The sequence below is a fragment of the Adiantum capillus-veneris genome, chromosome 7 (genome assembly GCF_014529385.1).
Source record: "Adiantum capillus-veneris isolate H3 chromosome 7, ASM1452938v2, whole genome shotgun sequence".
Taxonomy (NCBI): Eukaryota; Viridiplantae; Streptophyta; class Polypodiopsida; order Polypodiales; family Pteridaceae; genus Adiantum; species Adiantum capillus-veneris.
The window spans coordinates 101642150-101714238 of record NC_140937.1 but is presented as its reverse complement, the minus strand read 5'-3'; the positions used below and the strand labels follow the sequence as shown (position 1 = coordinate 101714238).

Below are 72089 nucleotides of genomic sequence, written 5' to 3'. Positions count from 1 at the left end.
CCTCTCGGTGATTGTTTTTTCATATACGAGTGCATGTATGGATGTTTCGAGTACGTATGAAGCTGCCCATGATTATTTCATCATGTTTAACACATTGATTTATGCACACGATGCGTTTATGATCACGTGCGTGCATAAAAAGAGCTTTTTGTTTCACGTCATAGAAGTGGTAGGAGCACTATTTTGGTCATAACTCACAAACCATTGGAGAGGGGAAAAGGGGAACACACCCAACACACCACACAATGCCTCACTATAGCCCAGGGCATACACAACGTTCCAATCCATTAGAGTTCACCTTCAAAACTCGACACTACCCCCAAGCAAACCAACGCCTCCACATGACCATACACACACACACGCCGTGCAATGCACCAAACACACCCGATCACTCCACTCTGCTCAGTTCATAGCCTTACACACGCACACAGCCTCTCTCTATCTCCCTTTGCACGACAAACCTCTGGGGGGCACACACATCAAAACACGCCCAAAAAGACACGCACACAAGCAGAGAAGAGAAGGGGGAATGGGGAATGACGCCAAGAGACAACAATGAATGGCCTTCTTGCATATGCAACCATGTACAATCAACCCGCACCTTGCCGGCACAACCTTCGGCAAAAAACCATGACCCAAAAAGCCTACACAGGCAAAAAGTTACCTTGGCCAAAGCCCCAATGGCAAAAGCATAATGGCCAAAGAGCCCGAAAAATATAACGTGTACATCCTTTTATAGGGGTGTCTAGGAGACCCAAAAAAATAAAAAAGGTGAGCTCTCTAGCTCATTCATTTCTCTTTTAGCTTCATTTAGAATTGTCTTTGCATTGCTAGCACTTGGCATGCTTCCATTTTGGCAATTCCTGCATGGTGCACACCTTTGTCCGTCCAGCTTGGCCGCCCGGATTGACTTGCACTTGCCCTCTTGGGCCTCTTTGAACTCTCTCTCTCTCTTCCCTTGCTCCACGGGTGGGATATGCCCCTTGAATTGCTTTGAACCTCTCTCTCTCTCTCTCTCTCTCTCTCTCTCTCTCTCTCTCTCTCTCCTGCTTGCCGCAAGACCCCTCCCTACCCGAGCACTAGCGACATCGCTAGTTTGGGGGGGGGGGGGGGGGGGGGGGGGGGGGGGGGGGGGGGGTTGCCTTCAAAAAACTTTTGTCCCTCAGTGGGCGTGGAACCGACCCTTGTCGGAGCCACGTTGTCTAGTCAACCCACTCAAATGCCTTCGATCATTGCCTGCCACCGCGCCAGCGCGCCACTACAACACAACCAAAACTACCGCCGCCGCTTTTGCAGGCCAGTGTGCAACCAAAGCATAGCGCCCCAATGACTACGCCATCACTAAGCTCCCCGGGAGCTTCTCCCCTTGTTGACGCTTACGAAGGCTTCCCACTCTGGGCTAAATACCCTAGCTTCCTCCCATATGAAATCCCATGTGGGATATAATGGCCCACCACGTGGCAGTCATGGGCCATGAGCCCCCTCAAGCCCTTCTCAAAAACTCCATTTGATGAACAAAAAAACCCACTTTTGCTTCCCAAAGCACTACCTAAAAATTATCACAAGCTGATCCGATTCCCAAGCGAGAAAAAACGGTCGTAAGCTCATTGTGCCAACTCAAAAGTGCCTGGTCCTTGCCGCACTTCAAGACTCCCCGAGCCCCCGAACCGAGGCTGCAAAAAAACGAGAAAATCACCTTTAGCCAATTCCGAGCAAATTCACCCACCTTTCGGACTGCTGTAACTTCCTGCTCCAAGCTCCATTTGACAAGCAGTCAGTTCCTCCTAGCTTCATACACTACATAGCACCTTCTCAAACTTTGTCAAAACCCACAAAAATTCAGATGGCACGACTCCCCATGCAGTCAGGTGGGCACCAACCTAGCCCCCGGCAAAACTTCAACTGGCCATAAACTGTAATCCATAGCTCTGATATGTAATCTGAAAAGACGGGTAGGCTCCATGAGTTGAGAACTACGTGTCTATACCCTGACATCCACTTGGGCCACCTGTCCCCAACTGCCTTGTCCAGTAAGAATTTGCAAGACACCGCACCTTCAAACCTCAATATCTTGGACTCCATAGCTCGGTTTAATAAGCTATTTGGACCTGTTCCTTCAGCACCTCAAGCTCTGCATTCCTAGACCCTAAGACTACACCTTGCACCCCCTTTATTTGCTCTCCAAATTAGCTCCTCTTGGAGCCTTTTTGGCCTATAAATCGCATCAGCCATACATCTCTGCTGCCACCTGTCAGCCCATGATCTTTACAACTACTCTAGTCCTTTGCCATGATTCTGCTAGCCTATACATACCTGTCCATGCCATCTTCTATGGTCGACACACTTTGGTTGCACCACCATTATGAATCAACTTGAACCCTTTACACCAAAGATGGAACACATCATTTAGAACATTTTCTCTCTTTGGCGTCATGTGAAAATCACTCATGAACTAAGAGATATGGTCAAAAAACAGCTTGTTGTCCACTGAACATTCAAAATTTTGGACCGCAGACTCCTTGGAGAACCACTATAGATTCACTGGATGGGCAAACCCACTTAACAAATTAAAAATCTTGATGAAACTTGATGATAAATGTATTTAGGTCTCCGTTATCACCTTGGATATGCGAGTTATTGATCATTTCATAACCGGTTTTACCTACGCGTGTAGGGGTACTACCAAGAGGGAGTACCATATGACGTCGTGAGTTAACCGAGCCTCTTATGTATGATTTATGGTTTGTTTTGGTGAGTTGATTTCAGTTATTAGGTTTCCATAAACTTATGTGAGGATGTATGGTTAGTCAACCAGAACCGCATAGGCAAATATGATTAAAGTGGCTTTCTTTTTGGGTTATTGCTTATTGTGTGAGAATCATATGGGTAAAGTGATGTGATAGAGTATAAGTATATATTACGGATCTGAACTTGATGCATTGGTTTGAGGTCAAACACTTTCATTTTCATGTTATGCATGCTCCCAAAACTTGCGAAAAGCTGTTTTTTTGCATATGTGTGAAGTTATGGTTGACCTAAAGGTCGGAGCTGTTTTGCATCATGTTTATGGTGATGGAATGTTACCATATGATGTATGGAATCTTATGGATTGATGTGGATGCCTCATGTGCATGGTTATGATTGCTTTTTCACCTTTCTAGGTCAAAACTAGTCCTATGTGCTAGAGAGGTGAAGTGCAGATATGATGCATCGACTTTGTATGGTTGGATATTGTCAAAAATTGGTTTTTTACATCATGTTTAGTTGATGGTCGGACTTTTTTTATGCATGAAAAGATCATGTCTTAAGAGTCATATGTGTGGACCCTGATTGACTGTAGTGGATATGTCAAACTCCAAGTGTACGAGCTGGTTCAATGTTAATATAATTGTGGCTAAGGGCTGAGATCCCTATTGTGATTTTATGGTGGAAGCCGGTGTGGCTCTTGATTTTTTTTTGGATATGGTTATGCTGCCAAAATTTTTGCAGAATTGGTTGTGCCTCACCCGAGTTGGGTGGAGTGCTCTCCTGTGTGATGTGATTGGATTATGATTTATGGTTTTGGAAGTAGATTATGAAGTAATCTGGATGGTTTATGGTAGACGTGTATGGGTAGAGACCCTGTACAGTCTAACTGCTTGGAAAAGATTGTTTGTGCATATGGAAAGTGCTATTTTTATTGGACTCACGTGTTATGTTTCTCATGGCATTGTTGCTACAAGACTAGGATCACCTACATCGCTTAGCCTTAAACTAAAGGGTGGTTGACCTGGGGCTTTGCTGGATTGGGGTGTTTTCTACGTCTTCTGCTTTTTGTTAGGCTCATTTACACGGTTAGTGCATCAAAGATTGAATGACCTACACGGCTAACGCGTCGGGGATTTTTTATTGGCTTTGCCTAAACACTCAGTGTTGGGCATCGAAGAGGCGTGGCACCTAAACTGGTATGGTTGGTGTTGAATACCCTACCACCTACTAGTACTTGGGAATCCACTAGCTCAAAGCCTCGGGTTCATGGAGGGAGGCGAAGCAGCCTCGGTTTATGTCTGGCTCACGTAGGTTGGAGGTGTTTTGGCTTGTTGCCGACGAAGTGAAATTCTCTCTATCTGTAGTAGAGTAGAAGTGGATGGGTGGACCTGTCGATCCCTACACAGGGTCCGTTGCTCTACTAGTTATTTTGTCCTAAACTTTTTGATGTTATGGTATACCCAAATTTTGTCAATGCACTAATATATGATTGCCTGTTTCATTTAGATGGGGCATTTAAAGACTCTTTGTTGTCATTTTTCTCATGTCTGTGTGTACTCTATTTCACCCTCCACTAAATTCTCTCTCTCTCTCTCCCTCTCTCTCTCTCTCTCTCTCTCTCTCTCTCTCTCTTCCCACAATGCGGTGTACACATATATTCACCCTCCACAATGTTATATTCTTTGAGTACGCTTTCATTCATAACACCCATTCAAGGGTAGCTCCTAGTTGCTAGGTGCCTCTGGATGCAGCCTAAAATCCATGCTTGGTCGGGTGCTAAGAGCTCCTCCCCTATGCAAACGCTTCCGCAACTTTGATGTATATTCAAAATCGTATAAAGGTGTAATTTGTATATTTTGTGCATAGACCCCAGGGGATGGGTATCTCTCAATTTCTAAGTACAAGTATAAGCTTTCTACCGCATCCTAGTATTCATCTTAAGTGTCACATATTTCTACTTTCTCGCTGCTGAGAAAAAAGAGTTGGTGTTTTCATTCTACCATCTCATTATTATGTCATACTCTAGATAGATTCTATAGCTGATGTAATTCTTAAAATAAATACCTTTTATATGTTTTTTATAATTTTCTCATATTTCTACTAGTATGATTTTATTTTGAAATACCTCTCACCTTTGAATTATAGGGATATGGAAAGATTATATTTTCCAAGGTGGAAGTACTAGAAGACATTGGAAATATGATTCAATAGACAAGTAGGTGATGACTCAAGGAAATGGACCCAAATAAGCCATGCATGTGGAGGTGTGGACTACATGCAAAAGGAAGGGTTATGGGACCTAGCACAAGACACATAAGTCCTCTCCACAAGAGTCCAAAGAAAATTTCGAATTTGACTCTCTCTCCTACTTTTTGAGGCGACCATTTCTCTCTTCTCTACTTTTAGTGCCAAAAAATGACCATATGATCAATAAGTGTGATCCAATGGGCTTAAATGGGGTCACTCATGGCTCTAAAACACTCACACACACTCAAAATCATCACTACTAACTTTTTCTAACTTTGTTAACACCATCACTAGATTTTTCTACCTTTGTACATTATCACTTAGCAATTATCACCTACTTGGATCCTAGCTAAGGTAACCATCCACATGGCTAGGGGAACCTTTTAGGCCTAGTCATCACTTGGGCATCATGCCAAAATCCAAGGGTGTGGGGAGAAGGCTTTATCATCACTGTACCATCAACTTTGAAAAGGTTAATTGCAATTAGCACTTAATCACACCCTAATCAAGATTCACCTTCACCTATAAAAGGGACTCTTTCTTCTTTGAAATTCATTCAAGAGGGAGTGAGAGGATTCATGCCAAAAGCCTTTATCCCTACACTTTCCTTTGAGGAAGGCTAACTAAACTTGAAAGAATTCTTGTACACATCAACTCCAATCAATCAAGGCCGAAGTCTTCTATCTCTTGCCATCTTCGTAAAATTGGCAAACTTTCTCGAAGGGGTTGATAAGTTAGGTATTTTTTGCTTTGTTATTTTGCTAATTTTTGTTTTTCATCTCCAAGACCAACCTATATCTCCATGTCTTCTACTACTTCTACCTCTACTTCTATCTCCATCTCTCTTGTGTCCTAATTGTTTCTCTTTAAGGCATTCAAGCAAAAATGCTCTATCAACAACCTTCTTGGAAAGAAATACTAGTGCACAAGGTACATCTCTCCCCGCTACAAAGATACATCTTTCCTCGAAGTATCCTTATTGCCTGCGGATAAGAATAGGGCTTGGGAGGGAAACCTCTCTTCTCTTCACTTCTCTCATATCTACATTTTTCACATACTAAAGTTATCCTAGATGAATAATTCACTTGATGTGAATTTCTATCGCTTCCACTCTGTGCGATCTATTAAAATTAACGTATGGACTAGCTGTAAAATACACTTTCAACAACGTATAGTGTTACTCTTTGGCCCAAAAAGACTCAATGAAATACTTCTTTTATGGGATTCCATTGTACTACCACTTATAGACTATAACTTTTCTTTTGATATAAGTGTAGCTATATTGCTATAAACCAAGAGGATTTGTACACTCAATTAATCCTGTTGACAGACACTATAGGTTGGTCAATCAGATCTATTTTGTTGGTTCATCGAATTGTAGTGAGTCGGACTGTAGTCAGTCAGATGTTGGTCTGTCGGATTCTGTTGGTCAGGCAGATGTTTCTTAGTCGGATTTTTCTAGTTAGTCAGATTCTGGTAGGTTTAGTCAGTTGAGGTTAAAGCTATAAATTGTAATGTTCTTGGGGAGTTTTTGAACGAATCATATGAGAAATCAGTTACAAGTCTCTCTCTCTCTCTCTCTCTTCTTGCTCTCTCTCAATCTTTACGCATGTAGTTTTGAGAGTCGTTCTCTGTGTTTTTCCCTGTTGAGGGTGTATGCCCTCAACACTTTGGCGATCACGGGCAAGTAGCCCTGCTTCCACTGCAGATGAAGACGTGGCACTCAAGTGTGTGGAGGTCAAGCTGCAAAACGAGGAATTCTCTGTTACAATGTATCATTTTTCTTTGGTGCTTCTCATTTAGCATGCGACCTCATGAAGGCTCCAACCAGGGCGCCTCCTCCCTATTATAAACAAGTTCTGTCTCTTTCAAAATAAGTGCAGCCTCTGACTCTGCCCTCTCTAGTCATGGCGAGCAAGCTGACCACAAAGAATTGAGGGCCTTTGACCCTATAAGGCAAGCCCCAATCCAAACCTCTGACCCTGTCAAAATTGCAGGGCAAGCATCTCTAAATGCAGCCTCTAACTCGAATCCAATACATGGCGAGCAAGCTGTCATTGCTGCAGAAAACAACCTGTTAGTTTCAACCCAATTAGCGTATGACCCAAATTTTGGGCAAGCCTCTTCATCAAATTTGGACCCCTTTAACCTGGGGCAAGCTCTTTGTTGTCAGTTCTTATCTCTTTGTTACTGGAGCAACGCCAAGAACCGACTGCTGTGGTGTGTCTATGGCAAGTGCAGTAGAAGGGTGCTGGCTGCGAACGAGGTCAAGCAAGAAGTGCAGGCCAGAGATTATAGCGAGAGGGCAACACTATCATAGTCCAAGATGAAGCGAGTTTTGAAGCCGGAGTGAAGGTGGGTGTGCGAAGGAAGAGAAGTGTTGCAAAATCGGATGTAAATGAGCAGTACGATTGGGGTTTGGTGGCGGTTCTGGCGGCTACACAGAGGGCGTAATTGGGCTGCAGAAAGAAGACAGAGAATCGGAGAGAAATGAATTGGCGGATCAGGTGGAGTGCAGGCCATGATCAGGAATTAGAATCAGGTTTCACGCTGTGTGTTGCTCTGCCAGTTCGAACAAACTCAACAGAGTCTTCGTTTCTATCTTGTGTGGCCAGCAATTTACCTCTGTATGTTTTATTAAGGAAACCGAATCTTCACTAGGCAAAACATATATATTATGTAATCACAAAATTACAATTTCAAAGAACAATTCGTAGCCTATTTTGTTGACAAAGATTGAACGCCATCAATTCATCTATTAACCCTTTCATATTACCCATGATACCATACGACCATAGCCTTGATGTTTTCATCTTTATGCTATTTTGATATGCTCTTTTGTGTTCTTTCTTTGTGTGTGTGAGTGCAAGAGAGAAAGAGTGGGGCTTCTTTGATTGCACTTCCTTCCAAACCCTAGACTTCATGGCATCTATGATATAGCTCCTTCATATAATTTTTGGAGTTCTCTCAGAAACTCTCATAGTCAAAATCTAGGTGCTTTCCTGGCAAGACCGCAAAATTCTTGACATGTTTTTGGTGAATACGACATGAATCTACTAGGGTGAGAGTTTGTGGGTAACCATGGGTGATGATGTGGAGCAACATGGTATACATTTTGACACAACAACAATGCAAATGTTTCAAGCATTTACAATGTTTATACAACAACAACATGCCACTGAATGAAGTGATATTTCGGCAATCAAATCCATAAAAGAGGTCGTCAATAGAATGGATCAATTCAATGGCAAAGATGTAACCAAGTACTTGTGCAAGTTTATGAAGGACATGGAGTTGCATCGCGTGTCAGAAGGTGAGCTGATGGTTTGAGCTAGTTGTTGCTCCAAAAATTAGGGAATTAGGAAACATGTTAGGGGAATTAAAGATGGGAATGGGAGAAATTGGGAAGAACTCAAAGTAGCTTTAAAGGAGGAATATTTCATGGAGGACTCTGAGAAAGTGACCAAAAGAACATTTTTAGAATGGATAGTCAAGCCAAAGCAAGGACTTGTTAGGAAATAAGACATAGCTAAATAGATATTTGAGTAGATTACTTAATGGAGAGAGATAGATTTCACACACAAGAGATTATAGAGTAGAGAGAGAGAGAGAGAGAGAGAGAGAGAGAGAGAGAGTACGTACGATATATGTGGTTCACCCAATGTGGGCTACGTCCATGGGAAAGCAGCCACTCAATGGCTTTAGTACTTCAAAACAAGAAGTAGTTTACAAAGGAATGATACCATTAATAGAGATCCCGCCTTGCTTCCCTCTCACCACCTCACACTCACCTTGTTGCATCAACTTTGTACACTATAAAATGTGTGTAGAAATGGTCTCCTTTTATAGGCCAAAAGGGCTGCCCTTTCTCGTGAGAGGCAACCATGTGTAGCCGCCCTTGTGTGGATAAGTCCAAATTGGACCCTCCAATCCGCCCACGTGTGGCCGCCCTTGAGAAGACAAGTCCGCTTTTGAATTCGGTCATCGGCCACCGGCCATTGACTATCAGCCACCGGACAACCGGCCAACCGATCGATTGTTTTCCGACCACTTTTCGGCCGCCATCCGGCCATAATATTCCGGTGAAAAGGAATATTTCAACAAAGGAAAAAAAAGCCTCGGGGGCTTCCACCCCCGAGGCCCGTAAAGTTGCCCCTGAATTTTGGCCGTGAAAATTTTGGTTTTCGGCGAGTGATTTTCCTTCACGCCCAATGGCTTTTCCTCATAATGGGGGCCTTACAAAATGTGCGTTTTTACCACAAAAATTACAAGGGGTAACTCAAGCTCCATACTTAACAGGACTATCAATAACAGAGCTACTTAGAGAATTTGAGCGACGCTATGCACAATTGACCAGGATAGAAAAGGCCACACTAGAAGCAGAGAAGACATATCTTTTCTTACAAGCTGTAGGTAAAGAGTTTCAAGAAAATTAGGATCTTCTTCTTGAAGATAAAGATGCTAAGCAAGAACTAAAGACTGAGTGGAATGAAGTTGAAGGTGGCATCCCACTGCTTGACAAACAACAAAGAAGAAGGGACAAGATGGTAGTAAACACTACAAGTCCTTCCACCTCAACTTTTGACAAAATGGTAAAGCCTACTTTTATAGCTCCTAAGTTTAATGAGTCCATGCTATATGAGCTTGTGAAGGGAATGTGTGACTTGAAGGTAAAGCTTGCAAAGCTTGGAATGAAGTTGAAGGTGGCATCTCACTGCTTGACAAACAACAAAGAAGAAGGGACAAGATGGTAGTAAACACTACAAGTCCTTCCACCTCAACTTTTGACAAAATGGTAAAGCCTACTTTTATAGCTCCTAAGTTTAATGAGTCCATGCTATATGAGCTTGTGAAGGGAATGTGTGACTTGAAGGTAAAGCTTGCAAAGCTTAAAGAAAAAGGCCAACCATCAGGGCCACTTCCTAGGCAAAGACAATAGCCCAAAGAAGGGTTTGTTAATAGATGTATTTGGTGTGATAGTACATTCCATGTAAGAAGGGATTGTGATAGTTTTAGTGATGATTTAGCAAAAGATGTTGTTTTTTTTAAGGAAGGTAAAATCCACTTAAGAGAAACAGGTCTACCCTTGAGAACTAACTTTGGGAAGGGGGGAATGTAAACCCTAGTTGAAGATATGGCACCTAACCATGAGGTGGATACTTATGGAGTAAAAATTGAGCATCTTAGTGATGAAGAGGTGAGTGATCATCATGATCAACTTTGGCCAAATGTCATGGAATTAGCTAAAAAGGGAAAGCTTACAAAAGAGATTCTACATAAAGTAGGTGATTGAATACGTCTAGAAATAGGGTGGAGTGATCTAGTGGATTCAATGGTTGTCCATGCCTACATTACAAACTGCCAAATCCATGAAGCCATTGTAGAAGAAAAGCGTAGGCTTGAAAATGGTGATGAAGGGCCTTCAAAAAGAGCTACAAGAAGTGAAGGGAGGAATGATGCAGCACCTTTGCAAGCACCACCAACACAAGAGGCACCTTTCACCAGAAGTGACCATGGAGTAATCTACAACAGGGAAGAAAAAGGATCCAACAAAAGGTAAGAAAAAAGGACCAGCTTACAAAATACAATCTAACATAAGGCTTGCTACAGAGTTAAAGAAAGTTCTAGAGGATAAGATTTTGAATAGCAAGGTTGAGTTTACTTTGGGGGAGAAACTTGGCATAGCCAAGCGTGAATTCCATGAAGTAATTATCGACATCATCAAGAGAAAAAGAAAACACTTAAAGAGTCTATTCACCCACAAACTGAAGCCGATACTGGGAAGACATAAGGAGTACATGTGCGTGCTGAAGAAGGTGATGAAGCTATGGTGGGATGCTACCAGTCTTCTTGGAATGTAAGGCAAGTGAAATTTGTTGATGATGGGAAAGAATCTCAACGTACTCCTAGGAGCCACTATTCTAGAAGCCATTGGGCACGGGCTACTACATAGAGACATTGGTCAAGGTAGGTGATCCTAAAGAATCATTTTTTGCCTTAATTGACCATGGTTCTCAAATAAATATAATGTCATAAAGTCTTTACAAAAAATATAAATGGCCAATGGACACAAAACATGGTTGGATGTTTTGAGTGGCAAACAATTCATCAGGTGAATTGTATGCAGCATGTCCAAGTGTAAAGGTGACAATAGGTGATGTAAAGGTTGAACAAATTTTTTTTATACAGGACACATCTTCATATCATCTTATCCTTGGACAACCCTACATTGTGGTAGTTCAAATGGAAAAAAAGGTAATGGACGATGATGATTCAGCTTATGCCAGAATATATGAAGCAAAGATGGTAAACGTGCTGTTCAATTTCTCACAATTTGTGTAAACCATGAAAGCAATTGTGACAACCTCAGAGATCATCCTCTACCAAAGGTGAGTAAAGAGTTTCATGACCATAAGAAAATGATGGGTCTTGGCCAAGTACCATTGTAAAGTGGGATTGCAATGGTACAAAAAGAAGAAGGGTCTCACTTGATCCAGAAATAAGTGAAACTTTCTCAATGGGCTCCTTGGTAACAAGGAATGGATGAGTATGTTTTACAAAAGTTGAAGATTTGAAGAGATGTGAGAGGAAATATGTACATAATGTACAAGTAGGCATGAAAGAGAGTGGGTTGCTAGAGCCTACTAAAAATGTTTTGGGTTTGTTTGAGCAAGTTTCTTTTGTAGATACTATGGGTGAGCTTGATGCTAGAATGGAGTCTAGTCCGCATCTTGAAAATGAGAAATCTGCAAACTTAACATCTAGTAGCTCATCGCCTCGAATAAGGAGCGCTTAGCAGTGTACACCAACCTGCTATGCAACCAAAAATCTTCTCATTGCCTCAACATAGAACAAAAGGAGAAAGGGGACAGACCTGTCTGACCGAACATGTGAGCATGAAGCTGTCTCCTCTACCTCCTGCCAAAAGCACCTGGCTGTGACCATGTCTATAGAGATCTGACACACCTTTGATCCAAGCATCTAAGAAGCCCTTCCTGTGTAGAGTGCCCTACAAAAGTCCTAGTCAACTCTATCGTATGCCTTCTCAAAATCAAGAAGAAGAATCCCCAAATCCTCACCACAAAGGCGTGCAAGCGCATAATCCTCCCAAGAAGCAAATATGTTGTCAATGATACTACACTCCTTGACAAAACTTGTATGGGTCCCATGTATAATTCTCTCTAGAAGTGGCTGGATCCTCAAACTCAGAGCCTTGGCAAGTATTTTGTAGGCTAAGTTGAGGATAAGAAGAGCCTGGTACATATGTGAATTGAGTGGGATTGCATATTCATGTAGATCTTCTAGCAATCATTTTTTGTAGGTCATTGAGTACCTTTGCATCCTGTGTGCTTCCTAGAATGATATATATATATATGATGGGTCAATTATTACTTGGGTTGTTCCTAGGTTGCAGTGAGTGCTAGGGTGGCCAACATAATGTAAGCATTTATCTAGAATGTTAATGAGACTTCTTAGTCAAATTTGTGGAGGAGGAATGAATCCTCTACTCTTTTGTTTGAGAATATCTCATGACATTTAGATTAACAATTTGATTCATCAATATAGTAATAACACCATCAACTAATGACGATTTGGACCTATAGTAGATGTGATTCTTGCATAAGGTGAAAGCATAGATGATTGTAATTAGAGAAAGACCCATCCTTTGCATCTAGTTAAAGAAGCCCAATGCTTCCTTGGTGCAAGCATGTGTGAATGCATTTGGATAATAGACTTCCCCTTGCATGCAAAAATAGCTCATAACTTACTTCTTTGCTACAGTTATGTTGGGCATATCTTCCAATCAACGCGTTCCAAGTGTTGACATACAAGAGAGTAGGAACATCAATAAATTTTTTGGTTTTTGATGGCACCACATTGAGCATACATATCGACCAAATTAGTGCCATGTACCTCATTCTTGAAGAATCAACACATCCAAGTGAGTACACTTCAATGATGATGCATATCAAGAATTCCTTGTCTTTTTGTGATGGCGCCATGCAACTCATTGTGAATCCTCTCACCCATGTCAACATCTTGCAGAAGGCTATATAGGTCTTTAATGTGCGAGCACAAGTGTTTTGAGAAAGGCCTTCTCTTTGTGGTTGATTAAAATAGCTAAGAGCTTCCTTGCCGCATGCTTAGAATACTTGTATTGAGCACACTCCATAAGACATTGGGATTGGATGTCCATTAAGGACTCCTATTTTGTAGGAGGCACCATGGTTGACATACATAACAATCAAAGCTTTGCGGAGCCCACCATCTTATGGCATACACGGTCATAAAGATATGCTCTTGACTAGCTTATCAATAGGTTTGTCCTTGGGTTGTTTCCTTCAAGATGAAAACTTGTGGAATGTATAAGTTTCACTTTTGATATGTAGTATTTGGTTATCCTATTTGAGCTTCATTGCCGCTCACAATTCTTCATATCAACTCGGCACCATATCTCAATTCTATTTGCTACACCAATAGTGGAACCTTGCTTCTTTCTTGCTACTTGGGATTGCAACTTTAACTATAGCATACTCCTTGTCAAGCTTCACTAGGGGAAGAAAGAACAAGAGAGCTAATAGGTTGAAAGCTACATTGGGGCTATTGCAATCTATTTCAAGTGTCTTCTTTTCTCGAGATGTGTTTTTATACCATTTGTGCATTCTTTCTCAAGTAAAAGAGGAATTTAGAAAAATGCGGATTGCATTTGTTTAGATGATTGATATAAAATCTTTAAAGAGGAAGCTTGTGCTCTTCGTAAAACTCATTGTTGGTAATTCCAAGAGAAGTTTCTTGCACTAGTTGGTGAAGATAGATTCTTTTTCTTGGAATAGCAATGCAATTGTATTTAATATTGTAATTTTGGACCTATGTCCATTAAATTTAAATATTTTTCTCACGGGTTTGATAGATAGGTAGAGATACAATTGTTTCTTAGATTGGAAATCACATTATTTGAAGCTATGTTTATTAACTTTGCATCTTTTATTCACGGGTTTGAGGGATCAACTAGATTGAGTGATATGAACTAAAGTTTCATCAACACCTTTCCAACATCTCCACACTTCTTACAAAGGTAGCTTCTCTACAAAGGTAGAATTTACTAATAGTAGGTCAATGTGAAGCCAAGCTTCACTATTCACCTTGTCAAATATGTTTATATTAACATAATGGATTTATTAAATTGCTAGAATTTTACAAACGGGTTATAAAAAGTTCTTAAAATAAGCTACATAGGTTTTTTAAAAGTGTCTTTGAATGCATGTGATATGTATTACTTCCCATAAGATTTTGCCCTCGAACTTGTGAGTCAATTGCTACAAAGATACATGCAAGAACTAACAGTGATGTGTATCAATTGCTTGTTTTGTGATTATAGTTCATTTGTTGAGGGATGAAAACTATAAAGAGTTTGTATGTATGCAAATTTACACGAAGACGTTAACCAAACTTTATAACCATGTTTTTGGAGTAATTTAGATGGGTCAAAACTGGACGAGTAGCTAGAGTGCCTGTTGATCGGGCACATAGTTTGAAAGTCAAACTAAGACACATTGAGGGTACATCTAATTATAAATAGAAGTGATTTCTTAGTACCTTGCCAGTCACTATGGTATACACTCTTTGACTAGTGTTACTCAGTTAGATTATGTGAGACCAAAATTTTATATGTAAGATAGGGGTATGATACTTTTTTGCATTGATTGTCCTATAAGCATAGAAAGGGGAGTTATATTTCTTAATATGAGTCATATATAGGAGGTTTTATCAAAGCTTTCCACTTGCAAGTGGTGTCCCGTTTTGTATATAGAGTGAATCCCTCAGGTTCTCGGATTGCTAAACGAAGCTCTAGATTGCAAGTTATGGCCATTAGAAGATCTTTCAGGGGTCAGTTATGTGCCTGATTGACAGCATGCAAAGTTGTGTCATCTTGCATTTTTTGACCCTTGACAAGGATCCCCAAGATAGTGCATGTCATGTAGAGTTGATAGGAATTGACTGCGTGTCAATCGGATTCCCGGTCAGCAAGATACAATGGGTTGAATATGGGAGCTAATGCTAAGAAAGAGGGTGCATATGATTTTTGTCCAAGTTCGGGTACGTGGTTCAATGCCAAAGGGATGCCAACATGCGGCAAGACACTCAAGGTTTGAATTCAAGGAAAGGAATTTCAGTCAAACTCGACGGTTTGAGTATCGGATACGTGAGCAAGGAATTCCAAGGCCCAGAATATGGGTGGATATATTTGTATATATGTGCATGCTTAGTGGTAATTTTTGGGGATCTTAAAGGAGAAAGTGACATGGAGCTGCCAAGTGGCCTATCCCACATGCACTAGCACAAGCAAGGGAGTCAGTGTATAAGAGCCATGGCATGACCCTATGGAAGTGTGAAGTGAGGAGAGATGTGGCCTCTCTCTTGCGCATGGACCTTGAAGGTGGCTCTATGCGCGGTGGTGCAGTGTGGTGTTTTCGACGGTTTTGGTGGCGGTCAGTGGCGTGGAGCACCACGTGACGGCCCTGAGATGACACCGTTGTTGTCCAGAGGTTCGACTCAGTATGATGACGTGGTATGTACCCTCAAGGGGCCTGTTCCCCCACCCATGAGGGCTCAATTATTTCAAATGAAAATAAAAGAGGGGAGCCATAGTGACCTCGCTAGTGCCCCCGGGTGTTCATGTGGATGAGAGAGGGTGATTTTACGACAGGAGGAGGATTTGAGATGCTTAAGGAAAGTCAAAGATAGGTCAAACACAAGCCATAAGGGTGGGTTTACCAAGTAGGTAAGTTTAAAGGAGAAGGTGGCTTGGGAGCTGGAGGGCAAATCAACTCTCGAGAAAAGAGGAGAGTCAAAGGATGGTCAAAGGGCCATCAAAGTGGTCAAAGGAGCTAGTTCCAAGGCAAGTCAGACCAAGCAATGCATATGAAAGGCAAATTGAACAAGGGGGAGAGTTCCCAAGGTGGAAAAAGGGCAATAAAGAAAAAAAAAGGAAAAAGTTCTATGGACACTAGCGACATCGCTAGTGCACTTCCCCTCAAAGAGAACACGAGATAGTAGATGAAAGAGGGTAGCTGCCTCCCAAAGTTTCCAAAAAAGGATGCCACATGGGGCAATCAAAGGTCGATTTCCAAAATTGAAAGAGGGCCTGCTATATAAGTTAAATTTGTATCATTTTACATGCTTTTGGCCATATTCTTTTTGCAATATAGGTTTTTTTCCAGAGCCTTGAGCCGGTGAGCAAGCAGAGAGCCATTGAGTGTGTGGTTGAGTTCTTGGATGGGCTTCTTGTGCGGAGGTGTGTTCCTGCAAAACCCCAAGTGTGGTTTTTCTAGCCCGACGACCATGTGGGTGCACCATGTGATGTAAATGATTTGTATATGGTGTTTTGAGTAGTGGTGAAGCCTCCATTGTGTTTCTCTTGGATTGTTTCTCACCTACCCTTTTCTCTACTTCTTTTGCTTGTGTGTGTGATGCCAATGCGGATATGTGTGCCCCCAGGCCCCTTCTTTTTGTGTACGAAATGGAAGTGAGAGAGTGGTTTCATGTTTGGTAGTGGTGTGTGGCTTGAAACGAGATGTGGAGTGCATGGCCAGGTGAATGTGTGCATTTTTATGTATCATTTTGAATACAAGTGGTTGCCTTCCATTGTGTGTCGAGAGTTTCAAAGGTGAACTCTAGTGGATTGGGGTGATGTGTATGCCCTGGGCTATAGAGAGGCAGTCTATTTGTGTGTCGGGTGTGTTCCCCCATTCCCCCTCTCTAACGTTGATAGAAGAAATCCGGAGAAAAACACCTCTATAGTAATGCTTCTCTGCCAGTTTGAACTTTCAACAAATGCAGAAAAAACACTTGTAATCTCAACTCCTAAGATTGCCTCAAAATTGTCGACTCAAGCTCTTGGCCATGCCTGTAGGGGTCTCCCTTGCAATTGGTGAGCTCCCTCTGTAGCACCATACTACAACCCTCAGCCCTTAAAGGCCTCTCTCCCCTTTGCTTCTCTGGCTGCCAAGCTATTCCCTACACTTGGTCGACCTTCTTGCCCAAGCCTGTGAGCACCCTCTGTGTCGTGTTGGCTACCACTTGACACCACTCTTGCCAAGAAATTCAAAGCTCACCCCTTTCTCTTTGGTGGTCGACCACGGCCCCCTTTGAGCTAGGCCTCGTCTCCTTCCTTGTGTTCTAAGCATGGCTTTTTGAGCCTTCACAACATGACCTATGCTCCTCCTCATCTTCACGTGCCCCCCATATCTGCACCATGCTCAAATTATTACAGGCAACTTTAAAAAAAAAACCCATTCTACCTTTCTTTCTAATTATTTAACCAAGGGTTGGTTCCCACTCAGACATTGTCACCTTTTGATTCGATGCGTGAGTTCCTCAACGTAGCCATGTTGAGCTTGTATGTCACCATCCTTAACCCTTAACTTGACAAGCCATCATGTTTACTTTATTGGATCTACCCCAAGCAATACCGAATGCCTATGAAGCCTGTTGATGTAGCCTCATTCATCACAGCCCAAATGACGCTCAAACCTTAGTCACCTCTATAAGAAGATCGGACATAAACAATGGATATTGACATCGAGGTAGACATCTCCCATAGAAGCCTACTATAGAGACTAATAATATTGAATCCCACAAACTTCAAGGCTTTGTCAGCATAGATTAAGTCAATGACACCCACCCCATCGCATGATGGTCAACATCAAGCTCCAAAAAATACTATAGACTGTTCCAATGAACCCACTCTTGAAGCTTCCACTTGGATATGTCTCAAACGCATGTGGATGATGGGGGGGCTCTGCCCCCCGCCTTTTTTTACGATTTGCCGAATGCCTTTGACGGATTAATCTCTATTGCATGTTTTGTATACTATTAACCGTGCGTGGATGATGGGGGGGCTCTGCCTCCCTTTTTTTTGCTTTTTGAAGATATCATCAATGACAATTATGAAGTCATGCTTTGCATTTTGAAGCTTATTGTTGGGCATGATTAGTATATAGTATGTTGTATACATAGTATATAGTATATATAATATATAGACTATAAAGTAAATATAGTAGATATATAATATAGACTATATAATATAAAGTGTATAGTATATAGTATATAGAGTATAAAGTAAATATAGTATATATACTATAGAGTATATAATATATATAGTATGCAACATATAGAATATAAATAGAGTATATAATATATAATGTAATATGCATAATACATAGTATGGAATATATAAAATAGAACATATAATATATCATATTATATAAAATATAGTACTTATACAACACACTACGTAAAGTATATATATTGTATATTACATATAGTATATAAACTATATATTATATATACTGTATACTACATATAGTATATAAACTACATGCTACAGTTAGTAAATATACTGCATATTACATAGTGTTGTATACTATAGTCTACATTTTATTGTATGTTATGTAAGTAGTATGTAGTCTACTTTATGTAATATGTACTAAACTCTATATTATTGGTTTTATATAAACTAAGAACTATATAATATGTGTTTTGTAGATAATGGCACGTAAAAGGGATGGCAAGAAAAGAAAACCTCTAGTCTCTCCTTTCAATAACCATCAAGTGAGCATGAAGCGTAGGTTCGGCTGTATTCCAAAGGGAACTATCCATCAGGAGGCCTTATCACAAGTCCGACATCTGGACACTCCACCCAATAAAAAGAACTGGATTCTCAAAAGGTTTGTTTTTATTGATGATGAAGCTCAAGTTGATACAGACACCAACAACGTCAAAGATGATGTAGAGACCACATGTAAATTATTAGTGTATGCTATAAATTTATGTTGGTGTGTAGTTTGTATTATAAGTTTTGCGGTTGTTGATGGTTAAATGTAATGGACCTTAGTTTTGGTTGAGAAAGTTGGGTGATAAATAACCATATTGAAACTCCTTATATTCCATTTGGGAGATTAAGAAAGGGTGGACCTTTTCTTTTTAAATTCATACCATTGATAAAAGTTAGTGAACATATTGAGTATTGTTTATTTCTATGTTGGAGACAACGTCCGTAAACCTCATGTGAGAGCCCTATATAGGGTGTACGGTTTTTTTTTGAAAAACTGGTCTCCGTACAAAGGAGACTCTAGAAAAATTCTTGTAAATCATATACTTTATGAATATCTAACCCTAATTTCATATGCTTTTGGATTGTACATGCTTGTCATTTGTTTTCTCTTTGCAGAAACCAATGTGCACATTGAAGATCTTCATGACAATGAAGAGGATAGTGATCAAGAAGGGGATGATGAGAATAAGCATTCTAAACAGCTAGGTAAGCAAATTTTGCTTGGCTTGATGAAAGATGTTCTAAGTCAGTTTTATGTCAAGAAGAGGACATTGCCTCCTCCTGTTCCACTTTGTCGACTCATGGTGCATGAGGCTGTTAGGTTTTCTAGGGATGATACAGAATGGCTCATTTCCTCATTCAATTCTGTTGGGTATCTAGAAACTATGGGGCATTTTCTTGTGTCGGTTGGGGATTCTATAGGAGATACCATTCCTGTGACCGCAACATATTTGGAGGAATGGGGACCAATTTGGTAGGAAAGAAATCTTGAGTTTGAGAGAGCACTTGGTAAAGAGTGGTAGGAGCTCAAAGGAAAAAAGTCTATGGTATGGAATGGCAACCATAGGCTAAAAACTTGGTGGAAGAGAATCAAAGATAGTGAGATATTTCACCCTTGTAAAGCTTTTATTTTACAAATGATGATTATTTTTTTCCTGTGATAGAGTACTCAAACAATTCTCAATACCATGTTAATGTTCGTTGCCAATTCCTTGAGTTTTCCAGAGCAAAAGAAGCGGATTTTCTTCTTGCACTTGACACTTCAAATGCGTAAGTTTGTTAGTCGCATATTGACTCTTATGTGTCTACAAACGATGCTTGTGTTCAACTCTTTGTTTTCTGTTTTTTAATAGCATTTCTAGGGCACATGTCATGCCAAACAACAATTATGAATTTTATGTGTTTCAAAGATTTGGCATGGAAAATAAAGAGTCAATCCTTCAAAAATTGACACCCGATATGGGAGAATGGGCTAGGGTGGAGATGACTATGGAGGAAAGGTATTACCATGGTGTTGACCATGGTACAAAACGTACTTTATGTGGATTGATATTTCAACTTGTGTGGAAGGTGATACCTACATTACATATTTTTAAGTTGATGTAAAATTTTAGTATGGTTTCAAAAAAGTGTTTTGTTTTATGATGAGTTCACTGCATTTATGTCCAAAGAAAGAGCAAAGCTTGATGCACTTGGACTAAATGATGTTGAGAAGAAAAAGAGACTAGACAAGTCCACAAAGGTAGAAGAGGAACGATTGAAAGATAGGGAATACAAGTACCGCACAATCGCCAATCCTTTTAATGGTGATGAGTTATTCAAGTTTCTATTTAGCATTAAATGGGATGAACTTGGCATGCTTAAGATCACTAGAGATAGTCTCTATTGTTTGACAAGATCCAAAATCACTCCGTAGAGGTAATGAAGCTATTAGTTTCTCATTTTATAATTATGTTCGTGCTATTTCATTTTTCTATATGATTAATTGATATGTTGTTCTTATTTATTATAGAAAAAAGATAATTTTGTACAGCATGAGTCTCACTAAGTCTAAGGATCCACAATATCTTTATTTTGGTGACTACAAGCTTTTTAGAAGTTACGTGAAAAAGGAAACTTATTGGGCTAACTTGCATAGGGAGGATACACTTATGATTGAAAGGCTGCAAGTAGAGGTCCACAACTTCCAAATTCTTTTGACCTATTCTACAAAATGAGCATGAAGAATCATATTTTGCAAGTAAAAATTTGACCATTTTTTAAATAGAATATAGACATGTTTTAATCTACACAAGATCAACTTGAGTGTGTTTATTGATTGTTGCTATGTATGTAGGCTTTTATTTACCTAATGGATGCGGTGAAGTCTTCCGTCTATATTGAGAAGATGCCAAAGCTTGTGTTGTCGGCTAAGAGAGTGATTTACAGGTTTGCATATTTCACTTGCAATCCATGCAAAAAAATAGCATTAATTTTTTTGCCCTAGTTTTGTGATAGTGGGTTATTTTGAGTATGATGACATATCATTTTGTGTTTACAAAACATCCTTAAATTCCCTGTGGAAGCCCAACATGGGGTGGATGGCTTTTTTGACAGTAAGATTGTGTATAATGTCTATGAGGAATCCATTGTGGGAGCCCAAAACAGGGTTTATGGTTTATTTTGAAAGAGTGTTCTCCATACAAAGGAGACTTTGACGATTTTTTTTTGGCTATATGTCATTTACCATTGTGTTTATGTTCTTTTAAAAGTGGATGATGCTCTAAAAATTGTGTAGATGGGTTATGCAATGCGTTGAGACGTAGGAATTGAATGAAGCCCCATTATTCACTAGAGATTGGATTAATGTGCATGATGAGAATACAATGTTCTCTCCCTCTTTGCTTGAAAGGAATGTGACAACTTGGGAGGCCAATGTTTGTCCTTGGTGGTTGGATTATCCACTAGGAGTTATTCCAAAGCAAGAGATTGAATTACCGAAGAGTAAATACCTTAACACTTGTGGCTCTTTTCTTTTGAGAATGTATATATTACTTTAATGCTAATGTATGTGATATTGTGCTATATGGTTTTTGAAAGAAGGGTTTCAAAATGAGAGTGATGAGTACTTAGAGGAGACACAAGAAGAGTCTCTCCCTCTTGTTTGTCATAGAGTTACTCAAAACACCGTTGGGAGTGGCTCTCAAGGTGCTCCACTAGAAAGCAATGCACTCAACAAGGGTAAAGGGAAAATGGAGCCTCCAAGTACATTAAGGATACCCACTCCCTCTTGTATGCCTCCCATTGTGCCATCTACAGAGCCCGGCATGTCCTCTTTGGCAACCACTATACCCCATACAACACCCTCTTCTAATGTGCCCACTACATCCTCATTGGTGCACACTACTTTGTTTGTTGCGGAGTCTTCTCTTGGGAGAGAGGCTTGGGAGAGAAGGCCAATCACACAATCTGTTGGTAAGTTTAAGAAAATTGTTAGCAATTATATCTTCCATGTTTTCTACTTCAAAGATAATTTGAACAATGCTTGCAGGGTCCCATTACCAGACCGTTGTAGATGTCTTGCTTATAGATATATCACAAATTGATAAGTTTTCCCTTGATAGGTGGATTCGGATAATGCTTACTTATTTGCATTTTCTTCTTGCACTGCTCTATGTTTTTAAACATGATATATGCTCGGTTTTCTTGTAGCATCAATAAATTTTTTGCGACACAAAATACAAATCTATATAGCAAAGATGGTGTGCCATGTCATGAGGTTGCTAGGCTTATCTTTGTAGATTTTCCTACAAGTTTTCTTGTGGATGGTCTAGGGCCAATCCCATCGGGTAAATAAATTTTCTTTGGACTAGTACTTACAACTAACAATGGCTGTATTCTTACATGTCATCATTCACTTTTGTAGAGGGCATGAGTGTTCCCAAGTGGAACAAATTTTCCAGGGGTCTAGTGACAGGGTGCATAGATGTTTCTCATGAGGTTTTGCCCAATGAGGGGCTTTTAGTCACCATGTGCATGGCCGAGCATATTGGAGATTTTATTGATGCAACTAGGGTAGGACTTGTGCTCTTACATACATAAACCCTCACGTGTAATAAGAAGGCATATCGGCATCCACTCACTAGAGAGACGCTGAGATAACAAACTTAGTTTCATAATTTAATTTCTTAACTAAAAACATTATAGCTAGGACGTTCATTCTTTGAGTTATTCATTTATGCAGGTACTTGATCTTACCATGTGTCTTTGGTATCTTGTTGTCCATCCTGTGCCACACTATGATAGAGAGGCAGGGGATAAAATTGCTTAGAGATTGTTTCCAGCAGATTGTAGATACATCATAGATGATGTAGTCTTCCCCATTGAGATTGATGGTGTTATTCTTAGAGGCGGGGCAAAACGATTTTCTTTGTTCTTTTGGTAAGACTAGTCCAAAGTATGATACTAATGAATGTTATAGTATATATGTGTTTTCATTAGGTTTCTAATTTACTATTTATATGGTCAGTTGGTTGCTGGCAACATTTACTGAGCCTCATGACTATGTTTTGGATTTGTTTGCGGCGTGTGGTGGTTTGGACCGTGTTTCTGTGAAAGATACGAGGCATTGCATGTGTCTAGAGCTAGATGATGTTCTCTATGAAAGATGTTTGTCCGACATTTCATGTGGACCTGTGAAATATTGATTACGGATGCACACTTGGTTGAGGAAACTCTATTCTAACAGTACACATCTTGATGTTTTGATTTATGTTTTATGCACATGGCAGCCATATGACATTGACATGGCAGTTTGGTATGCTCCATACATTTCCTTTGGACCTTTCATTTGAGTTTGTTTTGTACATGATGGACACATGATATTCTAATGACTTTGGGTGGAGCTTTCCTATGTAGTTAGATTATGTTGACACTGTTGAGAATGTGTTCAATTCTGTGAGATAACAAAATCGTCAAAGTGATGGAAATAAGAGTTTATGTAAATGAAATCCCATGTGGGAGCCCAAGAAAGGGTCTACGGTTTTTTGTATGAAGAGGTCTCTATACAAAGGAGACTCTGGCAAATTTTTTAAGACTCGGGTTTTATGTACAAGCTCAAAAATACATACAAATGGTTCTTTTTATAAAGTTGCATTTTGTATAATCATAGACATGCTTTCAAATTTCTTAAAAGTGTTTGGTAACTGAAGGATTGTACTATGAAGTTTTGAGTTTTTCCACGATATAATGATAGTTAAAGATATCATTAGTGTAAAATCACGATTCAAAAGCTCAAAAAAACAGTTCCAATTGTACAAGTCGAAACTGAAAGCTCACAAAAATAAAATCCCTAAATAAAATTGAAGATAAGTCTCGATCATCATTGAAAACATTGAAAGTATGCCTAACTAAACTCTCCTCTAAGGCTTCTTTTAAAGCCAAAAATCTTCTGTGGGTCTTATGTAAGCCATAGTGAGCTTTTACCTTGTTGTTTTAGAATGCCAACTTAATCTTTCATATTGTTTTTGAGAGTGATTGGACCTACTTTTCCAAACCAGGCATTGGAAAACTTCTTTTTTTTATAGTTTTTTCAATTGTTCTTCATTTCAAATCTTGTTGGGTTTGGCTTTCTTTTCATTTAATTGTTGTCATGGAGAAGGCCATAGACAAGAGGTTGAAAAATCAAGCAAAGCTCTGATCATCCAAATGGTCACAATCCTATTGTATCTAATATGACCTTTGTTTTCACTTTAGTGTTTTTTATGTGTCTTTGTTTTTGTAAGGCTTTAGATTCAATATAGAATAGAATCTCTTAATTTATTTTCTTGATATGACTCCAATGGTTAATGAAGAGGTTGTGTGCTAACTGATTTCGCTTTCTTTTTCATGCTTTTTCATGGTGTGTGAACTGGTTTCTCTTTAAGAAGAAGATGTCAACTTTGATTCTCGTTATTTGTAAGGCTTTAGAGTCAATGCATAATGAAACTTTTTAATTTAATTTGTTGATGTGACTCCAATGGTTAATGAAGAGGTTGTGTATGAATTGGTTTCTCTATAAGAACTAGTATGTGACCCACGCGTTGCTGTGGCTACATGTGCGTCAATTGAAGCAACTATTGGTCTCCTTCCCTTCATAGGCAGGGCAAATGTGGACAAATGCCTTTGATTCTCATGTGAGCTTTTATAGCTCTTTAATACACTTGTGCATCAACCACCATTATAACTACTTTCTAGATGACAATGTATGACAACACACAAGGTCTAAGTGCCCTCCACATTCACATCAACCAAACACAAATCTATCTTTTGGATCAACACCATCTCTAACTTTTCGAATGTAAGATAGAACAATTAATGAACTTTACTTACTCTCCACATTCTTGTGGATTGACCAAGGACAAATCTCCTTCTAGTTGGTCATGCCAAGCTCCAACATACTCATTTTAATCATGGAAAGTTTGTCCCTACCCCCCCTCCCCCCACCCCTCTTCTCTCTAGCTATATGTGTGTGTGTGTGTGGATGCACGCGTGCAAAGGCAGTATTCATGATGGGTGTGTGACTTGGGGGTAATTGCATGGCTATAGCAACTTTGTCTCTATATGTGGTAAATTTTAAAATTTTTAGGTTGGATTGCACTCAATCTAACTAGCATGTACACTGTCATCTACCAAGACTCGTCACATGGATGTTGAGGTCTCTTGCAATTCACGATAAGCAGGTTAGTAATATAAGACACATATTGTTTGTTTGTGTACATTTTGTCACCATTGACACCTTAAAATGTGAGGGCAATGAAAGCAGAAAAATTCACTCAAACGTTTCTCTTTGCAAGAGTTTTGGGCATCATACTAAAAGAAAGGGCGTGCTGCAAAATACACACACACATACACATACACACATGCATGTTCTTCTTTGAGAGACCAAATTGTATTCAACCATTCACATGCTTGCCCTGACCCATAGCAGCCATTTGGCTTAGCTCCCACTTCCTTAAATGTGAGACAGAGCATTGAGGCACTACATGGATGAGAGTCTCTTTTCGTATGCAATTATATGCCTTAACAATTTGTATGCAACATGACAACTTGTTGCCAACAATGTTTGGATTGGATAAGGTTTGCCTAAACATAATAGCTGAGAGTCGAGATTAATCGATCTCAAGACTCACGGGTCTCAAACCGAGTCAATAGGAAGAAATCTCTCTCTCTCTCTCTCTCTCTCTCTCTCTCTCTCTCTCTCTCTCTCTCTCTATGAGGCTACATGTCTAGTTTGTAGTATTAAAATGAAGCATGTGAGAGGCTGAGAGCCTGGTCGCGTGTACCAGCGAACCTACTTTCTGCCCGGTCACGAGCCAACTCTTCTCTCTCTACCTATCTAATCGTGGGAGTTAAGAGCCTCAAAACGGACATAGCCTTTCAAATGGTTGACTTTTGAGACCCTCTCGGTTAGCAGGAACCTGCTCAAGATCTGTCTCACCACTCAAACAAATCAAGAATTTATCTTCGAAGCCACCGATTTTCTTGACTTGCAAAGAAAGCTAGAAGGTTATTTAGCCATTCCAAAGTGACCATGCTCTAAATGTAAGCAAAATGACATGGAGGCAGTCCTACAATTGACACATATGCATGGAGGAAACCCTACAATAAGAGACCGGAGTCATCATTTCTAGGAGGAGGCAAAGAGCCCACATTAGGTATGCAACACCAAGGAGGATCCAAATGAGCAAAGGATTGCTAACTTGAAGACCAAGGCCAATACCCTAGACTGACAATGATATCTTCCAATGCAATCACATCAGTGTTCTGGAAAAATCATTTTTTCAAACATACAAAATTACTTTCCTTTAATTTTCCAAGAGGAAATTTAGAAAATTATGTTTATTTTGCAAGTTTTTACACTATTTTGGGATGGAATTTCTCCTGTTTCCCTTGCCCTCGACCAACATTTTTGAAATTAAGAACGGCATGATATTAAGCTGAGACACATTTTTCCAAAACACTGAATCGAAGACCCGCCTTGCATGACTGTTGTCGTGAGCACTGTAGCAGTAGGCAAGGCCACCTGTCACCTTGTAGAACCCCTTTTTTCTTGCCCATGTCATAAGTTCGAGATGTGAAAACTTGAGAAAGCTAAAAAGCTTGGATAGTCCCGTTGGAGCTCTCAACATTGTAGCATCTGTTGATTGGCCGAAAAAAGACAAAGAAAGTGTGGAGACAAATGTGGGACTCTCTCTCTCTCTCTCTCTTTCACACACACACACACACACGTTTGAGGCGAACCAACTTATCGACGCATGGCACATTTGGCTGCTCGTAATTTTTCCAGGCCTACAAAGTAGAGACACCCTTTACAAAAACAAAAGTAGTCACCCTTCAAAATTCAAGGTTAGAGTGAAAACTCCATGGCCTTGCTAAAGAGTTTAAATAATATACATATATATGTAGTATGCTAAGTATTGTGACTTTTTGGCAGAACTAAGTCAAAACTAAGTCAAAACTAAGTCTTGTCCTTTTCTACCATCATAGAGTACTTGGTACTTACCCTTCACTTTACTTTTACATTTCAAACCAAATGTGTTTTTGAAATGAAGGAGAGAGTGACACATGGATGTTCTCTCTTTCCTTGAAAATTTTAAGCTCAATTATATATAGTATAGAAGGATACAAATTTATGCGACTCTCTAGCTAGTCCTTAGAGTCGCTTTTAAATTATTTTGTTGATAAAGAGGTTGTGTGCTAAATTATTTTGTTGATGGGACTCCACGATTAATGAATTGGTTTCCTTTTAAAGAGAGGATACAAACTTTGATTCATGGGTAAGTTTATTGCCTTAAAATGTGGTCCTAATCTTTGGAAGCATGTCACAGTAAGGAGAATCATGGAAGATGCTTTCAATTTTTTGAGGACAAAAGCCGTGGGGATGGTACGTGTCAGAGAGATGGAGACAGAGAGAGAGAGAGAGCGCTCATGCTGGCCATGATCGGGCGCCCCATGTGTCGGGAGGTCAGAGAGAGGGAGAGAGACAAAGAGAGAGAGGTGCACATATTGCTCTCTCTGCGTTGCACGCCCTTCGCAACGATCGAGGACGGGAGCATAGGTTGGACGGCAACATAGGTGATCGCAACGTGCTCAGGTAGTAGCCTTGGAGCTGAGCACGACGTAGATTTGCTGTGCTGGAAGGTTGTGTGGATTGGGGAAGCAGCAGGCGGACGTAGTAAAGGGTTCATGAAGCTCCGCAGGTTGAGGGCCGGCAGGGGTATGATCGCTGGGCAAAGGGGGATTGGGGGGAGAAATGGCGCTGTTGCAATCGTGTGGCAAATAGGGCCATCGAAGGATGAGTGTGGCAGAAAGCACTCGAGGGAGGACTGTGGCGTGTGTATCGCCTCCAAGTGAGTGCTTGCTTTCAAAAGTTAAGGAGCCGAAGGGATCTTTGAAGGAAATTAATCAATTGATGCAACTTAGACCCAACTAAATGCAACTTAGACCCAACTAAAGGCCTCAAGATCCATACAATGAAGATTATTTCAAATCCGCAAAGGGGCTTGAAACGTCCTGAACATAAAATAATCCATTCCTTTGAATTTCTCTTTTTAAAAGCTTCATTCGATTCATTGGTACACTCAAAAAGGCTTTAACAGGAGCCAATTTTGTAGCTAGTATGTCTCTCTGTTCAATCTTTTTATCATTTGTTTTTGTAGGAATCTCCAAGGATGCTCGCATCTCTGTGAGGAGAAAAGGGAGAGGAAAGACACATTGTCAAGAGGAAAAGTTAAAATGTCGTTGTCAAGAGGAAAAGTTAAAATAAGATATTTTCTCAATGTTTACACGTGTGGTCGTTTTGGGCTTTTTTGAAGACGTTAGTATATCATTTCATTTCATTTTTCACATTGTTTTTGTGGCCGGCTTCTGCTGCACGTAGGTAGACACTCTCTCTCTCTCTCTCTCTCTCTCTCTCTCTCTCTCTCTCGGAAGCATGGCGAGCGGATCCCTCCTTGTGCACTATGCGACTACGAGGTCACTATCAGTGTCACCGTAAGGAGCTGGGGGCAGCGCATGCAGAGTAAGAGTTGCAATCGAGAGAGGGGGGGAAAGCAGGTATAGGGGCCTATAAGGGCAGAGCCGAGAGAGATATCTACGAGTGCGAAATCAATGGGGTATGTGTGTGTTTTCAGAGGCGGTTCTCTCTCTCCCTCTCTCGACGATGATGGAGCAGTCGGAGCTCCAAGAGTTCTCCTTGTCTCTTTCTGTGTTTCTCGTGCAGACGTGCAGGGGTAGGAGACGGATTGGGGGCTTCTCTTTGTCTGTCTCCTGTGGTAGTGGTTGAGGTTGAGCGCAATGTGGGCAGTGACAAAGGAGGAGACGACAAGGAGGGAGACGAATGCGAGAAAGAAGGGACGGGACAGTTGCTTGCCTAGGACAGAGGCTGCGTGGGAACAGCTAAGGTGGGGCGCTTTTGGTTTTGCTAATGCTAGGAAAGGAATCTTGCAGTTTAATTAATTAATGAACGTGCAATAGAGCCAATAAATTATTATAGCTAATATATATTGGTTCACTTTTGGATTCATTAGTTATGAGGGAATCATAGAAAGATTCCACTTGAAAAACTAAATGAAAATGATTAGAGCGGGAAGGCAAAGGAAGCCTTTTAAGTAAAATATTTTATATAAAGTTATTATTTTTTATGAGCCCTTTTTTTTGGATACAATTGAAAAACAAATCAAAATTTTTGATATCTCATGGAGATTCTTTAAAAACTTTCAAAGAACATTAAACCTTTTGTGGCCTCTAAAGGCTTTAGTATCCATAGGGGATATTTTTGCTGCTAGACATGTGTTCCTTTATTTAAGTCTTGAGTAGAATTGAAAAATAAATCATGTCCTCCTATGCTATATATGAAGTATCTCAAAATTTTCAAGGAAAAAGAGGGCCTCCAAGTCTCACTCGCTTGTTCACTTCAAAAAAAACCTTACAAACCATTTAATTTAAAATGCAAAAGTCAAAGGTAAGATTGTATGTACTAAGAAATGACAAAACTTTGGAACATCTAATCTAAAATGCAAAAGTTAAAGGCAAGATTGTAAGAAATCTATACTATATATGAAATAGCTTTAAATTTTCAAGGAAGGAGAGGGCCTCCTAGTGTCACCCAAATGCAAAAGTCAAAGGTAAGATTGTGAAAAACTTAAGAACATCTACTCTAAAATACAAAAGTTAAAGGCAAGATTATAAGAAATCTATACTATGAAGTAGCTTTAAATTTTCAAGGAAGGAGAAGACCTAAAAGTGTCAAGTCCTCATTGACTTCAAAAAACCCTTACAAACCATCCAATCTAAAATACAAAAGTCAAGGGTAAGATTGTAAGAAATGACAAAACCTTACAGACCATATAATTTAAAATGCAAAAGTTAAAAGCAAAATTGTAAGAAATGACGGCTTTTTTAAAATGTAAGAAATGACAAGCTTTTCAATTGTAAAGTAAAAATATTTTTATTCTACATAAAATAAACTAGTATGTGAATTGCACGTTGCTCTGGCAAAGTAAACATCGTCTCTATTCTAAGAGTAGAAAGCTCTCTCTCTCTCTCTCTCTCTCTCTCTCTCTCTCTCTCTCTCTATATATATATATATATATATATATATATATATATATATATATCCCAAATTTGAGATCATTGTGTTTGTTTCTACAATAATAACAAGGTGAGGACTCACGATGGCCTGTTGAAGGTAAGGGGGGAGGAAAGACTTATGCCAATCTATCACACTTGGGTGATAGAAAGGTTATACCATTTTTCTCTTGAATAACAGGTCTTGAGTTTAACTCTCCTCGTCGGCTAGATCCCTAAGGTCTCTTGGGATAGTTTCCTACGACGTTAAAATTCTCTTCTTCTTCTTCTTCTCTCTCTCTCTCCCCCCCCCCACACACACTCACATGCACACACACATATACATGGAGTCTCTCTCTACTCTCTTCTTCTCGTTGATAAGTGCCCTTTTAATCTCTCTCTCTCTCTCTCTCTCTCTCTCTCTCTCTCTCTCACACACACACACACACACACACACGTATACACAAATACACAAGCATGTATGCACGTGTTGAAATTGACCTATCTACCATCCCAAAAGCTGATTTACACAAGAAGATGTACTCCTACTAAATCTAATAGTGGGTTGTCCATAAAATTCCTCTCTTTGTCAACTCTCTCTCTCTCTCTCTCTCTCTCTCTCTCTCTCTCTCTCCGGTTACATACTTGAGTTGCATCGAGATCTACCCGATGGATGTCCGAGCTTTGCCATAAGCAGGCAAGCCCTCCTCTCTTTATAAAATATACTCAATGTTTGAATTTTTGTCAATGTCTCTGTCATGTGCATGTACATACATACATGCACTCACTATAGTAACCGATAAATTGAGAGAGAAGGGACACCAACACAGGTGCCCAATGCCAACAATTTTTCAAGCACTTTCAGAAAGGGTATAGAAGTGTCTCTTTATAGTTATTTTTAAAATTTTGAAAATACACTTGTTTGTTTCCAAAATACACGGATGCCGTTGTGGCAAGGTACGATAAGTAAAAGTTTGTTAGTATAGTACACCTAATTTGTTCTTGGTAGCCTCTGGGAGAGAACAAATGTGTAATATTCAGCACCTCAAGGCTCGGCTAAGCTTGAGGTCTTTTTGTAATTTCTTTGAGATTTAAATACATTCACTTACTATTGTGATTTTGGCCAAATTTTTTTATTTGAAAATACACTTTCACAAATTGTTAAGAGATATCAATATTGGTCTTAAAAAAAACCCTTTGAAAAAACAAAGACAATTTTATCTTTAAAAATTAAGTTCTCATAAAACAATAAAATATCCACAACAATTGTCATTTTTTTGTTATGTGCACTTAAGCTGTCCTATTTACTTTATGTAAAGTAGAAAGTCTTTTGACTTTACATTTTCCAAAGTCTTTTTGCTATGTGTACTTAAATGGTTTAGTTACTTTGTGTAAAGTAGAAAGCCTTTGATTTTCAATTCCCAAAAGTCTTTTCATTTTTTGCAAATGTTACAATTCACTTTTGCATTTAAAATCTTCCTACCTTTGAGTTTTGCATTTTAAAATAGAGGTCTTATAAGGTTTTCTCTTGAATGAAGCAATGAGTGACACATGGAGGGTCTCTCCTTCCTTAAAAAATTTAAGCTGCTTCATATATAGTATGATGAAGCAGTGAGTGACACATGGAGGGTCTCTCCTTCCTTAAAAAATTTAAGCTGCTTCATATATAGTATAGAAGTATAGAAGTCATTTTCAAGCATGCAAACAAAGTAAATCACTATGGAGTGTCTCTCCTTCTTTAAAAAGTTTAAGATGCTTCATATATCTATACTATATATAATTGAGCTTAAAATTTTCAAGGAAGGAGAGGGCATCCATGTATCACTCTCTCCTTCATTTCAAGAACTTAAAAAACATTTGGTTTGAAATGTAAGAGTGAAAGGTAAGTCAGAAATCATTTGGTTTGAAATGTAAAAGTGAACCGTAAGTAGCAAGTACATTGATGGTAGAAAATGAAAAGACATAATTTTGACTTCTTAGTTCTATCAAAAAGTCACAATACTTAGTACCACATATATATTTATATTATTTAAACTCTTTAGCAAGGCCATAGAGTTTCAGTCCAGCCTTCAATTTTGAAAGGTGATTACTTTTGTTTTTGTAAAGGATGGCCCTACTTCGCAGCTTGGAAAAATAACGAGTAGCGAGCTGTATCACACGTCGATAAATTGGTCTGCCTCGAACGTACGTATGTGTGTGTGTGTGTGTTTCTTTCTTCGTCTTTTTTTGGCTATTCAATGGATGCTACAATGTTTAGAGCTCCAACGTGATCATCCAAGCTTTTTAGCTTTCTCAAGTTTTCACATCTCGAACTCTTGACTGCTGCTACAGTGCTCACGCAACGATCGTGCAAGGCGGGTCTTCCATTCAGTGTTTGGGAAAAATGTGTCGCAGCTTACTATCATGTTGTTTTCAATTTCAAGGGGAAAAGGAGATATTCCGTCCCAAAATAGATAAAAATAGTCTAAAAAATTACAAAATAAACCTAATTTTCTAGATTTCTTCTTGGAAAATCAAAGGAAAGCAATTATGTATGTTTGAAAAAAAGATTTTTCCCAATGATGTGATTGCATTGGAGGATGATCATTGCCAGTCGAGGGTATTGGCCTTGGTCTTGGAGTTAGCAATCCTTTGCTCATTTGGATCCTCCTTGGTGTTGCATACCTAATGTGGACCCTTTGCCTCCCCCTAAAAATGATGACTCCGGTCTCTTATTGTAGGGCTACCTCCATGCATGTGCCTCCAATGTAGGATTGCCTCCATGTCATTTTGCTTACATTTAGAGTTGGTCACTTTGGAACGGCTAAATAGCCTTCCAGCTTTGTTTACAAGTCAAGAAAATCGGTGGCTTTTTGAAGATAACTGCTTGATTTGACTGAGTGATAAGTAGGTTCCTGCTAACCAAGAGGGAAACAAAAGTCAACCATGTGAAAGACTGTGCCCGTTTCGAGGCTCTTAACTACCACGATTAGATAGGTAGAGAGAGAGGAGTCGGCTCGTGACTAGGCAAAAAGCAGGCTCGCTGGTACACGTGACCAGGCTCTTTCTCACATGCTTCATTTTAATACAAACTAGACATGCAGCCTGAGAGAGAGAGAGAGAGAGAGAGAGAGAGAGAGAGAGAGAGAGAGAGAGGGACATTTTTCTTCCTACTGACGTGGTTTGAGACCTGTTAATCTTGAGACCGACTAATTTCGACTCTTAGCTATTAAGTTTAGGCAAACCTTATCCAATCCAAACGTTGTTGGCAACAAGTCGTCATGTTGCATAGCATGTTAGGAGAGAGAGAGAGAGAGAGAGAGAGAGAGAGAGAGAGAGATAGAGAGAGAGAGAGAAGAAGAAGAAGAAGAAGAAGAAGAAGATCGTAAGAGACCTAAAATGTTGATTTTTGAACTCAAGGGCTTGCATGCTCACATACTTATACAAGGAGAGGGGGACACAATGACTTCAAAGGTTAACGCGAGAGAGAGAGAGAGAGAGAGAGAGAGAGAGAGAGAGAGAGAGAGAGAGAGAGAGAGATTACCCTTAAAGATCAAATTGACCTATGGACCGAGTACAACATGTAACATGCTTGAAGACTATGGATATAAGGGAGGCCACTGACAAGTTGAATCCATGAGGTGGCTAGGAGGGAAAGGTATGTAGGACATGGTATGGGCCAAAATGTGGGTAAAGAAAGTTTGATGTGATCAAAAGTTGAGCACTCATGTAGGTTATGATGATCGCACTCTCAAATTGTTAAAAGATATTGTTCGCGTACAAAAAGAGACTCTCCTCCATGTAGTGCCTCGATGCTCTCTCTCTCATTTAAGGGAGTGGGAGCTAAGCCAAATGGCTCCTATGGTATAAAATATGGGTAAGGGACAAACTTGCCATGAGTAGGAGGAGTATGTTGGATCTTGGCATGACCAACTAGAAGGAGATTTGTCCTTGGTCAATCCACAAGAATATAGAGAGTAACTACACTTCATTAGTTGTTTGATCTTACACTCAAAAAGGTAGACATAGTGTTGATCCAAAAGATAGCTTTGTGCTTGGTTGATGCGAATGTGGAGTGCGCTTAGACCTTGTGTGTTGTCATACATTGTCGTCTAAAAGTAGTTACTGAGTGGTGATTGATGCACAAGTGTATTAAAGAGCTATAAAATCTTACTGAGAATCATGGGCATTTGCCCTCTCTTTGAAGGGAAGGAAAACAATGGTTGCTTGAATTGACGCACATGTAGCCGCGGCAACGCGCGGGTCACATACTAGTAGTATAGAAGTATAGAAGTCATTTTCAAGCATGCAAACAAAGTAAATGCTGCCTTAGTTTAAGCTTTCTATTCACAAGACTTTTGAATCCCTTAGGGACACTCGTCTCTCAAAGAAAGTGATATAAGGAAACAAAAGAGACAACAAAGATATTTTATAAAGAACCTTGCCATGTGGCGCTCATCTAGCCAAAGAATCCAACGGCCTCAGTTTTGCAACAACTTTGCACACTTAACCCTATGGCCTTCCACAAGCCAAAAATCCCACCCCCTCTCCCTCCTTGAGAAAGTATGTGAGTATGTAAGCACTTGTGTTCAAGAATCAAGACTCGTTGGCTATATTTTTTAGGTCTCTTGTCTTCTTCTTCTTCTTCTTCTCTCTCTCTTTCTCTTTGTTATCTCTCTCCCTCTCAAATCTCATTTGATAGTACTTGTCACTCAATTATTTATTTTGGTGATGCTAAACATTGTGTCTGTGTATGTGATTTAAGCTATGCAACAGGACGGCTTCTTGCAAGCAGTGTTTGGAGAAGGTTTTACCTGAGCTTAGGGGTAGAGAGTTTAATTTAACTGGTCTCAAACCGAGATAACAAGAAGTAAAGCGGGTAAAAATATTCAAAAAATGCTCTAAAATTGGAGATTTTAGAGATTATTAGCACTTCTAGTGTACATCTTAACGGAAGGGAGATGTGCATTGTAGATACATCAACAAAGTGAAGGTCATTTTGGCTACAAAAAGATAGGTGCCAAAAGGTTATGGAGGTTTTGAGAGAGAGAGAGAGAGAGAGAGAGAGAGATAGAGAGAGAGAGAGAGAGTCAAGGGGAGGGCGGGGGGCAGACACACATGGAGCCACCACTATTTGTTGATACACTGGGCTGCAAGCGTCTTCTCTCCTCAATACTATGCAAGGGTAGAAGGGGAGGGTTACGAGTGGAGAAGCTAGGAGACTTTTCATATCAATAAATAAGCTATAGAATATTTTGACATCATAGAAAAGTTTCAAATTATTTCAAGAATTTGAAGCATCTGATCAAGTAGGAATGATATAGAAACGACTCACATAAGTTAAGCTCTCTCTCTCTCTCTCTCTCTATCTATATATATATATATATATATATATAAAAGGGTAGCTAAAGTTTTTCACCTGTAGCAAATGGATTAAATGTCCGACAAAGACCAACCCTTACATTAGCACCCCAAATAGATAGAGAGATTACCCGGTTGATGGATCTTTTACCAACTCTTGGACATTTTGTTCTTTTTATTTTTAAGAACATGTGGGCTATGCTTAAAAATTTATATTCTCCAAATTTTGGTAGGCAAGGGTGCCAATCAAAATCAATTTGAGAGAGAGAGAGAGAGAGAGAGGACAAATTTTTAGTACCCAACAAATGACATAGGAGGAGAGAGAAAAAAAGAACAAAATGTTTAAGGGTGTAGGAACAATCTAAGACATTAAAAGTTACAAGACAATGTATCAACAAATAGCCGTGGCCCCATGTATGTCTCCCTTGACTAGGAAATGCGCCCTCTCTCTCTCTCTCTCTCTCTCTCTCTCTCTCTCTCTCTCTCAAGCCCTCCAGAACCTTTTGGCACCTGCTCTTTTGTAACCAAAATGGACTTCACTTTGTTAATGTATCTACAATGCACATCTCCTTTCCATTAAGATGCACACTAGCATTACTAATAATATCTTAAATTTGTAATTTTAGAGAATTTTTTGACTATTTGTATCCGCTTTACTTCTTATTAACACAACTTGAGACCGATTAAGCTAGACTCTCAACCCCTAAGCTTAGACAAACCTTCTACAAATACTGCTTGCAAGAAACCATCATGTTGCATAACTTAAATAACACACACACACACACACACACACACACACAAAATGTTTAACATCACAAAAAAAATAATCGAGTGACAAATATCATGAAATGAGTTTTGAGAGGGAGAGAGGTGACAAAGAGAGAAGAAGAAGAAGAAGAAGAAGGAGAAGACAAGAGACCTAAAAAATATAGCCAATGAGTCTTGATTCTTGCATTCAAGTTCTTACATGCTCTCATATTTTCTCAAGGAGGGAGAAGGGGTGGGATCTTTAATATTGTAAAAATAATCCCAATAAGCTCAAAATTTGGCGCCAGGGGGCAAGGGGAGAGAGAGAGAGAGAGAGAGAGAGAGAGAGAGAGAGAGAGAGAGAGAGAGAGTAATCATCCTTAAATGCTATATATATATATATATATATATATTTATTTATTTATTTGTATGTGTGTATATATACAATACATGTATATATATATATATATATATGTGTGTGTGTGTGTGTGTGTGTGTGTGTGTGTGTTTATATACACACACACACACACACACACACATACACACACATATATATAGATATAAATATATACATGTATTGTATATATACACACATACAAATAAATAAATAAATATATATATATATATATATAGCATTTAAGGATGATTACTCTCTCTCTCTCTCTCTCTCTCTCTCTCTCTCTCTCTCTCTCTCTCTCTCTCTCCCCCCCCCCCCCGGGCAAATTTTGAGGTCATTGTGATTATTTCTACGATATCAATAATACCACCCCTTCTCCCTCCTTGAGAAAGTAGCGAGCATGTAAGCACTTGAATTCAAGAATCAAGATTCATTGGCTATATCTTTTAGGTCTCTTGTCTTCTCCTTATTCTTCTTCTTCTTCTTCTTCTTCTTCTTCTTCTGATGAGGAGGGTAGGACTACCTGAATTCTTACCTCCAAGGATTAGATCAATCTTGAAAAAACCAATTTTCCATGTTCTTTGGACCCACTTGCATATTTTCCCTATGAGGCCTTTGATAGTTGGGCATTCCATGAATAGGTGGGCCAGATCTTCACTAGCCAACCTGCACCCCAAGCATTGATCTGATCCAATCCGTCTCTCCTGAATCTTCACCCCCCTCGGTAGAGCCCCCCAAATTACCTTCCATAAAAATAACTTCATGTGTTGCGGAACCTTTGGCTTCCAGATGTTCTCCATTACTTGCTCCCACCTTTCCTCCGGCCATTGTTTTTTCCATAGCTTGTTAAGGGGGCTATACCAATTCTTCTTGTTAAGGGGGCTAGACCAAATGGCTTGCATGAAACTGGCGTACATCTTCTACCATTCATCAACATGCAAAATATCATAAGTTTCATACCTTGAGGAAGTGGACTCTTTCTCCCACATGATATTTGTATCCAAAACATTGCTAGAGCTTGGAGTACTTCAGAATTCCTCTTTTGAAAATGCCAGTTTTGACACCTCTGCTACCTTCCTTGTTGCCATTTCTGGAACAAGTACTTCCTCTTCAAGATATTTCACCATATCATCCTCTTCATCAAGCAAACTTGGTGGCACTTTGAACATGCCCCTTTCCACCTTTTAAGACCTTGTAGGCACATATAGCATCTCCCCTAGCCTGGCATCACTTCTACAAGCTTTGATTAAATGCATATCAACAGAAGAAAGAGCCTTTACCTCTTGGAACTCATCTATCTATCTCAGCTTATGTTCAGTGGCCGTAATGGTAGGTTGAAGCAATCTTATCTCCATTTTCTTCTTTATTTTTTAACTCTTTGCTCTTTCAATTTTGACAGATTTTTCATAACTTTTGGATCCTCATAATCCACCTTATCTCAAACACAAGGATGGAGGAAAGCTAGAAATTTTTTTAGCTTAAAATATTCCGCATTGATCACTTGGGTAGCAGCTGCCAAATCCCTCCAACATGCTTCAAATCTACTAACAAAGGTATGGAAATCTTCACTTACATCTTGTTGCAGGCCTTTGATCTTTGCATCTACTTTGGCAACCGACTCCACTTTTCAAAATCATTGTAGAAATTGCTCATGAACCCCAATCCAATTCTACTAGTATGCATCTTCTAAGCCATCAAACCAAAGCCTTTGCTTTACCTCATAGCACCAATGCAAGTATTTGAAGTTGTGGCTTCATCACCTGGCATCCATAATGATAACGTAAATAGTTTAAAATTTGCAATCCACTCATTTTCATCTTCATATCTTGGAATATCAGACCCAAACTTTGGATCATCTTGATTCATGAACACTTTGCCAAGGAGCAACCAGTGATCCTCTGTGGGGGCACCACAAGATTAAAAAAGTAGGGAAATGGGAACACACCTAGCACACAAACTATAGCCTCTCTATAGCCAGGGGTTTCCACAACACCCCTAACCCCTAGTAATCACATACACATGAAACAAATTTGCAATCTCTAATATACACAAATTCCTTTGCAAACTAGCAGATACCCTTTTGCACATATGATGCCCGCATAAGAAATACACATATTGACACATGCATTCACATAGTCTCGATAGAAAGAGATACATTGGAACAATAAAATGAACACCAAGATCACGATTCCTTTGATTCAAATGGCAACGAGGGAATACAATGCTTAATATGACTTCCCCTGTTTTTTTGTGAAAGACCAAGTGGTTATACTATTTCTCCTTGATGATTATGGTCCAACCATCACCCTGACAGCAAGTTCCCTCTTCAAGTCTCAAGGCCTAGCCCTTCACTCCTATACTTGGGATCTCATCCTACTGCACTCAACATCATTCAGATAGCACAGAATCCCCTCCCATGAATTGATCCACCACAACCAATTCCCCTCATCTTTTAACACCTTTATCTCTTCAAATCCATGCGCTTCCTCTCATGGGTTGCAACACTCAACTCTCCTCTTCCTTCAATTCATGAATCATGTTGGACCGACACTTCAAGTTTACTTTGCACATTGCCAACTTGGCCTCCCTTTACTTCTATGCACTATTGTCACTATCACAGTAGCTCCCTTTTCCAAGACGTAGCCCCCAAAGGTAGTTCTCCCTTTATTATCAACTTGGAACCATCACCCAATCTCCGAAATGTATTCCTTCTCCCACTGTGGCTACCCCACTACGCTCCCCAAGCCTTCCCTTCAATTGGCATCCCTTATTATAGTGTCTGAAAGCCCTTCATCCCCTCCAGACAACGCTGCACTTTGTAGCCCCAAACTAGACACTACAAACGGCCCATTGCTATATACCCAAAAGACTATCTCCACGAAATGAGTGCTCCTTTTCTATAGTGCCCTCTCAGATAGCACCCTAAGCCTACCTCTCTCATGCACATGGCCATCCCCCTAGAGAACCTTCACCAACCGCTCTTGACCCCCCTCTATGATGTAATATAGCCCCTCGTCTTCCAGAACTGGCATGTCGCCAGCTTATCCCATGCAATTTGCAGTAGTACCTCCACCTTTTTACATCAACCCCCAGCATGTCTTTTTCCCCACCCTAAGGTTGAAATCATGTTAAAGTGACATGCTTTAAACTGTCTCAAATAGTTCTAATTAGCACAATCTTGACATATGATAACTAGTACAATAACATGAGCTAGATCTCTAAGATCTATGATACATGATATATCAATAGAAAGCTCTTGAAATAAGGATTCCAAATGTACAAAGTCCGACAAATTTTGATATTATTTGAGAAAACTTTACTGTGCGTCAATGTTTTTTTAGACGTGCTAATTTGAATATGCTAACTAGCACAAAAAACATGTCACATTAACATGCTTTCACCCCTAAGAATCGTTTTTTAAAACCTTTAACTTAACACTAGACTTGTAATGAGCCACAAAGCTGGCTGAAGCCACAAAAATGGCTCACATAAGGATCCTAGTAAATGAAACATAACTTTTGTATATGACATCAAAATTTCATGAAACTTCTTTAATATGGGTTTAAGATATGAAAAAGGTTTTTAAATACACAATTTACATGAAAATCTCAAAAAAAATGATTTTCTAAAATTAGTAAATTTTACATAAAACTGCACTTCAACACTTAACTTGAAGAAGTAAAAAATGTTGGCAGTCTTTGTATATGGGTTAAAAAAGCTTGGTACATCTATCACATACCTATTGAGGGATTTTTCAAAGAGGTTTGGGCCTGCTTAGCAATGATTTCATTTACTTTCAAAAGAAAATAAAAAAAATTTGTCCATCCGCACAAACTAGTTGTAGAAGATGGCAATGGTAAGACACCTTTAGACCTTCATTTAGCTTTGTACTATTTTTTATCAACTCATATTGAGTGTTGGTCATAATTTCCTGAAACCATTAAACCATTTTTTATTTAGATAACTAACATAATGTTGAGAAATTTTTTACAAAAGTCTTAAAAAGCCACAAAAGTGGTCGATTTTTTACAGGACTAGTGTTAAGCAATCCTTCGCATGCAAATTGTACTACTCTTATTACTGTCACCCACACGCCCTCTCATGCCCCATAGGCCCTCTAGAATAGTGCCACCTTATTAAGCAGTAAAATTGTCACCTTAAAAAATCTATTTTAGCCGTCCTCCCCATGTGAGCCTTCAACCACCATGCTGAAAAACTCTTTTGCTTAGCTCCCTTTCATGCCATGCAATGTCCCATTTTCGCTCGAGTGAAGAAAATGGCCATTTGAGATATCATATGGACAACCTCTCATCCTAAGCGCATATCATATCCTTCAAAACAAGGTATTCCTTGTGCCATCGCCTCATGGCCACAGACAAATATGCCTCCCGCACAATAGAGCATGGATGAAAAACACACCCAAAGTCTTAATTGCTTGCCATAGCTCCCAATTGGAGAATTGCTATCCACCAATCTTCAAATACCTAAAGAGCTGGGAGCTTGTTGAAATAGAGTAAGCACTCTTCATACGCATCATGATACCATCAGATGTGATGAAGTTTACCAACCTTTAGAAATTATAAGCATCCCTTGCTAGCAAATCTTGAAAACCATTTTAGACATATTAAACATCACATGTGGCATACACATTCTGGTGGTACCTACTGTACCCTACATCAAGTTTAGCCTCAACCACCCTACCGCTCTACTTGGCTCCCAAGCACTCGCTTGTGATGCCAATTGAAGATGTAGTTTTTACATGGAATGTATTGTCATGGGAAGATGGAATGAGTAGAGAAGACCTTCTTGCACTGTGCACACGACAATTGGAAAGAAGGCTTGAAGACATTGAGCTTGCAAAGCTCCACTAAAGGATGCAAGGTTGAAAAACAAAGACAAATTTGACAAGAGACATAGGCCCAACCGAAAGCCATGGAAGAAGGTGACTAGGTATTGGTGTATGATAGTAGCCTTCAAAACTAGCACTCTTCAATAAAGAAGCTTGCAAAGAGATGGTTTTGACCCTATGTTGTCAAGCATGTGCATGGAAATGGAACTTATACCCTGGGTGAGCTGGATGGGATAGAAATGAAAATTTCCATTGTAGAAAAAGGGCTAAATTGTTCAAAAGAAGAGGGGATGTTGATCCGTTTTGTGCACAGCCTAGTGAAGAGTATGATGGGCCTAACTATATGAAAATTGAGGATGAAATGAAGATGTGGTGTTTGACCATGAGTTTTAATGCATAACAAATACTATTGTGGCACATACTAGAGGATGTCCAGGTTGAGACGGGGTGGATGTCGTGCTATGGCACATACACAATGTAGATAAAAATATTCACCTCAATTTTGACACCTTTTGATGCATGGAAATAAAAGAAATCATGCTGAAGCGGCTACTCCGGTCGCTATCATGTTCATACCCATCCGGAGAGTCTTGGCCCTAGAGGTGGCACCTTTGCGTGTTTTTCTACTTGATAAGATTCCTAATTTGGTTTTTTGATGTACATATCTTGAGTGTTTCATGGTGGCACACTCGTCCCGCCTATAAAGATTGATGCGGGCAAAAACTGTCGAAAATAGGAACTAACAGGCATCCTTGCGAAAATTAAATGAAAAGTGACCCAAAATAGAATATTGATAAAAAATGATGCATATCTATGCTTTGTATGCTTATGCGAGTGATCCATAAATTTATGGAATTTTTAGAACTCCGTTTGGGTTTTTCGCATAAAAGAATGGTCTTTTTTGGATTAAAAATGAGCTGAAAATGACCTAGTTTTGGTCCAAAGTGGAAAAATGACCCAAAACTTGACACAATTGCTGAAATTTCCGTGGGTAAGAAAGAGAGAGGACTGCTTTTCATTGAAAAACCCTGCGATTTTTTCTTTCTGTGCAATTCCCTTTATGGTTGCTCAATCTATGTGTAAGGCAGTCCCGCCTCTTCGCAATCTTGTATATGAGCTTGCGAGGGAGTGAATTAGGGTTTTCCTTTATCAAAATGGTGTGTGGGATTCAATATAGAAGCTCTTAAATCTTTGCAAGGTCAAAGAATGGTTGTCGTGAAGGTGAAAGCTCGTGTATTCCTTTCAACATCACAAACTCGACTACGAAAACAAGTAGATGCCAAGCACGATAAGAAAGAGGGTTTGTGACTTTTCTGTCACAAATGCTCTTAGACTTCAAACCATCTTTAGAAATAGGGTTGGTGATTTTCCATAAACACTTTTGCACAAAGTGTTTGTGATTCTCATCACGAACTCTCACAACCATAGGTTATGCGCTTTCCTGGCTAAACCGCACAACTTATGGACACCATATGTGAGGACTATGCAAAACTAGTCGATCATTCAATGAACAAGTAATTATGGAGACGTTCATTCTGGTCATATGCAACAGTGGTTCGCACATGGAGGCTGCCTTCACCAAGCATGGGTAGTGTCAGCTGTGCAACCGGTAAAGACGGGAGAGATTGTGCACAGTGGGGCCCAACCTACACACGAGACAATGGAAGTGAAGTTGGAATTGGTCACCGTGAACTATCTATGATAGCACCTTTGTTGTAAAAGCTACAACACGCTCTAAGGCATTTGACACATGTGTCGGGTAACTTGTGCAACTATGCCAATTTAGGCATAGTTGCAAAACCCATGCATGGCTATACTATGATTAAAGGTTTTCCTTGCGTGACCAAGACGAAACCATAGTTTTGAGAAAAAGGAATAGATAACCTACATCTCGTGTGATTAGCTCCTTATGAATTGGGTAGTTGCATTACACACGCCATTGAGGAAGTCGGTTCGTAGCCTAGTGAACGTTCGTAGTGAACGTTCATGAAGTCGAGATGCCAAAGGAATTTTATAGTAGTACAGAATACTCATCACCAGGGTCCAGGAAATTGGAATTTCCGCCGCTAGCCCAGATTTCCGCCTCTAGCACCCGAGCACCAGCTCTGTAAGCCACAGGAAATTGATTCTCCTGCGGAATCTGTATGGAGCCTCTCTCCGTCGCCAACGCTGCAACCCGCACCTTATCACTGGTGCACTATTCTGAACGGCTGCTTCTTATTGCCATCTCCGCAATATCTGTTGTCCTTCTCCAAAACGCTCTCAGTAGCTGGCGGGCAGCTTCAGTTAAATGGCCGCCCGGACCTCCCGCCTGGCCCATCATCGGCCACCTGCATCTTCTCGGCCACCTTCCCCACCAGTCCCTCTGCAAGCTCGCCCAAACCTATGGCCCCTTACTGGGCCTCCGCTTAGGGGGCGTTCCCGTGATTGTGGCACCCTCGCCCCAAATGGCCAAGGAGATATTGCAAACCCACGATGCCGCCCTGGCGTATCGCCCTCGCACTGCTGCCGCCGTTCACGTGTGCTTTGACAGCAGCGATGTGGCGTACGCTCCGCTGGGTCCCTATTGGAAGTTTCTGCGGCAGGTGTATGCGACCGAGCTCTTTGGCCCCAAGAAGATGGATGCGTTCAGGTATGTGAGGGAGGGGGAGGCGCGCGGGCTTGTGCGGGCGGTACTGCAGCGCTGCGGGGAGGGTGGGGCCCCAGTGGAGGTGCGGGGGAGCTTGGTGACGGCGTCAAATAACATAAACTGCAGGATGGTGATGGGGAAGAAGCTTGAGGATGTGCGTGCAGGCGCAGGTGGGAAGCTTGCATAACCTTATAGAGGACGTGCTTCATTTGTTGGGCGTTTTCTACTCGGGTGACTACGTTCCTTGGCTTGCTTGGCTGGACCCCCATGGCTACTTGAAGAGCATGAAGGTTACCGCTCAGCGGACCCAAGCTTTGCTCCAGGGCGTGATCGACGAGAGACGACAACTACACAATAGTAAGAGTGTTGGTGCCGAGGAAAAGGGGCCTCATGACTTGCTGGATGTTCTACTGGCTGCCTCTCGTACCAACGAGGAAGTTCCCATGACTGACAAACACATCATGGCTGCAATCCAGGTAGATTATAGACTTGGTTGTCTGATGGATCTGTGTTGCCCGAATTACTGTGCATTTTTCATTGAATTTTTCACAATCAGACTCTAGAGGTCCCTGTTAAATGTAAAGGGCCTTTTGTGTTTTCATAAACTTTTTTTTTTTCAGATGTATTAAAAAAAAACCATCAAAAAGAGTACACAGGTAGGAGATGGGAAAGCTCCAAAGCTGATGAGTCGGGATATAAGGTCCTTCATCCTAAGCTTAGCGGAATGATAAAATTTAGGTACAATCAAATGCCATTGCTGCCATCTAGTAATCGGCCTTTGAACCGCCTCCTCAAATTAGCCCTTGAGCTCCTGATGGCTTCTGAACCGCCTCTTGATCTGCACCGCTCTCTCTTGCAGGGCTGACTTCAGTCATTAGCTTACGTAGTTTTTGGGCTGAAGTTTGGAGGTCATACTTCAAAAGCCAAAAGGGGAATGTAGTGGTTTCTCCATAAAACCCTTTAACAAGTTTCCAGTGGAATACACTCAGCAAGAAACTAGGAGTACACTCTTTTTGACTTGTTGACCTCCTATACAAGTGTTTCTCAAGTGTAGAGGGTGGTTGAAGGACCCCTTACAATTTTTGTGTGACATTTTAGGTGAAGGGTCCTTCATTCTTTTTTTCCCTTAAACTCAAAATAGTGAGTGTATATATATTATGAAAACAAAAAAGTTACAATGAAAACCATGCTCCAATCGAGCCATGGCATCTACTAACAACCGACCTATCAAATCAGCCAAACTGTATGATCATCCCATACATCAGCTACAAAGGGAGCCACCGTGAAACGTAAGCAACAAATAATAGCCAAGACTCTTTTGGGGTTGCCACCAAGGAGCAAGGCCTGCCACAACCAACTCCTTGACCACCAAGCTAGGGCACCAGGAACTACCCACTAGATTCATCTTTTCTTCTTCTGTTGCTTAAGCAAGTTGACAGTGCTAGTGCTGGTCTTATTACCCTTAATCTTCACAATATGGCTGATGAGATCTATTTTTACGTCCTGAGCATCATCTACAATCTGCTCAGTCTGGCAAGATTCACTAGACGTCCGCATCGCAAAGGGTCGAGTTATCAACCAGCTCGGGTCTATCCCGCAACTCCTTAGTCGGGCTCTTTGTCTCTTTGCTTTTCTCACCCAAAGGTTTGATCTGCACAATTGGTTCTTCTTGTACCTCCAATATAGAGATGTCTATCTCTTTGTCCACTCCCCATTTGTCCCATCCCTTCTCACTGATCTTTTCTTCCATCCTAGCATCATCAACTGACCGCTTGACCTCTTTAGTGACCCGCCTCCAAGTTTTCCTAATCCTCGAAATGGGGGCCGTTTCCACTTGAGGGCAATCCCTAGCATAGTATCCAATTCTACAACATTCGTAGCAAGCACTTGGGACCGAAGCAAAACCTAACTCTTGTCAGTATGTGCCAACATTCCCCATGTTCAAATCCCTATACTTGGGGATAGGTTTGCTCATGTTCCACAGTATGCATACCTTTATGTCCATGCTAGACCTTACCCGGTGCAATTTCGGCAAGAACAACATCCTACCCAACAAGGCATCTATGGAGCCATCGTGGTCTTGAAGCCAAATAGGAAAGCCCTTGAGCGTGACCCACACCGGGCAATAAATAGTCCATGAAATCTTTGTTTGGGCAGAACTCAGGAGTCCAAGGGTGCATAGCATAAGCAAAGTGAGGACCTCCCCATATGCCTCCTCTTATAATCAGATCTTGAACATTCTGTTCGGAAGCACATCTTGCCACATAGAAGCCCTTTCCGACTCCGTGAACTGGCAGATCATATTTCTGTGGTAAGTCATTGCTATCGCCCATTCACATAAGCCTTGTGTTTTCATTCACATACGCCTTGTGTTTGTCAACCTCACTCCCCAACTCGTTGTGAATCATCAAATTCATAGCCGAGTCTGCAACGGCTTCCCTCAAGCAACCCTGCTTAGCCGCCATAGCCTCTTACCAAGACCCTCTGCTCATCTCGTTGAGCTCCTCTACTCCCTCGAGCTCCCCTGCTCCTGCGAATTGCCCTGCTCTTGCAACCCCAAACCAAGTCCAATATCTTATCTCAAGAAGGCTTCACCCTCCAAGTCTAAGTTGCATACCTCTTGTGGAGGTCTATGAGACACGGATTATTTTATTGAAGGGTCCTCAATAGCACCTTTAGAGGATTATTTTTTCGAAGGCCCCCCCAATAGCACCTTTCGACGGTATCTAGTACATACAAGAGTGCAACATTCATTTGAGAGGAAAGTAAAAACAAAAAAAGTCTACGTACAAATGTCCAAAGAGTGTAGATCATTTGGTTGGGCTTTGTGATGTAGTTTCAAGGTTGAGGGTTTGAGGCTCACGGGCTATGCTCAATGGATGCTAGGTGTGTAAGGCCACGGAGCTATGGAGGATGCCATCGACAAAGAGCCATGGCAAGGTGATGGCACGCAAAAGACACACACACACACACACACACACACACACACACACACACAGAGAGAGAGAGAGAGAGAGAGAGAGAGAAGATCTTTGACACAACAAAATAACCTATGCTATATTTTTAAAACAACCTTTACATATATATGATTATTTTAACTCATTGTAGCCATTCATTCCCATGCACAACTGGGTGTGTTATCTGCATGCTTTAGGAGATGTTGCCACATGCTGGATGTGGGCTTGAAAGCCTACAATTAGCCCCCCTCAAGCCCAAACCACTGACGATGGACTCGATATAGACCATGGTAGACTTCAATCACTTGAAACTACAAGTAGAAGCCCCTCCCCCCCCCAATAACAACATAGGTGTGTGTGTGTGCACACTTTCGTAAAACAACTATCAGAGTGAGACAACAAGAACTTGACCAAACAGAAAAATGAGAGGCCTTACCACTTTATTTTTGTGGCAGTGTCTATAACCCGTACGAAGTTTTGTCTACATGGCAATAACTGAAAACAAGGCTTTGGACATAAAACTATATGGTTGTGTTGATAGAAGAAAAAACATAACAAATATGACATTTATCAGGGAAAAATAGTTTATGTACGCCGTGTTGATGTACGGAGTGCTCGAAGCAAATCGTCAGGTTCTACATCAGTTTCCGTGTTGCCAATTGTATTTGATTGAGAAGAAAGGTCACTAAACTGATATATATGGCATACTTATTAGAGAGAGATGTTGCATTTAAATTTACATGCAAAATACCCATGTAATCTATAAAGCATCTTGGTTCTTAAAGATATCACATGTAGTCGGTTGAGAAAGCCTCGGATCAATCTGCGTATTGGGATGCACAAAATCCAAACCATTATAATCAATGAATTGGTTCTTTCTAGTTGTATCAAACGCTTTCAAAACATCCTCGACGTTCTAGGACTTCTTCGACTTGTTGTAAGAGCCATGTCATTAAACTTACCCAAAATTTGTCAATATTTGCAGCCTTTTGAAATGCATTGCAAAATCGTTTGCCAGCTACCTTGCTTGCTTGCCCTATTTATAGGCACTTTGAGATGCTTTTATAGGCAGTAGCATTTCGTGATGCTTATACAAATAGGAACTAATTGTCTCAATGTTGTTTTGAAACGCATGTCACCTAGCTTTGACTTCGTGTAGAGAAAGCACCATGCAACAAAATTTTGAACGCTTGTGTAGAATTGTTTTTTGTCATTGACGTCCACCACACACTATTGCACCACCTTTTGAAATGCTAAGCCACCTGAGCTTGCCAACAACCAACGACTTGTGCTATGAGACAACATTTTAGAACGCCATTGAGATGCTGCCTAGGGTTGTGTAGGAGGATGATGGCCATGACCTGCTGCAACGAGCACCCTTTAAGACGCTTAGGATTGGACATAACCTAAGGCTTTGATACCAGTTGTAAGGCCACGGAGCTATAAGGCTTACAGGGCTATGAAGGATGCCATCGACAAGGAGCCATGGCGAGGTGATGGCATGCAGAACAAAAAGAGGGTAGAGAGAGAGAGAGAGAGAGAGAGAGAGAGAGAGAGAGAGAGAGAGAGAGAGAGAGATCCGACACAACAAAATAACGCTATGCTATATTAATAAAAAAACATTTACATATATATGATTATTTTAACTCATTGTAGCCATTTTTTCCCATGCACAACTAGGTGTGTTATCTGCATGCTTTAGGAGATGTTCCCATGGGCCAAAATATAACGATTTTCAGGTCAAAATTTAAGGTTTTTCTTGTGAAGTTTAGACATTTTTCTTTCATGATTTTTAGATCTAGCCAAGAGTTTGCAACTTTAGATGGTTGAAAATACACTAAATGCAACCTTTTGTTAATAAATGTAAAGCAACGCACCCATTGTCCTACACAGTCTCAATTGTCAACTCCGCACAAGAGCCATGAGACCATCACCTTAGATGTCAATGAATAAGGGGTTTCAAACTAGCTTTTCATAGGGCTATCCAATAAATTTGATATGTGCTATATGCAAGTCTCCATATTTAATACATTATGCAAGCAATTACGAGCTATTCTTATAGTAAAGTTGTACATCAGAGAAATAAAGTCCTAGTGAACATTGCCAAAGCTAAGTGAAACATGACTTCGAGTTTAATAACCCCATGAAGAAACGTGGCATCCAGTGTGGACTTTTAGACCTTCAAAAGGCATGTTTGTGCTATAGGTCATGATGCTATTATTATCCTAGAGGAATTTTATAGGATTGAGGAATCTGATGTCCAAGAGATCGGAGTTGCAACGACTAGCGATATTATTTATATCGCTACATTTATATTGAGTTGAAGTAAAGCAAAATTAATGATTTAGAAAAGATGAGCACATCTAAAGTCTTTGTTCACTTTCAAAAAGTATTATTTACCTGAAATCAATTTCACTCTTGTGTACATTCTTATCATTCATATAAGAATGTGTCTATTAATATGTGGTTCAACATTCAACAACACTAAACATATTTGAACAAGAAGCTTGGGAAGAGAGAGAGAGAGAGAGAGAGAGAGAGAGAGAGAGTGCTCTGTTTTCATAAAAGCATGCTACTTCTTTTATGACTTGGTACCATGTCCACGATATTATGATCATGATCGTGATGTCCAAATTGTGTGACATGTATCTCACTAAAGAACCATAAATTTTAGAATTTATCTCAAAAGATGATTTAGATCTTTGTAACGTAATTTTTTTTCAAATGTTGTTCCCTTTTTATATAGGAAAAAACAATAGTTACAAGTTTCTTTGCATGGGAGAGTTTGCATAGTCCTCCCCAATTTTTGTAATATATATGTGGGAACATGCCATTCCCATGGTAGCAAGAGAGTTTGCATAGTCCTCCCCAATTTTTGTAATATATATGTGGGTCCATGCCATTCCCACAATGGCATGAAATTTTTAATACGTCTTTTTCACTACGTTATTGTTATCGAGTAAAGAATTTATAGGTATTTGCATACCTTTCTATCTTGACATTTATTTCTTAATTGTCGTAACCAATGCATTGTTGTCAGCTAAACCTTTGTCAATAAGCTTGCTCATATGCTTCCTGGCATTTTCTCATCCGTATATCATGCAATCAATGTGTTCCAAAAGATTTCTCTTTTCAAAATACATGTCAGTCAAACCATGGTCAACATGTCATCTTTTTCAAGAAGCTCATGATTTTCTCTTGCAAATCACTACCTCGACAAGTGTTACTTATCACTACATATGATGCAATATTACCTTTTTTTAATCCTTTTGCATGCTCAAAGCACAATCGTTCAACGTTCACATTGATCTTTTGGAAAAACACCAAGAAGAGCTGACCAATTTGGAGGGTAATCTGACAATGTTCTCCATGCAAATGTAGTGCTCTTTGTCTAGCATAATGCTATATTCTTTCCTCAGGCTATTAAAAAGCATTTGGCTCTCATCCAATAAACTTGAGTGACTACATGCATTGACCACACTAAGAAAGTGATTGCAGCTGGGAGGCGTTGAATCCAATAAAAACAATGAAGGGATTCCTTGAAAAAGCCCTTAGTGGGTATAATAATATCCTTCTATTCGAGCACTCCAAGACACTTTCATTTTGTGGGGGGGGGGGGGGAGACAAGAAGAGAGACTTTGCAAACAGTGTGCTTCAAGAGACAACATATTTCACACAATATGCTCATTAGGAACTTTTAGTGCTTTCGTAAGGGCACCATATTTGGCATAAAACATTGCCAAGAATGACATGGTTCTCGAATAGCCCTTGAGTAGCAATCTCATCATGTATTCAAGGTGCAAGCATAAGTGCTTGCATGTGGAGACAGGCCTTTCATTTGCATCTCATTAAAAAGCCCAAAGCTTCCTCGCCACATCTTGGAGAGGATGGTCATGAAAAAAATATGTGCTTTCATGAACGACACCACATTCAACCTATGTATCAAGCAAACGGGAAAGTGTCTTTTTTTTTGGTTTGTTGGGGGGGAGGGGGGGCTGCTACACTCTCTAAAAGAAGGATGTAGGGTTCGAACATGCAACAGCCTCAGGAAGCGACACTTGATATTGCTGTTATTGGCAACCCACACGTTTAGAAAGAACCATGAAGCTCCTCTGCGCCCATAGCAGCCAACTCCCCTGCCCTTGCCATAGGCTGCCTCGCATCCCCACCCCCCACCCCCCTCAAAAAAAACAATCTCGCTCAGACGTCTTCTCTGCCTACTTCAATGCCCGACAATTACCATTCCGCTTCGAAAGGGATCTCACTTGATTCTCATCTTTTTCCACCTGATACCACTTGTCTATACTTAAGTAGCTCTGTTTCGTACCGCTCTCTGGAGACAAAACGGGTCAGCCTCTGCGGGACATGGGGGCCTGCATAGTCGAGAGAGAGAGAGATAGAGAGCGAGATATAGAGAGCGAGCGAGAGAGAGAGCGCTGCCCACAAAACTTAAACTGGTGGCCATGAACTAGCTGTTGGGGCTGCTTTTGTAAACTGAGAAGTAGCGAGTCGATGACTGCCAAGTGGAGAATAGAAGCTCCTTAGCCCCAAGAAGATGGAGGCGTTCAGGAATGTGAGGGGGCATCGGGACCTGCGGTGTGAGGAAGCCTGCAGGTGACTGCCCCGAGTAACTTCGGCTGCAGGATGGTGATCGCCGATCGGGAAGAAGCTAAGGATGTGCGTGCAGGCGCTTCCCATGACTAACCAACACATCATGGCCATTTCTCTCTTTAAGGTTTTTGGAATCATTGATTGAGTTATTACTCTTTATTGTGCAAATGATACACATTTTTACATTTTTACGCTGGGTTTTTTATTTGCATTGGCATGTAGAACATAGCATATATGTGAGAGAGGAAAGTGAGACCAACAAACACCTACAAATTTGTTATTAAGAGACTAGCTAGTGTCATTATCAAAGAGGCTCATGTTCATTTAGCGCAACGTAAGTCATATATATATGCCCCCAAAGTTGGAAATACTCTCTCTTTTGATCTGTGATTTTGAAGTTTGGATTTTGTCTGGTGGTTGTATTGAGTGAAATGAGGAGATACTGTCAACATGGGTAGCTTTGTAGTCATTTTAGCTTTTGAACTTCTAGCAACTCCAATGGATGCATATTAATGCATACACAATGTTATCATTCATTGATTTTACACTTACTAGCTGGTCAAGGCTTGTACTCATCTGTTGGAGCTTTCATAAGCAGATAAATGCAAACTTGTAATACTTATTGTCTTACGTCCATATCTTCTTCTTTTTCGTAGGATGTGTTCGTTGGAGGCTCGGACACATCAGCTACATCAGTGGAATGGGCTTTGGTTGAACTCATAAACCATCCAAAGGCAATGATAAAACTTCACCAAGAGATGGACAATGTGGTTGGAAAGGGAAGGCTTGTCGAAGAGAGTGACATTCCGAATCTAACCTATCTTGAATATGTGATCAAAGAGAGCATGCGTTTGCATCCAATTGCACCGTTTCTCATTCCACGTGAAGCAAAGCAAGAATGTACCATTGGAGGTTTCAAAATTTTTCCTGGTACTCACATATATGTCAATACTTGGGCCATAGGTAGGGATTCTTCTGCATGGGAAGAACCTCTTCAATTTCTCCCAGAGAGGTTTGCAAAGAAGAACATTGATTTAAGGGGCCAACATTTTGATTTCTTGCCTTTCGGAATGGGACGTAGAAGATGCCCTGGGTGGGCTTTGGGAATCTCCAATGTTCGTCTCATGCTTGCAACATTGATTCAAGCTTTCACATGGCACTGTGTAAGTGAAACAAGTCAAGGAATCCTTGACATGTCAGAGAAGTTTGGATTAACTGTTGACATGGCAAAACATTTACAAGCTATTGCCACACCTAGATTGCCTCTACATCTTTACTAAATAACTAGGCCCATGCACAAAATATGATTGCTATGACCCTCCTTGGTATGAATTCTAATTCATGTAGCAATGCCTTTAATCTTTCAGTTATCCGAAAAGTTTTATAATGCCTTATGATTATTGAGGACTCGTTCTTTGTTATGATCTTCGTACTTTGTTATGATCTTTATAAATTAATATTGATTTTGACTTGGATTAATCTTTGGACTTTGTGATTGTATTATTTGATTTGAATATATTGCATTGCTTAAAAACGTTGATTACATTGTGCATCTTTCAAGATTCTTAAGAACATTGTTGAATAGTGCTCTCAATTCAACACCAAATAAGTTGGTGTTGCAATGTATAACTAGTGCTAGCTCCTTGTTGGGTTGTATCTTGAACACTAGAGGTGGATAATCTTTTGCATTTCTTTTGATTGCTTCCAATTGCTCAGTTAAACAATTTCTACCCCATTATTGTTTGGTATGATGCGCTTGATTTAGATTGTTTTCATAGGAGTGACATTATTTTTTCACTATGTTTTATAACTTTACTAACCCCAATTTCCATGTTGGGACTAGTTAGCTTTGTATTAGCTCACTCATTGTCTCTCTCCTTCATGTTCATGGGCCAATACATCATATTCATAGATGGATTATGTCTCCTTAATCCAAACTCTAAGATATGCCGTTCTAGGAAGGCTACACATTATGGTTTGCTCTTAAGTTTGCTCGAACACCTCTTTATGGAGTTTTTTGAGTCTTAGTTATATGGTTAACTTCTTATAATGAGTACTATCTAGCTGTGAAATCAATTTTTTTTTGCTATGGGAGCCTCAAAAACTACACACATACCAATCCGATATCTCTTGGAAAGAGTCTCTCCATGGATTAATGGGAATGCATCTCAATGTGTTGGGTGCAAGCATGGAATGCTAGGTTCCCCGCAAACATCAATGCATTGGGATTGTCATGGACGTTACTGAGGGAAAGCTTTGGTGCATCATCTAAAATAATATCGAGCCAAAAATTCTCCACCATAACTATAAAAATCTAGCCTATACACACCTTCATAACTAGAAACAACCTCAATAGGGTTGCTTTCTCATTAGTGTATGGTCATTGTAGTATAACATTCACAATTGACTATGTAAAATGTTAATCCAATGAATGGGAAAGCTAACCATGCTACAAAAACTATCCATTCAAGCCACTTCATTGGCAATCTTAAGTGAATCACCTTGTGTGCAATGCAAGCTCAACCAAACCTACTCTATGACTGTAGATGGTGGAGGCAGTCTCACTGGCGGAGGTAGTTTCACTAGGTGGGACCATCTCCTGAAAGTCGAGTAGCGGATCAGTCAATAATTACCATGGCGGTTTCCACAATAACTCCAAGAGGTTATAAATAGGACCCATTACATTGTAATTGGGTTGGCTGTACTTTTGGGTTCTTTTATCTTTTGACTTCTTACTCTTAGTTGTGTGGTTGTAGTCCTGAAGCTGTTCCCGAGCTACATTATCTTCACTTGTACTCTTACTTTGTAATCCCTAATATAGTAGTCGAGTGTACTTGAGCCAGATACTTTGTATCCATTCCTTCTGAATCTAAATGTGAATCGGAAACTGAATCTGAACACTAATTCTAGTCATTCGCTTTGTCTCTCTCTCGGCAAATGTATTCCACTTCATGTAACTGTTCTAGTCTAGTTTTCATCTTTTACTGATTGAACTAATGAATCACCAGTAGCTGTAAATTCTAACACTGGAATTAGCTATCTAAAGAGATTAGCTCCAATTCCATTTTGGCGATCACGGTGGCTAGAGCTATTGCTCGTTGACCAGCAAACTCCTCTCCCAGTTTTAGTTTTCAGCTGTAGTAATGGCACCCAAACCCAGGCGTGGCCGGAAACCATCCTACCGCGTTGACCCTATCCACGAGGAGTCAGAAAGAGATTCTAGTCCCAAGGAAGAACAAGTAACTGACATTGAGGCTCAGGAGGAGCACATTCATGCTGATGAGGCAAAGGACTCTCAGCATTCTAGTCAGTCGAGAAGACGAAGGGCTGAAAGGGAAGAATGCAAGGCCAAGAGTTCTTGGACCACACAGGGAGACGAAGGAGCCAAAGGCAGTAAAGGAAGTTGTCATAGTTCCAATAGAAAAGCTAGGGAGGAAAGATGCAGACACAGACCATTATAAGAAATTTTAAAAAAAGAGTCAAGATCCTAAGGTGAGAAGAGGAAGAAATGATGCTGATAGAAATGATTACACATCTTCATTGAAAATTTCTTTTCCCGTGTTCAAAGGGGGAAAGAAGGATGACCCGGATGTTCATATCCAAGCCTTTGAGCAGTATGTTGAGTTAAAAAATATTGATGAAGATGACTGGGGTGAATACTTTCCGCAAACATTAAAGGAGGCAGCAAGGAAATGGTACTACCATTACCCGGCTTGTCAACTCAGATCATATAATAAACTGCTTAAAGCTTTCGGACTGGAATATTCAGACAACAGAGGGGATGAGGATATACTCTGTGAGCTGGATAAGATAAAGCAGAGAAAATTGTCAGTCAGAAGTTATGTTGAGAAAATCAAGGAACTAACCAGACAACTGCAGGAACCACCATCCAAAAAGAGACTGCGAGCATGGTTTTTGAATGGTTTTTGCAGTAAGAAGCTTAGGGAACAGAGGTTCCAACACCAACCAAGAAATTCAATGATTTGGTGCAGAGAGTCCTAAAGCTAGAACATCAAGCTAAGAAGGAAAAGACTCATAAGAAGAGGAGGTCCAATAGTAGCAGTACTTCTACTGAAGATCCTGAGTCCAGTAGAGCCTCTAGTAGTTTTGAAAGTAGCTTAGATGAAAGGACCAAAGACAAGATTAAGAAGGGATCTTGGTCTAGGAAGATTGAAGAGATGGCCTGGCAAATTGCTGAAGTTAGCCAAACCAGACATCCAGTAAGAAAAATGGAAACCTAGTGTTCAAAGTGTAAATCTAAAGACCATGCGAATGCCCACAGTGTACTTATTGCCTATGGCCATCTATGGAACACTTGTGGTATTCGAATTCATCATTTTAAGAAGGGAAAAGATTTGTCAGTGGTGGCATTCACCGATGGTGAACCAGTAAGAGTGGAAACTACCAGTGCTTCTCAAGAAGAGAAACCAGGTGTCAGTAGTAATGGTGCAGGGCGCGGTAGATACCAAGCGAGTACTAGCTGTGGTCGATGCCGTGGTAATTTTCAGAATCGGAGTGTGAATTGCTATACATGTGGTAAGTATAGACATTTCGCGGCTCAATGTGCAGAAACACATGTGGATACTGAGGCGAAGATTCCGGAACCAGCTCCGGAAAGCCGAGCAGCGGACCAATCAGTAATTACCATGGCGGTTACCATAGTAACTCCAAGAGGCTATAAATAGGACCCATTACATTGTAATCGGGTTGGCTGTACTTTTGGGCTATTTTATCTTTTAACTTCTTACTCTTAGTTGTGTGGTTGTAGTCTTGAAGCTGTTCCCGAACTACATTATCCTCACTTGTACTCTTACTTTGTAATCCCTAATACAGTAGTCGAGTGTACTTGAGCCAGATATATTTTGTATCCATTCCTTTCGAATCTGAATCTGAATCTGAAAACTAATTTCAGTCATTCAATTTGTCTCTCTCTCAGCAGATGTATTCCGGTTCATGTAACCGTTCTAGTTCAGTTTCTATCTTTTCCTCTAGTTCTACTGATTGAACTAATGAATCACCAGTACCTATAAATTCTAACACTTGAATCAGCTATCTAAAGAGTTCAGCTCCAATTCCATTTTGGCGATCATGGTGGGACTGATATTACTGATATTACTTTCAAGAGGATTCTGCGGGATGCGTTATGGTGGCAGACTTTAATATCTGATGTCAGAAGCTTTTGCAAAACCTGTGATATATGCCAAAGAATGGGCAGACCCACAACAGCAGACATGACTCCTTTAACACTAGTCCAGCCACTGGGTGTTTTCATGAAATGGGGTCTTGATTTTATGGGGCCATCCAAATAGATTACTCTCAGAAAGAATAGATATATATTAATGGCTACCTGTTATGTGACCAAGTGGGTTGAGACTAAGGCTCTTCCCGACAACACAACAAAATCCACAGCTAGGTTCCTATTTGAGAATATTGTCTGTCGATACGAATGTCCTGTGGAGATTGTGTCAGACCAAGGTACACACTTTGGATATTCTCATGGATATGCTTTCAGTCAAGCATCGAAAATCAACACCTTATTATGCTAGATGCAATGGGCAAGCGGAAAGCAGTAACAAGACTGTCAAGACTATCCTTACCAAGATTGTGCATAAAAAGCCAAAGCAGTGGGAGTTGAAACTTCAACTGCTCTATGGGCATATAGAACAGCTTATAAGGTCACTACTAGGTGAACACCATTTAGAATGGTTTATGGCACTGAAGCTGTTGTACCAATGGTATTTGTCATACCCAGTCTTAGGATGGCAGTCGAGCATGGCCTGGATTTTCATCAATCTAAAAAAGAGACTGGAAGAGCTAACACAACTAGATGAGCTGAGATAGAGGGCTATGTTGGAACAAGAAATTGTTCAACAAAGAAGGAAACACTGGCATGATAGACGAATTAAGGTCGGGAGTTTCAGAAAGGCGATCTGATTCTCTTATATCAATCAAAATTAGGCCCTAAGAAACCAAACTTAAAGATAGCCTGAACATAACCATTTGAAGTTGATTGGGTGTTCTCCAATGGCACGGTAAGGCTGAAAGATTTGTCTGGATTATTGTTGCCAGGGGTATATAATGGAGCTAAAATCAAGCTCTATTATTCAGAAGCCAGGGAAGCTTTTCGGGAAAAGGGTATTGATGGTCTAGGAAGATCAGGATAATCAAGAATCAGCTATATTAGGTCTTTTTCATGTACAACCAATTCCAGAGCCAGTCCAAAAGCCTTAACAGTACCAGTGCGACCAAACCCTGTCCATACCAAAACCAGAAAAACATGGAAACCAATATCAGTTCTTAGGGAAACAACGATCGGAAGGACTATCAGTGGTAATCATTTCAAAGACAAGAGAGAGTCTTGTCCAATGCATGTCTGCCACGTCAATTGCGGTGCACAGAACTCTAGGAACGGTAAGTGGTGGAGCTTTTATGGCGTGAACACGTATAACAATGAGGCGAGTAAGCGTTTTTCCTCTCAAGTCTCCTACGCAACGCTTGCAGACTGTCGTTCATTCGCCATCGCCGAGCTCTAAAGTTTCTTCGCTACAGCCGCAAACCTCTTCATCGGAGGAGACTATGGACTGCTCTTTATCCTTGCCAGCCACACCAGGATACGTGTTTGACAAATCAAGTAAGTCATCTTCTTCTTCGTATACTGATTCATCGTCTTCATGGTGTATGGGTAGGAAGAAAATGTCGGAGAAGATGCAAGAAACAATAGAAGAGACCCAAAAGCCCTTATTGCTGTTGCAAAAGCGACTCTTCCGCTTATTCCTCAAAGCAAAATACGGAGATATGTGTTTACTGAGCAAGCAGAGGCCTTACTTAGACTGTGGGATTTGCATGTGGTTGTGCAAGCAACAAGGATAGAGTTTGACACAACGGTTATAAGGAAAGTTTTGGATTCCTTCAATGTCGAAGACGGAAGTGCTAGGTCTATGGTAGAAAAGTGTCAGTCACTCTAGAGAATATTGCTTTTGCATTCCGAATGCCAAATGGGCCAAAGCCATATGTGGCAACTATAGAGAAAATCAGTGCAGCCTTGAAAGAAGATGATGCTGCCAAAAAGAAACGAAAAGCCAGTGCGCAAGGAGTGCCAGTAGTAGTAGGTCTAGACATTCCTGCTGCCTACCGCTTTGTGGTTGAAGATGTGAGTCTGAAAAATAATCCTACTTATGTGTCAGAAAAGTTATTTTCTATGCTCTTAGCAAAAAGATTGGACTCTACAGTTTCTATCAATCTCTATCAGATATTATCACACAATGTGCTTTAGCAGATTGCCAAGTTGAAGTCTCAGAATGTCTTCAAAGCTTGGTATGTTTGGCATTTTCTTTACTGGGCATCTAGTCCAAACGCCCATGCCTAGATAAGATTGGCTTGGAGCCATATCCTCAGATGAAGAGTCCCCAGAAAACTAGTTAGCTCTCACTGGACAAAAGAGAAAGGCCACACAAGAGGAGGCTGGCAGTTCTAAAAGACGAAGGATGACATTGACTAAAAGCACTTCTCTTCTTAAGCAGTTAGAAAGCCAGATCCAAACAGTGTCTACTGAAAAGACTTTGGCCAACAGTCAGACTGAACAACCTCTCAATCAGACCACTGGTGGAGTCATCTAGTCAACAGGGAAGATTTCAACAACCACCAGTACGGGACAAGACCAGTCAGATAGGGCCAATGCTGAGCAACCAACAAATCAGGCTAATAAGGGAAAAGGACCAGCACCTTCAAATCCATTGGGAAAGGTTTCCATTCCTTATAGTGCAGCGGCCCTACGATTAACAAAGAAAGATAGGTTACAACAGCTTCAGATTCATCGTCTGAAAGGACGTCTACTTCTGCAGAAATTTGATTATTCTACACTACCATATATGGCTCCTGTCTCACGGTTTATGAGCCAACTGCCTGTGACCCAGCCACAGTGAAGGATGGTTGTTCTGTACTAATTCAATTATCGTGGAACACTATTGTGAATTCCATAGGACAAATGTTGGATAGTTCATTGTCAGATGATGGATTAACCAAGGCAAAAACTGAATTGAAGGAAGCTGAGCAACAGATTGAAAAGATGGAGAAGGAGAGGCCCGCCCAGACCCTGCACCACAGTATCATTGAAGCTCAATCAGCTAGGACCATTCAACAATTAGAAAATAGGTTATCCAAGGTGGAGTCTGAGATACAGACCTTTAGGGAAGAAAAGGTAGAAGCTGAAAGGGCTGCGGACAGATTCAAAACTCTGCTGAGAATGAAGCGAGTTGATTTCAACTCGCTGAATACCCACACTACTTTGAAATCCACCTTAACGGAAAGATACATCTTTAATAATTTGGCTAGGATATTTAATCCACAAGGGAATGCTGTTTTTAATATAGAAAATTTGAGGACTCTCATGGAAACAATGAAGAGTGACTTGCAAGACAAACTCTCTGAATATAACACTGCTCTGGCAAACCAAGTTCCTTGAGTATATTGAGCAGTAGAACAACCTTGAAGAAGATGATGATAAGGCAGAAGTTGACGAAGGAGAGAAGGGGGAGGAATTAGAAGAGGGGCATGTTGATGATGACTCTCCTCCATCTCCACCTTCAGGTGCTGGTAATGGTGGAGCGGGGTCTACCGCAGGGAATCCAGTCCGAGGCAGACCAATCAGACCAGCATGAAGGACAACAGTCAAGTGACGAGCAGGTGGGAGATCAACAAACCAACAATGGTGGAAATTCACTAGTACACCAGTCACACAGCACATTACAGATGATAAAGGGAAAGGCAAAGCTGTAGGGACTGAGATTCCAACAAGTGATGAGCAACATTCATTACAGCTCATCACACTGAACAAGAGATTACAACATCAACAAGCTCCTATAACCAGGATGTATCTGGAGGATGATGATCTTATCACTGATCTGAAGCGATTTCAGCGACTATATGTCGATGCTAGGGAAATGGTTCAACATTGGAAATCAGCTACTTTCCATGATCATGAGGTGTGCCAATTGCTTGAGTATCCTAGTACAATACAACTGCTAGAGAGAGAGTATGAATGGATATTAACTACTGATGAGAAAGTAGTTAATCCACATTGGCAGAGGCATTCTACTGTAGATTGTCATTCCCTTTCCATGGAATTAGAACTCCTGCTGGGGAATAAGCCGACATATAAATGTATGAAAGATGTCAGAAGTCAGTTAAAAGAGGTCTTAGTGCAAATGCAGATTGCTAGGGGAGTTCTGGATCAGAGGGTGAGAGCTATTTGTTGAAGACCATACTACCACAAGCAAAGGAACTCAAACTCAAATGACAGTAGGAGAACAGGCAACTGCTCTCCGGAGATTATTTCAGCTGGTTAAAGTTACCGGGAAGATGATGTAGCAAGAGAACCAGGTTGTTCTTAATTTTCTAGAGTTTGTACCTGATTCCCTAGTTGTCCTATATGCTTTACCAGCAACAGAAGTGGAGCTGTCGAGGTTTTTTCCAGCACTATATCCTCAACATACAGAACCAGTAGATCGGCTTACATAATTTAAGATTACTGATGATCTTCAGGATTGGTATGAGCGATCAATTGTGGAATGGAAAACTTGGAAAATGCTATTCAATGATGCTCTTCAATTAAATGATTTCCAGGAATTAAAAGATGAGGTGCAGAGGATCAAGCTCTGTTTGGGACAATGGAAAATTCAGATTAGAGGCCTCACTAAGATCACAAACCAGCTGCTACAACTCACTATTGAGTCCTCTAAAGTTCCTGAAAGGACATTATGGCTAAACCAGGCCTAGGACCCCAATACAGAGAGATGGCTAAGATTCTCTTTGAAGCTAGGATCAAAACAAATCAGCCTCTTCCAGAAGGATGGATCCATACAGATTCGCATTGTCACAAATTGGTTAGGGCTCGTCTAACAAAAGGCTCTATGATCCTGACACCAAAACTTATCATCCCCGCACGCCTTATGAAGTCGAAACGACCACAGAGAGGCGGGATCAGCTTGAGCAAGAGGCCATTCACAGACTCATTCAAAAGGACAATGCTGGCACTGGGACTTCTGAGACACCATCAAGACCTAAGGGCAAAAGGAAGCAGGTTCAGTGAAAGGATACTGGGTAGTTCCATCTTAGAATTCAATGGAGGAATTTTTCAACTGTTCTCAGAATCAGACGGTGGATTTTCTCAGCCAGGTGTTAACACATATTTAGGAACTTTGGGGAAAATGCATAATTTTGGGATAAATGTTTGTGAACCAAGTTCTTGAGTGGTGGTTGCACTATGCTAGGTTTAGGGTTTTAGCTAAAATTTTTAGGGTTTAGGGTGGTTGCACTATACTTTGTACTTGAGTTTTAGCTAAAATTTTTGGAATAGAAAACTATAAGAGAAATGAAATCAAAACAAGATTAAATTTGCAAGAGATTTTAGACATTCTTGGTGTAAGAAACTTGGATTTATGAGCTTCCTCTTGGGAGGCATTGCGCAACACTTCAGGAAAAGGGACCACATGTGCCCCCCATCAACATTGTGATCCTTTGCCCAAACAACACCTAGCTAGGTATGCGGTGCACATTTCATAAAAGCTCATGTGATTTTTTAAGGTCATAGTTTAGAATGTGTGATGAGAAATTGTATAAACACACTTGTGATACATAATTAAGGTGCCGAGACAAATACTATTGGAGTAGAATGGAGATGAATCACTTACTGAAGTTGTATTCCTATTTTGTCTAGTTTGTCTCCTCCGTGAGACACTATACTCCTTTGAGATGATTGTCATGAATGGAGTCTCGCATAGCAAACTTGAGAGAAAAATGGTGTTGTTGCACAAGAGAACCAAAGATATGGAATTTACAAAACCAGCCCATCCTTACCAAAGTGCGATGTGTGGACCACTCCACTAGTTGGTTGCTCGTAGGCCTAGAGATTTGGTGCAATATGATACACCTTCAATAACATTAGTAATGGGGGCCATCACAATATTGGCCCCCTTACCTTAGGATTTGATATTTCTTTTGCAATTGTTAGAGAGTCTCCCCCCCCCCCCCCCCCCCCCCCCCCCCCCAATAGCCTGCCAACTATGTGTAGGGCCTTCCAGCGTTGGAAAGGCCTCTTAGCCGAGATGTGCATGCCCATAATATCATTGCTGCATATGACCTAAATGATACAATCCAACACAAAACAACTAAAACACCCTCGAGGTGGTCAAAGACTCCTTTTGACCGGCTGTGACATGTTTGGAGGCGATTATCTACTGTGGAGGGTGGTTCAACCACCCCCTAGCTTGGGGGCACCTAAGAAGACAACTTATTTCACGGAGCTGCAAAGACAACCTACAGGTACATCATGTCGTAACTACAGGGCCCTCTATAATCAGTTTTGATGGACCTATGGGGGAGTGTTGTTGAGGCTCGAGCTTTAGTTTGAGCAAGCTTAGTAGGCACGAAGGAAATTATCCACACTGTTAGTCATTGACTAAGTACGTCGAAGTTAACGACCACGTTAGGTTTCTCCGTCAAATTTGAACCCAACGTTAGTTTTGAAATCTGAAAGTGACGATGGACGCCTTGCTACTATCCCCTAAGCCCGCCATGCCGCCTACTGCTTTATTGTGAGGTCGCCAGCCGCCGTGCCTCTTGCTGTCGTGCCATGTTAGCCATGCCTCTCGTCATGAACTGCTGCATGATGCACCGGTGATAAGGTGGCAGGTGGAAAGCAGAAGAAAAGGTAGGGAGAGGGTCGCCATAACAGTTGAGGGGCCAGCTATTGGAGAGAGAGGAAAACGGCAGCTGGTGAAGCAAGACTGGAGCTACCCTTCATCCTGATGCATCGAAACAATGCCCTTCCCTAAACTGCCATGTCTTGATCCCACCATGAACTGCTAAATGAACTAAACTTCACCTCAGTCCCCCTTGAGGAGACATGATTTGTCGCCTCTTCCATGAGCGCAATTGATTTTCTTCTTCTATAAAGTTCTCTTCTCCGCCTTTGTCATGAGCTGATTTGCTGCCAAATCTGCAGCGCAAAAGCACACTTCAAAATGTCTGCTCTTGAGGGCCCTAAATCCTTGCCTATATCCCAAAAATGCTGCAGAGCGCGCTTGTGTGTATAAAGGAGAAGCCCCATGCCGTTTTCAATTGCCTCTATGCCTGATTCCCTCGTCCTCTCTTTGGTCGCAGGTGATCTCCTCAAAACTTCTGCAGGTGGTCGCCTCAAAACGCATCGATTGCCTCCCAAAAAGCATGTGCCTACTTCTGCAACATGATGTAGAAGATGGCCAATCCTTGCTTCCTCTTCTGTAGCAATCGAGTCGCTAAATGTACGTATAAAGTCCTGAGCTACACATTAACTAGCTTGTAAAGACTTTTTTTAATGTGTACTGAGGTGGTGTAAGAAAACTTAAGTGACACACAGGTGTGTGGATATTTGACTTGGGTGTGCAGTCTACACTGCCATTTTCCACCAAGCTTACAAGCGAGGAAGAGATTGCTCGCTTGATACCTGTTGTGGAGGTAATTAAGAAGCTTCCATCCATGGAATCTGTATAGTATGCGCCTGAATGCGGGTACATCATATGGAAAAGAGGGCCTCCATGCGAAGCAAGTGACAAGGTATTTTGCTACCCTTTCGTTTTTGGGCAAAAGTACTCAAGGTATGCTAGCTCCTCTCTCTCTCTCTCTCTCTCTCTCTCTCTCTCTCTCTCTCTCTCTCTCTCTCTCTCTTATGCTTCTTGAAACAAAGACTTCCAAAGCTCTTTCTAAGTAGTCGAGCATTTAGTCTATTGCTCTTGGGCTCGAACTTAAGTTCAATCCTCATATTGACTTGGATAGTTTTCAAACATCATGAGCACAATATAACTTGTTTTAGTTGAGCATTCAGTTTCTAGATTCAAGGCTCGAACTTAAGTTCGAGACTTATGACATAGTTACTCAAGTTTCAAGCATCATGAGGCTCCAACTTAAGTTCGAGCCTAATGACATGGATGCTTAGTTTTCAAGCCTCATGAGCACTTGAATATAACTTGTTTTAATTGAGCATTTAATCTCTAGTTTCAAGGCTCAAACTTAAGTTTGAGCCTCATGACCTGGATGCTAAGTTTTCAAGCCTCATGATTACTTGAATATAACTTGTTTTAGTTGAAAATCCAATCTCAAGATTTGAGACTCGAACTTAAGTTCGAGTCTCATGACACAAACACTTAATTTTCAACCCCCATGAGCACTCTAGTAGAACTCATCAGGCTCGAACTTAAGTTGAGCCTCATGACACGGACACTCAATTTTCAAGAACACTTTTGATCTAGAAACTATCCTAAAGGGTTTTTCTCTCATAAGGTTTGAATTGAGTCTTCATGCGTTCCGAACTTATGTTTGAGTCTCATGATTTAAAGACTCATTTTATAAGCATCATGAACATTCTAGTAGGACTCTACCAAGCTCGAATCCATCTACAAGAGTCCTATCTCATGAGGTTGGAACTTAGGTTTGAGTCTCATGGGCCAGAGACTTATTTAAAACTCTTTCAAGTTGAAAGCCATCTTTAAACGTCTCTAACGCATGAGGCTCTTGACCCTCATGACCTTTAGAATCATTATTAATCCTCATGAGAACTCTAGGAGTACACTTTCTATCTAGAAACTATCTACAACACTAAGCGTGAGAGTCTCACAGGCTAGAGACTCTTGGAGAAGTCTTTCCAATTGAAAGTCATCTTCCAAAGAGTGCCACAAACGCTCTTTTTGACTAGAAACCATCCCCAAGTGTCTTCATAACATGAGACCCAGACTTTGGTCTGATCCTCATGATCCAGAAATGCTTGTAAAACAACTAATATTTATCTACATCAGCTATAGACCTCAAACTTCAACCTTGGGCCTAGTTATTCTCTAAACATTTGTGATAGCTTGACTCAAGGTTTGTACCTATTCAGATTCATGTTATGCCATCTTATCACTAAGGTACATGGCCCAAGTATTCATGTCCTCAAATACGAATGAGATTTACACAACTATGCTATGTCATCTGATCCCTAAGGTATATTCCCAAGCATTCATGTCCTCAAGTACGAATGAAATTTGCACAACTATGCTGTGTCATCTTATTACTAGGATATATGCCCAAGTATTCATGTCCTCAAGCACGAATGAAATTTGTACAACTATGTCTAGCACTCAAAAATGAGTCAAACATAAAAGAAGTATTGATGATGCTTTTAAAAGTTGCAATACTCAAATAAGTTCCAAGTGTTGACCATAAATAAATATAATATTTATTTTTCTTGTTGTAATTTTTTTCATACTTTTATGAGTTTTCATCATGACAGATTCTATTTTTTTGTGGTTTTTGACTATATATCAGTGTTTCTAAAGACAACATTTGGAGTTTCATCAATTCCTCAAAAAATGCTCTTATGTTCTATTCAAGTGATAAAAAATAGAGGCCACTCCATGCTTGGGGAATGTACTATGTAGTCATGTTAATGTACCTCGTGAGTTCAACAGGAGGGGTTTTCAAATGCAAAAAATTTAGGCAATCTAACAAAGATACATTCAAGTAAGGGGTTTTTACATTCAATTTTTAAAAATATTCCTAAAATGAATAGTAATTTTAAAGTTCACTCAAACATGTTAAAATAAGAGTTTTTTATTTACTCTATTAATGCACACAATATGGGGAAGTACGGTATAGTGCACCCCTCGAGACTCCATGGAATTATCTCACTCTCTCATGGAATTAGATCTTGTAATACATACTAATCTCTTCCAAAAGCAAGCATGTTTATGCTCATCATTAAGAGACATTTCTAGCATCAGTGCTCAAAGAGATGTCCTCCTCCAATCAAGCATGTGATATAGGGTTGTGCATTTGAGTAATGAACCACATTCCTCTCCTCTTTGATGCTAATTGGTAATGATGATTTTTTGTTTATTTAGCTAATCTCAACCTATTCAATATAAGAAAAATGTACCCTCCCCATGAAATTGTCTCATGGGCATATCCTTCATATATGTATTCTCTAGCTGCAAAACATGCATGTGCTCTTCATTAGAGAAGATTCCTTTCTTTGTTCTCAAAGAGATGCCCTCCACAATCTAGCATGTGATGAGTAGTGGTTTATTTGGACTTAAGAATTACACCTCTATCCTCTTTGATTTGCTAGATAGTGATGTGCTTATATTGTTCTTTTGATATTTGAGATATACGACGCAATCAAAGGGTACTAAATACATGAAATAATATAATGAAAATAGCCTATATCTACATATTACTCACTTGGAATAGTAAGCATGCTCATGTTGTCCATGAGAGAGAGTCCTTGCCTTTGTGATTAAAGAGATGCCCTCCCCCCTCATGTAAGAGGAATATGCACAAATATACTTCATTTTTGCAAACTTGTGGAACCTATGAAGTGAAGAGTTTTTTTTTTTTTTGAGGGAAACAATAGTTTCATGGCTACCTAGATTGATATATGCAAGGACAATCAAGGATATACTTGTAGCACTCTAGTAAATGAATTAGCTTGCAATAGAGAAACAAATTATCTACAAGAGGAAACACAATGTTTAAGGACACATATGTATTAGGTTATCTGCTTGATATTTCGTCAAATGTCACATCTATCTTACTTTAAATATGAAATGCCTACATAACTAAGAATACAAATGTTAATATCTTTTTGTTCTTCATGTGTTATCTTGGTGTTTCTAAACACCATCCTCATTTGAGAGCCCCTCAGCATGAAAATTGCTTGTAACAAGTCCAATTTTGTTTCTCATTTGTTATCCTAGTTTCTTAACATTGTACTCTTTGATGATGCTTTTGGTTCCATTGGCCTTCCTTGAAAATGTCTTGAATTTTTTGCAGACAATATATTTCTCTGATTAGTGCAATGTTGGATGAAAGTGCTATTCATTAAAAACTTTCTCTTCCTTATCATCAATGTTAAAGTCATGCTTCCAAATGATTTTTCTTGTATATACACAAACCCAACAATATATCTATGTGTTGAGGATATGGCTATGTGTTAGATACCATTCTCTAGTCACATAGAGTTTTCTTGAACTAAATATGAACCTCATGCCCGATTGCTAGTTTAAGTGAGCCATGTGATGTTTTAATTAGCTTCAAACCTCCTCTTAATATCCTATAGAGCAACAATAAGTGAGGAGTGAATTTATGTTTGAGTCTCACATCCATGTGTTAGTGCCTTGAACTAAGTTTGAGTGTCCACCTGCTAGTTAAGCGAGCCATGTGAGGCTCAAAATCAAATAAAATACTCTTCTTAATATCCCACATAGTAGCAGCAAGTGAAGCTTGAACTTAATTTTGAGCCCCCAGTTCATGTGCTAGCTCAATTTATATGGCACAAAGGGTGCCCACAAACAACCATGAGGTCAAACTTAACACAAAATACTGCAATTTCAAGTCTCATTTTTAGAAATGGGACTTGAATAATTCCCAAATTTCCCAAATTTGTCTTTGTTGGTATCTCTTTGACTGGACACCCTTGGAATTACAATTATAGGGGGTGTCAAGCAATCAACAAGCATGAAATATGGCATAAAGCTATGTTTTAGAAGGATCAGACGATGAATTTTTTCAAAAATTTTGGAGTCTTACAAAAATTCAAGAAAGGAGGGAAGGATGTAGATAGCGGAGGCAGTCTCACTAGGTGGGAATCAGCTCCTGAAAGCCGAGCAGCGGACCAGTCAGTAATTACTATGGCAGTTACCACAGTAACTCCAAGAGACTATAAATAAGACCCATTACATTGTAATCGGGTTGGCTGTACTTTTGGACTGTTTTATCTTTTGACTTCTTACTCTTAGTTGTGTGGTTGTATTCCTGAAGCTATTTCCGAGCGACATTATCCTCACTTGTACTCTTACTTTGTAATCCCTAATACAATAGTCGAATGTACTTCAGCCAGATATAATTTGTATCATTCCTTCTGAATCTGAATCTGAATCTGAATACTAATTCCAATCATTCAGTTTGTCTCTCTCTCAGCAGATGTATTCCAATTCATGTAGCTGTTCTAGTTTAGTTTCTATCTTTTCATCCAGGTCTACTGATTGAACTAATGAATCACCAGTAGCTGTAAATTCTAACACTGGAATTAGTTATCTAAAGAGATCAGCTCCAATTCCAATGACCTACTCTAATTGGAACACAGTGTATTCTCTTTTGTGCAATGCAATGTTACTTTAAAACATGGAGGGATGTAGGTCCTCCATGTTTTGTGCAAGAGGAGACAATGTGTGTGAAGAAATGCATGTTGCAATGCCTCTCTCTACTATACATCTACTAGTACTCACAATCTAATTAGAAAATGTAAGTCTCACCCAATGATTAAGCAAGAAATATTAACAAGCACTCTTGTTTAGCGACTTCAAAATCACCTTGATCAATAGAAATAAGATAAAAATCCATTCGTTCTATAGTGTAGTCTAAATCATATCATGCAAAAGGGAGCATGTGGGAGCCATGAGATATAAGTAGAGTGAGGCTCTTGAGAGGATAAGATCCCTATCTCTTAAGTGACTAGATGTACAACTTTAGAACACTCAAATTGACTTGACAAGAGCCATTTATCATCATAATGGGCTTATAGAACTTGGATTCATACATTACTAACCTCATACATTACTAACCAAATACAGTTGAAAATGGTGTGACTACCTAATTTAGGGTAATGTGAACACCATAAAATTACATTAAAAATGCCCAAGTTCTTGATCCTCTCCTAAGGCTATTGAATCCAGAAAAAGGACTTTACATACAATTGATGTCAATGAATAGGAATGAGATAATTTCAACCACTTTGGCCAAATGATAGTGGCTTTATGCAACTAATCTTTTTTTAGACAAACTCCTTAGGCTATTGAAACATTGAAATAAAATTAACTACAATAGCCTTAATAAATATAACCCCTCCAAGCTCCAAAAAGTTCACCACTTAAAGAAGTCCCCATTTTTTTTGTCCCAAATTCAGATGACTGCCCATTGACTGCTCATGGCTCCCTTTGCCATCCTGTAAATCCATGCTTATAGACCCAGTCTGCGACTGTGGTCCGTGCAAGCACCACCGCATTCCGACTCTGTTTGACCTATTAATCAATGCACTCAGAATTCGGAAAACTCTGTCTGGCATCACAACCCTGTCATTTGGCAGAAACTTCAACTCACAGTAACAAGCCGACCAGGACTTGGTTTGACATGCCATCACCTTGTACCAACTCCAGACACTGCATAGAATGCATAAAATCTTGGGCAAAGCACCAAAATCATGAGATGGCAGATCTACCAAGGCGGACAACCTGGCACAAACCTGGCCCCTAGCAAAAATTTTACTGCTCATATCTTGGCAACCAAATCTCCAGGTGAATTTCACCATGTATAGCTCTTTTGCCTAATAGTTTTCAAAGAAAAAAAACCTCGTTGCTTGGCCCTCCAACCAATCATAAGTTCGGTTCTTGCCCGTCACATGCTCAAGTCGACGTTGGCGGCATGCATCCGAGCTTGCAATAATCAGAACTTGGGCCCTTATCCAAGCTTTTGAATTTCCTTGTTTGTACCTGTGCTACCCAAACCCTTCTTTGCTTACTTGTCGAGTATCTGTGAATGAATGAAAGAAAGCTTTTACCTTTTCACCTTCTTTGCCAAGTCACGGTCTCTTCCTGAATACCCCTCCTTTCATGCAACCTCAATCCCCTTTATCCTCAATTAACCATTCATGATTCATGCCTCTAGGTCAAGAGAGAGAGAGATTATACGAGAGAGAGAGAGAGAGAGAGAGAGAGAGAGAGAGAGAGAGAGAGAGAGAGAGAGAGAGAGAGAGAGAGAGTCTAGATCTTCTCCCTCCTCCCTTCCTTCCCTTTGTTTCTCTCGTCTTCTGCTTATCCGCGTTACTTTCTTGCAATACGCCTTGCCCCTTTCTTGGTCGTCCTAGCCCCTCACTCGAGAGCCTTGCTTGGAGTTCCTTGCTCCTCCGAACTCCCTTATTTATCCTGTCATTAGCTTTGCCTCCCACCTTGCGTAACGATGCCCTTGGCATCAAGTACCTTCTTCTTACCCTTCTTCCCTCGTTCGAGATCTCCCACTCGAGAGCCTTCAACTGTTCACCCTTGCTCCTTCTTCCCCCTTCCGACCTCTCCCACTCGAGAGCCTTCAACTCTTCACCCTTCCCCCTTCCGAGCTCTTCCACTCAAGATCCTTCAACTCTTCACGGTTGCTCCTTCTTCCCCTTTTCGAGCTCTTCCACTCAAGAGCCTTCAACTCTTCACGCTTGCTCCTTCTTCCCCCTTCCGAGATCTCCATATCTGGGCCAAAAACTAGCACCTCGGAAACTCTTCACCTATCACCCTGTCAGCACTTTCTAAATCCCTCTTGGTTTAGAAAACCACATAAAGCATACATCTCCACCCTCTTGCTGACATAAAAGTTGTTAAAATTATTCATAAGTTGGCAAAACCTCAAATATGTATGTAGATTTTCATATATCACCCCGTGCTTGCAAAGCGGCATGACACCGTGAAAATCAGGAATGGTGATATTTTTAAGTAATGCATTGCTACCTTCTGCATCTTATGAAGCACTTGCCTCATGGAATCTTTGAGCCATGCAAGCTTGGGTTCCTTGAACTGTGCTAGCTAGGGCTCCTTGAGCCATCTATGAATTCATAAATTTCACAAGTAGCTCAGTAAGGTTTGTGACATTTGCATTTAATGCAGAGAGGTTGTGTTCAAATACACTTTGGCAACTTTTCAATGTCTTGAATCAGCCATACCTACAAGGCCATGATCTCCTAGATCATCATCATCAGGCATATTAATGTCAGCAGTGGCCGTGGTTGCCGGATTTTGATGTTGGTGCTCAAAATCAAAAGTGTGTGTAAGTGAGATATCCTTGTTGGCCATGGTAAACACATGCTAATGTAGAGAGAAAAAAATGTCAACTTGTACCTTGTAAAGCTTGAAGTCGTTGTGTTTTTTAAGCTCGGTGACTTTTGTGTTGCATGCGATCCACGCCTTGCAATAGTTGTATTGCTTCTTCACGCTGTGTTCTTCGTAAGAACACCTAATTTTTCACAAAAACTCGTCGTTTTTGTGAAGGCTTTTGTTCACTTGTGAAGCTTATTTCTTGAATAAAATTGAATTTTGAAAGAAAGATTGCCTTTCTCTAAGGAGTGAAAAAGAAGGGGGAAACTACTTCCTTGAAGTTTGTAGCTTCCCATTCTATCTAGCTTTTTTTGTCAATAGAAGTTTGTAGCTTCCCATTCCTTGAAGGGTGAAACTACTTCCTTGAAGTTTGTAGCTTCCTTCTAGCTTTTTTTGTCAACAGAAGTATGTTATCTTTCCTTGGTGTATAAAACAAGGCTG

General features: G+C 40.3%; 2 protein-coding genes across 2 annotated transcripts; both read left to right on the top strand.

Moving 5' to 3' along the window:
- Nucleotides 1–43676: 43676 nt before the first annotated feature.
- On the top strand, nucleotides 43677–44348 carry LOC147454337 (flavonoid 3'-monooxygenase-like). Its single transcript, XM_086516333.1, has one exon. It carries the CDS (start codon nucleotides 43677–43679, stop codon nucleotides 44346–44348), a length of 672 nt encoding a protein of 223 aa, XP_086372459.1.
- Nucleotides 44314–53204, top strand: LOC147454336 (cytochrome P450 71AU50-like). The gene is made up of 2 exons (XM_086516332.1): nucleotides 44314–44637; nucleotides 52386–53204. Exons 1-2 carry the CDS (start codon nucleotides 44314–44316, stop codon nucleotides 53007–53009), a joined length of 948 nt encoding a protein of 315 aa, XP_086372458.1. The 3' UTR covers nucleotides 53010–53204.
- The last annotated feature ends 18885 nt before the right edge of the window (nucleotides 53205–72089 follow it).

Coding starts and splice junctions, on each gene's coding strand:
- LOC147454337 (XM_086516333.1), top strand. CDS start 43,677: ATGGAGCCTCTCTCCGTCGCCAACGCTGCAACCCGCACCTTATCACTG.
- LOC147454336 (XM_086516332.1), top strand. CDS start 44,314: ATGTGCGTGCAGGCGCAGGTGGGAAGCTTGCATAACCTTATAGAGGAC. Junction 44,638..52,385: donor ACATCATGGCTGCAATCCAG/GTAGATTATAGA, acceptor TCTTTTTCGTAG/GATGTGTTCGTTGGAGGCTC.